Here is a 72,089-nt window from a genome sequence, read left to right on the forward strand (position 1 = left end):
CTAGAGTGGGTGTTTCGACATTGCCCTCTGAATATATACATTCTTTACTGTCATTTCTTGTTAACAATAGTAGCGTATTCCCAAGAAAAAGCAGATTTCACTCAGTGAATACTCGGTAGAAATCAAACGGGCATTTGGATCGGACTTCCTTAACTCTTGTGCCGAAAGGTGTGCTGTATACTGCTACATCCATTTTCAATAAGCTACCACAAGAATTCAACAATCTTTACAGTAATCCACGCGCTTTCAAATTGAAACTGAAGAGTTTCTTCATGGGTCACTCCACTCTGTGGAGGAGTTTCTTGAAAAATCAAGCTGATTCTTGTTGTATTGTTGATTGCGTTTACTTAAACTTATGCCTTGACTATTTTAGGGTTCATAAACATTTTATTTTTACCTGTTATTATTTTTACGTTGTAATTTCATATACTGACACGTTCCATGACGTTGGAGATTTGCTCCTGAATTTGTACAAACGGAACTTGACGTACTAATAAATAAATAAAGTGATGTAGTACGATAGAGACAGTAGTCTGTGACTACAGAAGACAGTGTAACAGGACACCCCAAAGTCTTAACATAATACACATATGTCATATTGATAGACATAATTCCACCAGATGATGTAGTTTAAATTTTTTATACGAGTTGAGGAAATAAATTACACAGTGACTGGAAAAGGTAAACTTTTCGTTTTGTTCGATACTCATATGACGATGAGGTCCCATACTCCTTGACACAGCGTAGGGGACGATCCGGGAGACCCGCAGCGCCATACTTAGCAAGGTCCTAGCGGAAATGGCTTACCTTCCCCTGACCGTAATGGGGATGAATGATGATGATGATGAGGACGACACAACACCACCCAGTCATCTCGAGGCAGCTGATAATCCCTTACCCAGCCGGGAATCGAACCCGGACCTCGTGCTCTGAAAGCGAGAACGCTACCGTGAGACCACGAGCTGCGAACTCGATACTAATATACTGTTAAAATATTGGGTCTTATGAACAAACTTTAAATTCCATCTATTGCCTTCACTTCGTGTTTTTGGCATTATGTAGATCTGACACCCAATTATCTTTTTACTTCTTCAAATGTGAATTTGTAAAAATTCTCCTTTCTTAGTGCTGCATATAACGCATGAAATAAACCTGATTTTACAGTCTCTGTCGTCAACTTTTGCTACCGTAACCCAAAACGACTAGACTGCCTGGAAGCAGAGATGAGTGAGCGGCCCCAGAAGGCGAGACCCGACAAGAGACGGGCTGCAGCCACGGCGACCCTAAGCGGTCGAGTCGTTTAATGAAAGCGACTCCTCGCAGAATTTCGCCGCCGCGCACGCCCTCGGAAAACTGCACGCGCCGGCGCTGCTGCTGCCCGTTTATTAACTCCGGGCCTAATCTGCGTTCCCGTAGCTCCGCTGGAAGCGCTAAAGTTTTTAATTCAAGAACCAAATTCCAGCGCCCTGAAAAATTCAGCCAGCCTCATCTGCATAGCGGGCTGCTGGATCGTTGGCCTCTCTGCTGTCTCAGTTTTCGCCAAAAGTGATTCCTCTCGCCACGAACAACGCACGTCACGAGGGATCCAGTCCTTCAGAATTGCGATTGTGGACAGTCTCGAAAAATATGTTACTACTTCCTCTGGTGGTGTGATGGTGTTATTGGGAACATGGTGTTGATTGAGCGTCAAATACTGACTTGTCCACAAAGACGTCCTAGTGGCCGTTAGCGCCTAAATCGATGTTAGATTAATAATGGTAAGAGCGAAGGTCATTTCTAAACTAATACACCGTACTTTTTTGTGTGTTGACTTTGAGTGTCCGAGCCCCGAGCGTTTTCATTGGCGCCCTTTATGGCATTCCTTGAAAGCTTTTCTTGTTGATATCGAGCGGCGGTGTGTCTCAAATATTTTCCTCGGACATCCATAAGAAAACTGCATAATTTCAACTCTGGGCGTCACGATTGTGATCTGCAACGCAGAGTCGTCAATGTAGGAGTGAAACGTGGGTTATAGACGATACGTAAACAGGGAAAGACAACATTTCGTTAGAATTTCTAAAATCATTTGGGAAAGCGGCAACAAAATGACTGTTCATGTTAGTGTGTAGAATATATGAGTCTGGGGACAATTATCGCACGATCAGCGTACCAGTTCATGCATCCAATCTGCTGAAAAGAATAATATACAGAAGAATGGAAACGAAAACTGAGGATGTGTTAGATGACGATCAGTTTGGCTTTAGGAAAGGTAAAGCCAATAGAAAGGAAGTTATGACGTTGTGGCTGAAAGTGAAGCAAGGCCGAAGAATAATCAAGACACATTCATAGGATTTTTCTACCTGGAAAAAGGATTCGACAATCTAAAATGAGGCAAGTTGTTCGAAATTCTGAGAAAAATATGGGTGAGCTATAGGCAGAGACGGGTAACACACAATATGTACAAGAGCCGAGAGGAAACAACAAGAGTGGAAGACGAAGAACAAAGTACTCGGATTAAAAAGGATATAAGACAAGGATGTAGGCTTTCAACCCTACTGCCCAGTCTATGCATCGAAGAAGCACTGACCAAAATAAATAGAGGTGAAAGGAGATCAATGATAAGATTCGCTGGTGACATTGCAATCCTGAGTGAAAGTGAAGAAGAATTACAGGGTCTGTCGAATGGAATGGACACACTAATGAGTACAGCACATGGATTGATGATAGGTCGAAGAAAGATGGAAGCAATGATAAGTAGCAGAAGTGAGACAAACGAGAAACTTAACATCAGAATTGGTGAACACGAAGTAGATGAAGTTAAGGAAATCTGCTACCTTGGCAGCAAAATAACGCATGACAGAAGCAACAAAGACGACATAAAAAGCAGAGTAGCACTGGAAGAAGAGACGTCTACTAATATCAAATGTAGGACTTAAGTTGGGAAATAATTTTATGAGAATGTACTTTAGAAACACAGGATAGTGTGATATGAGACGTGGTCTACAAGAAAGTCAGAACGGGAGAGAATCGAAACATCTGGATGTGGTAATATAGAAAACATTAAGAAATAAATAGGTTGATGAGGTAAGTAGTGAGGAAGTTCTCCGCAGGAACAGCGAGGAAAGGAAAATGTGGAGAAAACTGTCAAGAAGCAGGGCTAATATGGTAACTCATGTGTTAAAACTTCAGGGAGTAACATTCATGGTGTTAGAGGAAGCAGAAAAGGGTAAAAACCATAAAGGAAGATCGAGATTAGAATACATCCAGAAAATAATTTTGGAAGTAGGTTGCGAGTGCTACTCTGAGATGAAGATGTTGGCACGTGAGAGGAATTCGTGGCGGGCAGCATCAAACCAGTCAGAAAAATTATGGTAAAAAAAAGGCTGTGTGACGACCTTCCCATCATGTAATACGCCCACAGTGGCATTGCGTAGAATTTTTGTGAATCTTGATGCCAGTGTGGCATTATTAACTCAACTTACACCTCACAAAACTCTCTGAGGTCCGGTGTTTTTTTCCTTCGCATGTGTCGACACTTTGCTTATTGAAGCTTCGCCTAGCGTGAGGATGACGTGCCAGGGCACTACGCCCTTGTACCGTTACAGAGGAAGGTAGCACGCACCTCTGAGCCAAATTACAAACTTCTGCATCACAATGGGAGACAATAATGGGATTCCGAAGAAAATGATCCTCTAACTGCGACACGCAGTGTAATTACCACAGTCCTGCAGAACAGATGAGTGCCTGAATGAGTTCTGCCTTTTCTAAGGCTATCCGCACACCGCTGTAATCAAGTGTTCATAAAATAGCAGCGACTAGCTGATAAGTTTATAACGTTCAGTAAATATGTTGAAGTAATGTTTATACCGGGTGATCAAAAAGTCAGTATAAATTTTTACCTGTCTATCTACATTATTCCGTGGTTTATTAAGTTTTCAAATTTATACTGAGTTTTTGATCACACGAAAAATCAGAGAGCATTAGCTTAATAAAAGCAGGCACTTGAAAAAAGAAGAAAAAAGAATCGAATAGTTGAACTGATCTATCCATATCCATATCCAGATAGATCAGTTCAACTATTCGATTCTTTTTTCTTCTTTTTTCAATATTTACTGGCACTCCAAAGGGCTCCAGTAGTTCCACTCCTATCAATAAACTAACATTACTGCTCATACAAGCTATTTATTGCTCTCCACAGCGCACGATTTTCACCAAGTCCCACGCGAAACCAACTCCAAAACGTTGCTGAAACGCTGCCGGATCGGCGCCCAAATCACTTTCTATGTTGCTGAATTGATGGCTTTTCTATCAGCTACCCAACTGTGCTTTAAATGTTAAAATATGGAGGTATTTCTTGCGTTCACCAACGGACTTGCCGCAGTGGTAACATTGTTCAGATCACCGAAGTTTTTCTTCATCGGGTTTGGCTGGCACATGGGTGACCGTCCAGATCTGACGCGCGCTGATGGCAAGCGGAGTCACTCAGACCTTGTGAGGTCAATTGAGAAGCTGCTTGTGTGAGAAGTAGCACCTCTGGTCGCGGAAGCTGATGATAATCGGGAGACTGGTGTGCATTCAGTGACGCCTATCAGATGAGTATGAGGCGGCGTTTGCTCAATACAGTTAGGCTTCTCGCGCCCTTTACGTATGGAGTATTTCTTGTGTTATTCATTTTACAAGTGATAATCCTCTATTTCATCGCTAATATCTTTTAACATAATTGTCCTTTGATGACGCCATTATCACCAATAATTTTGTTGCTTATTACAAGTATAACACTAACATGATAAACATAGGTTTATGGCACGTTACATAATAAACAAGTCGGTAATATTATTCCCCTAATTTTGTCATACTGGTCGTGTTAATCTATTTTAAACTACTCGTGAATGTTGGGTTTTCCACTAAGTCACTTCCATTGTTTCGCTCGGCACCTGGCTTCTGCGCATGCGGCCTCTTGTAGGTCAGGTGCTCCCTGAGTGCAACGTAAAGCTCAACAGTCCAACGCCACCTAAAAACAAGGCCTCAACGCGCTTGCTGTAACGTCATGTTCTGTGGCTGTGGCATTGCCACCCAGGAACGCAAGGAGACGCTGTCTCGCTCATTATTTAACGAAAGATAGACATGAACGGAAACTAAGAAACCTCCTACAACCAAGCGAGTACAACGTACTCTGTTGCAGTAGTTTTTAAATGATAAAATATCTCATAAAAGGTATGAATGCAAAGAGTTACACCAATGCTGGATTCAGTGTCTTCAAAGGTAATGTATTTAGTACCGAATTTTGAACACTTATGGCATCTGCTTTCTCAAATTTGCGTTTAAAATTAGGGAACCCTTAACACAAAACTTTGCTTCCATATAAGAAGATAATTTTCTTTGAATAAAAAAAATTACACTATGTTTCGTTCCAGATTCGTTTACAAACAATGCAACGTGGCTATAATATCGCACCTTACAGACATTCATATACATACTTTGCCGTGATTTACAAGTGCATTTAGGTATCATTTGGTAGGTTGTACATCGTATATATGAATATTTAATGAATACTGACATTGTCACGTACACCTTGCAAATAATTGTTAACGCTTATTGCATGAAAGGTGATGGAGTGTCTCTATTATCAAAATGGCGTAATGAATGATTGCCTATACTAGTAGTTGGATCGCCAGTGGAAATGAAACAGCAGGCGAAACTCAATGCCTGCGTGGAAAAGATCGCACATGTGTGTTGGTCCTGCTTCACACAGGAAGTGCCAAGGCGAACAGTCTGGGCGCCTGAGCGCGGAATCACAACACAGGGGCGGCCGGCAGGTCTTCTAGTGGGGCCGGAAGGATAACTGGATAATACTTTGGAAACTCTGAAAATCTTGTATTCAGCAGAGAGGAACGAGGTAGCGCTACCTCGGAAATCGCAGGCTGAGTTATTTCCGAGGATTTTTACTCTGAGAAGCGTGTCGGTGCATGAGTATAGGTATTTCCTAGCAAACATTACGCGCTGGACGACAAAAGACTAAAACATGGTTCTTCGGCGTTTGGAAGAATCTGTAGAGAGGGAGAATATTCCGTGGTTCCGAGAATAGGATTCTTCTTCTGAGTTGCGAGGGAGGGGATCCGAGCTTAGCTGGGAAGCCAGCAGCGGAGAGAACAGCTCTTCCGTTTTGAGCGCCCATGTTGGACGGTCGCTCAGTATCGGCTTTTATTAGTACAGACGGACTTGCTATCTTTGCTCACAGGAGATTTTATAGTTTGAACGGTTAGGCACTGTACTGTTGCGAACTTATATGATTGTGGACTTTGCCTCCAATGTGGGAGTCGTCATTGAGAATGCAGCGTTCAGTGATTGAGAGCACTTCTTCTGCCTGTGCTCGTGTTTCCCGTCCGTAGAACACAGAGAGGAGAAGACAGTATTAGATTATACTGGTGAGAGGACAGTCTTGTGCCGTACTAGTGTCATCACGTAAACTTTATTTGCACTCAGGTTGCACACCACTGTAGATGATCTTTGAAAATAGTGTCTTCTAGTGTTTGGTACGTAGGTGATGTCAGTCGTCTTCCATTATTTATATTAGATCGCGTAGCCATAAAGGAGGCAGATTTGGGCAATTGATCAATCATATTAGTTGGGAAATTCATTTGTATCTCTTTATGTCCGATGGATATTGATATATAAACATTTGTAATATGAAGGGGTTTGAATCTACAATAAATGTTTAAGCGGAAGCAGCATTTATCGTTTTGTAGTTACTAGTTCCCTTAATCATTCATTTATGTTTATGTTGTAATTTAAGTGTTAAAGAACAAGAAGGAGGTAATCACCATTAATAGATCCTAACAGCTGCTTTCGGGGGTAGTCAAACATGGCGAAATCTTCATTTTAGCGTTCAGTATTTCCGTTGCGCGCATTCATTTACACCTGCCTGGAGTAGGATCTTGGAACGGTGATATGTATTATTTCTCGACTTTTTTCATTTAAGCACTCAATAAAACGGGAAATACGGTAGTGAGCATGTTTGATTTTAGCAATAACTTAAGGAAATTGCTCACTTCGAGCGTAAACACATATTCAGTGTAGTTACATGGCTAGTACACACACACACACACACACACACACACACACACACACAGAGAGAGAGAGAGAGAGAGAGAGAGAGACAGACAGAGAATGAAAGAGGGAGAGAGAGAAGTTGATTTGCCACTTATTTTATTTGTGATAAGAAGCAGTTACAAATCAACACCTTATCATCATTTTATACATAGTTATGCATTTGGTGACATTTACGTAGTACTGTTTTTTTTTCTTTTTGTAAAGTTATTTAACAAAATATTTGCGGAGGAAATCGGAGTATAATTCATGATGGATTCTTTTATACAATGAAAACCAATAAACAAATGTCTGCGCATATTATTGGCTGTTACTTTCACGAGCACACTTTGCTTTGCTTGCTGTTAGACCAAAGTTTCTTTTTCTTTAAGGATTTTTTAAGAGTTTAGTGAATATGTGGCAGACATGTGATTGCGTCCTTGTTTGGATATGTTATACCTCCCCTATCCTTGACCATTATTAAATCATCTGCTTGTTTTATTTCTTGAAATGTGATGAAATTTTGTAAGCGCCTGGTGTAAACTATAACCTGATAATTAATTAATGGCCAAGTGTTTTCTTCTATTTCATCAGCATCATTATCACCTACTTCTAAATTTGAAAGCTCTGGGATAATTCTATCTATCATATCTTTCAGTCCTTGTTTATTCCCGTTACAAACATACACTGAAGTGACAAAAGTCATGGCATACATTCTAATATCGTGTCGGAGCTCCTTTTGCCCGGCATAGTGGAGCAACTTGACATAGCACGGACTCAAAACGTCGCTGGAATTCCCATGCAGGAATACTAAGCAATGCTACCTCTATAGCCGTCCATACATGCGGAAGTTTTGTTGGTGCAAGTTGTTGTGGACGACCTGACCACTCAATTATGTACCATAACTGTTCAAAAAATGGTTCAAATGGCTCTGAGCACTATGGGACTTAACTGCTGACGTCATCAGTCCCCTAGAGCTTAGAACTACTTAAACCTAACTAACCTAAGGACATCACACACATCCATGCCCGAGGCAGGATTCGAACCATAACTGTTCAATGGTATTAATGTCAAGCGATCCTGGTGACCGAATCATCCGCTCTAATTGTTCAGAATGTTCTTCAAACCACTCGCAAACAACAGTGGCCAGATTACGTGGCGCATTGTCATCAATAAAAATTCCACAATTGTTTGGGAACATGAGGTCCATGAATGGCTGCAAATGGTCATTGATCTATTCAGTTGAACCACGGAACCCAGTGCATTCCACCTAAACACAGCCCGCACTATTACGCAGTTACACCAGCTTCCACTGTGCACTGTTGACAACTTGGATCGTACCCTATCATCAGATCATAAAAAAAACACTCCGTCATCAGGCAAGGAGTGGCCTATCGGGACCATCCGACCGCCGTGTCATCGTCGGTGGAGGATACGGATAGGAGGGGCGTGGGGTCAGCACACCACTCTCCCAGTTAACGCAGAACAGGGAATCAGCGACCATAAAGCGGTTATTGCATCGATGATTTCAGCCGTAAATACAATTATTAAAAAAGGTAGGAAGATTTTTCTGATTAGCAAAAGTGACAAAAAGCAGATTACAGAGTACCTGACGGCGAAACACAAAAGTTTTGTCTCAAGTACAGATAGTGTTGAGGATCAGTGGACGAAGTTCAAAACCATCGTACAATATGCGTTAGATGAGTATGTGCCAAGCAAGATCGTAAGAGATGGAAAAGAGCCACCGTGTTACAAAAACCGAGTTAGGAAACTGCTGGCCCGCATCTCGTGGTCGTGCGGTAGCGTTCTCGCTTCCCACGCCCGGGTTCCCGGGTTCGATTCCCGACAGGGTCAGCTATTTTCTCTCCCTCGTGATGGCTGGGTGTTCTGTGATGTCCTTAGGTTAGTTAGGTTTAATTAGTTCTAAATAATAGGGGACTGATGACCATAGATGTTACGTCCCATAGTGCTCAGAGCCATTTGAAGCATTTTTAGGAAACTACTGCGGAAGCAAAGGGAACTTCATAGCAAACATAAACATAGCCAGAGCCTTGCAGACATACAAAAATTACGCGAAGCGAAATTTAGTGTGAGGAGGGCTATGCTAAAGGCGTTCAGTGAATTCGAAACTAAAGTTCTATGTACTGACTTGGCAGAAAATCCTAAGAAATTTTGGTCTTATGTCAAAGCGGTAGGTGGATCAAAACAAAATGTCCAGACACTCTGTGACCAAAATGGTAATGAAACAGAGGATGACAGACTAAAGGCCGAACTACTAAATGTCTTTTTCCGAAGCTGTTTCACAGAGGAAGACTGCACTGTAGTTCCTTCTCTAGATTGCAGCACAGATGACAAAGTGGTAGATATCGAAATAGACGACAGAGGGATAGAGAAACAATTAAAATCGCTCAAAAGAGGAAAGGCCGCTGGACCTGATGGGATACTAGTTCGATTTTACACAGAGTACGCGAAGGAACTAGCCCCCCTTCTTGCAGCGGTGTACCGTAGGTCTCTAGAAGAGCGTAGCATTCCAAAGGATTGGAAAATTGCACAGGTAATCCCCGTTTTCAAGAAGGGACGCCGAACAGATGTACAAAACTATAAACCTATATCTCTAACGTCGATTAGTTGTAGAATTTTGGAACACGTATTATGTTCCAGTATAATGACTTTCCTGGAGACTAGAAATCTACTCTGTAGGAATCAGCATGGGTCTCGAAAAAGACGGTCGTGTGAAACCCAGCTCACGCTATTCGTCCACGAGACTCAGTGGGCCATAGACACGGGTTCACAGGTAGATGCCGTGTTTCTTGACTTCAGCAAGGCGTTCGGTACAGTTCCCCACAGTCGTTTAATGAACAAAGTAAGAGAATATGGACTATCAGACCAATTGTGTGATTGAATTGAAGACTTCCTCGATAACAGAACGCATTCTCAATCGAGAGAAGTCTTCCGAAGTAAGAGTGCTTTCAGGTGTGCCGCAGGGGAGTGTCATAGGACCGTTGCTACTCACAACATACATAAATGACCTTGTGGATGACATCGGAAGTTCACTGAGGCTTTTTGCAGATGATGCTATGGTGTATCGAGAGGTTGTAACAATGGAAAGTTGTACTGAATTGCAGGAGGATCTGCAGCGAATTGACGCATGGTGCAGGGAATGGTAATTGAATCTCAATGTAGACAAGTGCAATGTGCTGCGAATACATAGAAAGATAGTTTCCTTATCATTTAGCTACAAAATAGCAGGTCAGCAACTGGAAGCAGTTAATTCCATAAATTATCTGGGACTATGCATTAGGAGTGATTTAAAATGGAATGATCATATAAAGATGATCGTCGGTATAGCAGATGCCAGACTGAGATTCATTGGAAGAATACTAAGGAAATGCAATCCGAAAACAAAGGAAGTACGCTTGTTCGCCCACTGCTTGAATACTGCTCAGCAGTGTGGGATCCGTACCGGACAGGGTTGATAGAGGAGATAAAGAAGATCCAACGGAGAGCAGCGCGCTTCGTTACAGGATCATTTAGTAATCGCGAAAGCGGAGATGATAGATAAACTCCAGTGGAAGACTCTGCAGGAGAGACGCTCAGTAGATCGGTACGGGCTTTTGTCAAAGTTTCGAGAACATACCGTCACCAAAGAGTCAAGGAGTATATTGCTCCCTCCTACGTATATTTCGCGAAGAGAACATGAGGATAAAATCAGATTAGAGCCCACACAGAAACATACCGACAATCCTTCTTTCCAAGAACAATACGAGACTGGAACAGAAGGCAGAACCGATAGAGGTACTCAGGGTACCCTCCGCCACACACCGTCAGGTGGCTTACGGAGTATGGATATAGATGTAGATGTAAGATGGTATTCTTGACCGAAGCCGCTACTTTTCGGCCGCGTAGCCCCTCAATTGGCATCACGAGGCTGAGTGCTCCCTGCCGCCGTTGGATAAGCAGCTGCCAGCAGAAAGTCGTATACTCCTACCTCACTCATTTGTTACATAGATTAATTCTTAATTTCTTTGCGTGTTTTGGTACTTGCATTGTTTATTTCATAAATTTAGGGCGTATTATAGTATTTGAGAGTTGTAGCATCGCGTTTTAGTACCTGAATAGTGTAAAATTGCGTAGTCTAGTTCCGCCGCCAAGCAGTGTGTCAGCAGTGCGCTAGTAGCAACATTACTGCATTTACTAGGCAATCTTGTATTTTTAATAACCGTTTAAATTTTGTGTCGATTTGTTTGTGCTCTCTGTAGATTAATTCAGATGTTCTTTGCACAACAGTTTTTAGCATGGATAGGGACTGCAACTGCTGTGTTCGGATGCAGGCTGAGTTGGCATTCCTTCGCTCCCAGCGTCTGGCAGTGTTGGCTTCGGTCACACAGCTTGAGGCTGTTGCCAATGGGCATCACTGTGGGGGTCCGCATGGGGGTTTGTCGGGGACGGCCAGCTCGTCCCACGCATCCCCCGATCAGACCAGTACTGTGGCTGCCCGGGATACTGCCCACATTGAGGCTGATCCCTCACCTGTGGTAGTGTGGGAGGTCGTCTTGAGGTGTGGCAGGGGGCGAAAGACGTTCCAGAGGGCTGAACGGAAGGCCTCTCCAGTTTGTCTGACGAACCGATTTCAGGCTCTGTCTCCAGCTGATACTGATCTTCGGCCGGAGATGGCTGCTTGTCCTGTTCCAGAGGTTGCCCCTCAGTCTGCAAGATCCTTGAAGTCGCAGAGGGTGGGCTTACTGGTAGTTGGGAGCTCCAACGTCAGGCGCGTAGTGGGGCCCCTTAGAGATATGGCAGCAAGAGAGGGGAAGAAAACCAATCTGCACTCCGTGTGCATACCGGTGGGAGTCATTCCAGATGTGGAAAGGGTCCTTCCGGATGCCATGAAGCGTACAGGGTGCACCCATCTGCAGGTGGTCGCTCATGTCGGCACGAATGATGTGTGTCGCTATGGATCGGAGGAAATCCTCTCTGGCTTCCGGCGGCTATCTGATTTGGTGACGCCTGCCAGTCTCGCTAGCGGGATGAAAGCAGAGCTCACCATCTGCAGCATCGTCGGCAGGACTGACTGCGGACCTTCGGTACAGAGCCGAGTGGAGGGTCTGAATCAGAGGCTGAGACGGTTCTGCGACCGTGTGGGCTGCAGATTCCTCGACTTGCGCCATAGTGTGGTGGGGTTTCGGGTTCCGCTGGATAGGTCAGGAGTCCACTACACGCAGCAAGCGGCTACACGGATAGCAGGGGTTGTGTGGCGTGGAATGGGAGGGTTTTTTGGTTAGATGGCCTCTTGCAAGTACATAAAGGGCAACAGCCTCAAAGGGTGCAGGGCAAAGTCAGGACATACGGGGACCAAGCAGCAATCGGTATTGTAATTGCAAACTGTCGAAGCTGCATTGGTAAAGTACCGGAACTTCAAGCGCTGATAGAAAGCACCGAAGCTGAAATCGTTATAGGTACGGAAAGCTGGTTGAAGCCAGAGACAAAATCAGTCGAAATTTTTAAGAAGGCACAGACGGTGTTTAGAAAGGATAGATTGCATGCAACCGGTGGTGGCGTGTTTGTCGCTGTTAGTAGTAGTTTATCCTGTAGTAAAGTAGAAATGGATAGTTACTGTGAAATATTATGGGTGGAGGCTACACTCAACAACCGAGCTAGGTTAATAATTGGCTCCTTTTACCGACCCCCGACTCAGCAGCATTAGTGGCGGAACAACTGAGAGAAAATTTGGAATACATTTCACATAAATTTTCTCAGAATATTATAGTCTTAGGTGGAGATTTCAATTTATTAGATATAGACTGGGACCCTCAGATGTTTAGGACGGGTGGTACGGACATACCATCGAGTGACATTATACTGAGTGCACTATCCGAAAATTACCTCGAGCAATTAAACAGAGAACCGACTCGTGAAGATAACATCTTGGACCTACTGATAACAAACAGACCCGAACTTATGTAAGTGCAGAAAAGGGAATCAGTGGTCATAAGACCGTTGCAGCATCCCTGAATATGGAAGTTAATAGAAATATAAAAAAGGGAGGAAGGTTTATCTGTTTAGCAAGAGTAAAAGAAGGCAGATTTCAGACTACCTAACAGATCAAAACGAAAATTTCTGTTCCGACACTGACAATGTTGAGTGTTTATGGAAAAAGTATAAGGCAATTGTAAAATGCGTTTTAGACAGGTACGTGCCGAGTAAAACTGTGAGGGACGGGAAAAATCCACCGTGGTTCAACAACAAAGTTAGGAAACTACTGCGGAAGTAGTCAAAGTTAGGGTAAGGAGGGCTATGCGTGAAGCGTTCAGTGAATTCGAAAGTAAAATTCTATGTACCGACTTGACAGAAAATCCTAGGAAGTTCTCGTCTTACGTTAAATGAGTAAGTGGCTCGAAACAGCATATCCAGACACTCCGGGATGATGATGGCTTTGAAACAGAGGATGACACGCGTAAAGCTGAAATACTAAACACCTTTTTCCAAAGCGGTTTCACAGAGGAAGACCTCACGGCAGTTCCTTCTCTAAATCCTCGCACAAACGAAAAAATGGCTGACATCGAAATAAGTGTCCAAGGAATAGAAAAGCAACTGGAATCACTCAACAGAGGAAAGTCCACAGGACCTGACGGGATACCAATTCGATTCTACACACAGTACGCGAAAGAACTTGCACCCTTTCTAACAGCCGTGTACCGCAAGTCTCTAGAGGAACGGAAGATGCCAAATCATTGTAAAAGAGCACAGGTAGTCTCAGTCTTCAAGAAGGGTCGTCGAGCAGATGCGCAAGACTATAGACCTATATCTCTGACGTCGATCTGTTGTACAATTTTAGAACATGTTTTTTGCTCGAGTATCATGTCGTTTTTGGAAAACCAGAATCTACTCTGTAGGAATCAACATGGATTCCAGAAACAGCGATCGTGTGAGACCCAACTCGCTTTATTTGTTCATGAGATCCAGAAAATATTAGATACAGGCTCCCAGGTAGATGCTATTTTCCTTGACTTCCGAAAGGCGTTCGATACAGTTCCGCACTGTCACCTGATAAACAAAGCAAGAGCCTACGGAATATCAGACCACCTGTGCGGCTGGATTGAAGAGTTTTCAGCAAACAGAACACAGCATGTCGTTATTAGTGGAGAAACGTCTACAGACGTTGAAGTAACCTCTGGCGTGCCACAGGGGGGTATTATGGGACCATTGCTTTTTACAATATATATATATATATATATATATATATATATATATATATATATATATATATATATATATATATATATATATATGACCTAGTAGATAGTGTCGGAACTTCCATGCGGCTTTTCGCGGATGATGCTGTAGTATACAGAGAAGTTGCAGCATAAGAAAATTGTAGCGAAATGCAGGAAGATCTGCAGCGGATATGCACATGCTGCAGGGAGTGGCAACTGGCCCTTAACATAGACAAATGTAATGTATTGCGAATACATAGAAAGAAGGATCCTTTATTGTATGATTATATGATAGCGGATTACTTCTGTAAAATATCTGGGAGTACGCGTGCGGAACGATTTGAAGTGGAATGATCATATAAAATTAATTGTTGGTAAAGCGGGTAGCAGGTTGAGATTCATTGGGAGAGTCCTTAGAAAATGTAGTCCATCAACAAAGGAGGTGGCTTACAAAACACTCGTTTGACCTATACTTGAGTATTGCTCATCAGTGTGGGATCCGTACCAGATCGGGTTGACGGAGGAGAAACAGAAGATCCAAAGAACAGCGGCGACATTTCGTCACAGGGTTATTTGGTAACCGTGATAGCGTTACGGAGATGTTTAGCAAACTCAAGTGGCAGACTCAGCAAGAGAGGCACTCTGCATCGTGGAGTAGCTTGCTCGCCAGGTTTCGAGAGGGTGCGTTTCTGGATGAGGAATCGAATATATTGTTTCCCCCTACTTGTACCTTCCGAGGAGAACACGAATGTAAATTTAGAGAGATTAGAGCGCGCACGGAGGCTTTCAGACAGTCGTTCTTTCCGCGAACCATACGCGACTGGAACAGAAAAGGGAGGTAATGACAGTGGCACGTAAAGTGCCCTCCGCCACACACAGTTGGGTGGCTTGCGGAGTATAAATGTAGAACAGCGCATGGCGGCCTGGACGGTCACCCATCCAAGTGCCGACCACGCCCAACAGCGCTTACTTCGGTGATCTCACGGTGTAGACACTGCGGCAAGGCCGTTGCCACCTACAGATCATACCACTTGAAATCAAGACTCATTTCTCATTTGACAAGGCCATGGTTTATCACTCGTAGAGGCTTTAATCGACGTTGACAGCTCCTCAGTGGTTATTTGTAACAATTTGACGTGCGAGACAAGAGCATAAAAGTGTTAGATGTGGACGCACTTATCTCAAATTCTTCGAACTATATGCCCACGCTATTTTCCGAAATGCTTTTAATGCAGATAATATAATTAACAGTGAACATCTAAAGGGTGAAACTTTTGACAGTACTGGTTGCCTTCATTTCTTCAGAATAATGATTGGTAGACAAGAACTTGAATTCAAACAAAAAAAAGTTGGTCATTTCTAGCCAGGAGGTAGAAAATGTGATTATTTTTATGCGAACATACCTGACAAATTATCTTAAATCGTCGGCCGAGGTGGCCGAGCTGTTCTAGGCGCTTCAGTCTGGAACCGCGCGACAGCTACGGTTCAGGTTCGAATCCTGCCACGGTCATGGCTGTGTGTGATGTCTTTTGGTTAGTTAGGTTTAAGTAGTTCTAAGTTCTAGGGGACTGATTCCACAGCAATTGAGTCCCATAGTGCTCAGAGCCATATCTTAAATCGGATAACTTAGGTGTCGGAAGACAGATCCACGAGTTCATAATTAGGTGATCATTAGAAATTACGGTCCAAGAACAATATTTCAAAATCTTTGTTTAAACAAACTAAAGCAATAACTTATAAATAATTTCTTCCCTTTCCTTAGTTACAAATAATTACCATTTTTGTTATTTTCATAAGAGTTCAAACTGTTGACTATCTACAATTACTCTGCCGTTCAGTTCGAAAAATAGATTAAGAATATAGGTCGAATACTATGAGATAAAATGCATCCATATCTAACTCTTTTCTCGCACGTTAAACCGTTGCAAATGACTACTGACGAGCATTATCATCGTAGAAGGGAATGTCAACAAATCAGCATTTTTCATGCAAATCTGATGAAAATACTGATAAATACGGTTTAAAAGGGACTAAATCTGTGCCTGTTAGGGGAATACATTCAGTACGAGTGCCAAGTAGCAGCACACACACACACACACACACACACACACACACACGTGAATGCTCGCATACATAGGCGGATGAAATCCAATTTTCCATTGTGTCCGTTTGCTTTTTGTGTGTGACGCTGGCGCGGCGGTGCCGGTGGCGGTGCCCCTGTGACGTGATTTAAATATTCATCTTGTGCGACGTTCGCGGGGCCGCTAGTTTCCCGGCAGCGAAGGCGCAGCTCTGCTGGGTGGCTGCCTCTGCCTCCGCGCTTTCTGCGAGACGCGGCCGCTCCGCCTGCCCGACTGCAAAGCAGAGCCCCCTAACGGCTGTCGCGGGGCACTGTCGCAGCACAAAGTGTGTGCGGGCCACTTTATACGTAAAACGTTGCGCCGAGCAGAGCTTCCGGCTGCTGCATGTCTTGTCACCACCAGAGCAACACGAGTTTCAACTCTGGAAGAAACAAACAACGGAGGTCGTTATTTTCGATAATATACTGCGTATTCCTTGCTATCCGCATAGGTATAGGGTCGTCGTAAAGTCACAGAGTAAGGTTCATTTTTAAACTGTATTTCCTTAGCTGTAGGGAAAGGGTGGGAACTGTATGATAGCGAGTTGTCAGGACAAGAGACGTTGCTAAACGCTATCGTTTGTGATAGCACCTTTCACGTCACTGCAGTGTAGATTCTTAAGGAATAACTCCACTCATGAGAGTTATTCAAATGTATGTGAAATATATACGAAGACAGTAACTTGTTCTCGAAGGAACAGTTACTGTTGATGACCGTGCAGCTTTTCCCTGGAATAAATGATGACGAACTGAAAACCTCCGCTGCCGACAGGTGTTGTTGATATACTCTTACGGGAATCGCCAAAGCGTGCGCGAGTAATGAGTGGTTGGGCAAATGTCTGTAAGGTACAATAAATATGTAGAATAGTGGACAGTTGGGAATGTGAGTCTCACGGGAAGCGTGTAAGCGGTAAGTCCCTGCAGTCGCGCTATTCATCTGTGTCCTCGGTGGCTCAGATGGATAGAGCTTCTGCCATGTAAGCAGGAGATCCCTGGTTCGAGTCCCGGTCGGGGCAACACATTTTAGCTGTCCACATCGAGGTATATCAACAACACCTGTCGGCAGCTGAAGTTTTCAGTTAGTCATCATGTATGTGAAATCTTATGGGATTTAACTGGCAATGTCATCAGTCCCTAAGCTTACACACTACTTAACATACATTATCCTAAGGACATACACATACACCCATGCCCGAGGGAGGACTCGAACCTCCGCCGGGACCAACCTCACAGTCCATGACTGCACCGTCCCGAGACCGCTCGGCTAATCAAATGGTTCAAATGGCTCTGAGCACTATGCTACTTAACTTCTGAGGTCATCAGTCCCCTAGAACTTAGAACTAATTGGACCTAACTAACCTAAGGACATCACACACATCCAAGCCCGCTCGGCTCCAGACTGTAGTGCCTACAACCGCACCGCCACTCCGGCCGGCGCTCGGCTAATCCCGCGCGGCACTCATGAGAGTCTGAAGCAAAGCAACTGTTAACACCAGACGAAACTACTATATGTAATCAAAAGTATCCGGACACCCCTAAAAAGGCACGTTTTTGATATTAGGTGCACTGTACTGCCACCTACTGCCAGGTACTCCAAATCAGCGGCCTCAATAGACCCTAGACATCGTGAGACAGCAGAACCGGGCGCTCCACGGAACTCACGGACCTCGAACGAGGTCAGGTGATTGGATGTCACTTGTGTCATACATGTGCACGCGAGATTTCCACACTAGCAAAAATCCCTAGGTCCACTGTTTCCGACGTCATAGGGAATTGGAAACGTGGAGGGACAGTACAGGACAAAATCATACAGGCCGACCTCGTTTATTGACTGACAGAGACCGCCGACTGTTGAAGAGGCAAGTAATGTGTAATAGGCAAATATATATCGAGACTATCACACAGGAGCTCCAAACTGCATCAAGATCCACTGCAAATACTATGACAGTTAGGCGGGAAATGAGAGAACTTGCATTTAATGGCCGAGCGGCTGTTCATACTCTACACATCACGCCGGTAAAGGCCAAACGACGTCTCGCTTTGGGTAAGGAGCGTAAACATTGGACGACTGGACAGTGGAAAAACGTTATGTGGAGTGACGAATGACGGTACACAATGCGGTGATCCGACGGTAGGGTGTGCCTATGGCGAGTGCCCGGTGAATGCCATCTGCCAGAGTGTGTAGTGGCGACAGTAAAATTCGGAGGCGGTGATGTTATGGTGTGGTAGTGTTGTTCATGGAGGGGCTTGCACCCCTTGTTGTTTTGCGTGACACTATCACATCACAGGCCTACATTGATGTTTTAAGCACCTTCTTCCTTCCTACTGTTGAAGAGCAATTCGGGGATTGCGATTGCTTCTTTCAACACGATCGAGCACCTGTTCATAATACGCGGCCTATGGAGGAGTGGTTACGTGACAGTAACAATATAGAACACCTTTTGCATGTTCTGGAACGTCAGGTCTCACCGACCGTCATCGATACTTCTCTTCAGTGCAACACTCCGTGTAGAAAGGGTTGCCTTTCCCCAAGAAACCTTCCAGTACCTGACTGAACGTACGCCTGCTAGAGTGCAAGCTGTCCTCAAGGCTAAGAGTGGGCCAACACCATATTGAATTCCAGCATTACCGATGGAGGGCGCCACGAACTTGTAAGTAATTTTCAGCCGGGTGTCCGGATATGTTACATCACATAATGTACTTTCGTCCAACCATAACTGTGGGTTCTTTGACTGCTCTTGGAGAAAGCTCATCAAGCTAGAGCACATGAAATATTAGTTTCCCTTATTAGATAATTGAATAAGAGATTTATTTGGACACATCTCTTTGCCACAGGTTTGTTGTACACTTTACAACTGTCATTAAATAGGACAGAATCACTTGATGTATTTCTAAACAAACTACTTCCAGAACAAAATTCAACATTTACGAAAGTAAATGGCATCAGAAACTTTCAGAAACTTGTCGATCCTATACCATAAGCTGACTCCTTCAGATACGATCACTAACTACGTCGAGCTCTTGAATGCTCAACCCTATATTGACCTCAGGTTCAGGGCGCTACTATGCTGAGATAGAGGCGTGCTCTTCTGGAGCGTCTCCCATTGGTTGCAGTGGATTGCTGCGAGCACCCGCTAATATCTGTGGTATCGATTCACGTTGCCGACTTTGGTGTCACACTGAGATCTCTGGACTATAACAGTGTTATTGTTTGCAGTGATTTTTTTTCGGTTCATGAACTTTACTTTGGAGTGTGGCGTTTTGTTTGCCAGTAAATAATATCACACTTTTATTTTACCTCAAGATACAATTGATAAATGCTGTCCTTATTGTAGACTGCAACAAGGTGTAATCTAAGTGAAAACAACGGAAATTGTAAACTACCTCACTGATACGTTCTGGTTGTATCATAAATTGGCTTTTGTACTCGACATAACAGATAGCATTAAAGGGATGAAAACACCGTGAAAGAAGACGTAGAGAAAATCAGACTTCTTGAAATGACAGACTGGGAATTCAGGCAGAAATATTCACTTCCAAATAGCACAGTGGCTGATAGTGAAACGGTAGGGAAGCTGGTAAAAGGAAGTGGAACGTGTTGTTTTTAAACATGGACATATAACAAATAAAATTATTTATTAATGCAAATTATCAAAAAATTGCAATTTGTGACAAAAACTAAATTAAATTCGACCAAAGTGCCACAGCTTAATAGATAATCAGTGTGGAACCGCGCGACCTCTATGGTTACAGGTTCAAATCCTGCCTCGGGCATGGATGTGTGTGATGTCCTTAGGTTAGTTAGGTTTAAGTAGTTCTAAGTTCTAGGGGACTGATGACTCCAGATGTTAAGTCCCATAGTGCTCAGAGCCGTTTGAACCAGTTTTGAACCAACTCCTGACGCACATAAATTACTAGCATGCACGAATACTTTTACACACATGCCTATATTCAGACAGCTTTAATGTAATTCTGACGCCAACAGTGCGCTAAATATTTAAAAACAATTAAATGTGATGACTTTAAAAAATAGTAGTTGTAACCAAGAGTGCACTCAGTGTTTCAAATCACATTAAATAGTGTTTTTACACTGCTTGACGATTGCCAAGGAACGGCTGACTCTTGGTAAAGAACAGCTCTCAGTTGTTACGGCATAACTGACGAATTGCTAAGAAACACTTTATCAATAATAGTAAAAGGAAATGTACAGAGCGGGACGTTTTAACTGCAGCGAAGCCTGAGCACGAAAGCCCGCTATGCATTCGTCAGTTCATCTTTTACGGTGTTTGACGAACGTTGTTTTGGAACGTTTAGTGTAACATTTTTGCAATACATCATCTAACTGCTTACAAACGTCGACGAGCAGCTGGATAACTGAAAGTCAGCCAAAGCGTCACTAGAGTGGCCACAGTAATGGGTGTGTCCAAAAGTGTGATCTCGGGGTTAAAACAGCCACTGAAAATGGAAATGCTATGTGACACCATGGCAGTGGTTGTAGACAGACCACCACAACACAAGAGGATCGATATGAATCTAATGGTGAAAAGGAACGGACAACTCACTCCTAGGCAGATCGCTGCAGGTGTTGCAAACCTACCATATACATTTCAAGGCGATTAAATCAAGCTGATTTGTATGCTCGGAAGTCTCTTAAATGCATCCTTCAACAACGGTGATCCAGACTGATTTTCTCCAACAAATCCCGCTTCATACGGTAAGTGATTCTGACCACCAGTTAAACTAGAGGGAGAGGGAAACGAGTCACACATCACACAATGTTCATGAACATCATCGCTAGGGCGTAGGTGTTACAGTGTGGGAAGGCATGGCCGATCACCGCAGCATACCTTTGCGCGAGGTACCGCTAAGACACAGTGATATTGCAGGGAGATTATTGTGGATCATTTCCGTCTGTTTAGGGTTGCGGCGGGCCCTGAATTCCTGTTTGAGACCCACAGTGACCAACCGCGCAGGACCGCCGAGGAGTCGGACACATTGGAAAGTGAAAACATCGAACTGATGGAATGGTCTGTGTATTAATGGCCTGTGTACTCCATGGACCTAAACCCATCTCTATACGTGGGATACTCCTGGCAGACATCTTCCTTAACGAACGCGCCCCTCCCTGTGCCCCACCGAACCGTGTGAAAATTGATAACCGCCTTAAGAGAGGATAATACCCACCAAGCACTCCTCAACAGTATGGTAGCCAGTATGATTAACAAGTACAAAATTTGCGTCGAATGGCCGAGGAGGGCATATGCCTCGCTGAGAGTCCGTTGGGAATATGTTCTCAGTCAAACATGAATATCATTTATGTTTGTTATCCTACTTTACCGTGTGATGAAACCTGTACCATTTTTCGTTATAAATATACCACTCCTCCTTTATTACACTCCTGGAAATGGAAAAAAGAACACATTGACACCGGTGTGTCAGACCCACCATACTTGCTCCGGACACTGCGAGAGGGCTGTACAAGCAATGATCACACGCACGGCACAGCGGACACACCAGGAACCGCGGTGTTGGCCGTCGAATGGCGCTAGCTGCGCAGCATTTGTGCACCGCCGCCGTCAGTGTCAGCCAGTTTGCATACGGAGCTCCATAGCAGTCTTTAACACTGGCAGCATGCCGCGACAGCGTGGACGTGAACCGTGTGTGCAGTTGACGGACTTTGAGCGAGGGCGTATAGTGGGCATGCGGGAGGCCGGGTGGACGTACCGCCGAATTGCTCAACACGTGGGGCGTGAGGTCTCCGCAGTACATCGATGTTGTCGCCAGTGGTCGGCGGAAGGTGCACGTGCCCGTCGACCTGGGACCGGACCGCAGCGACGCACGGATGCACGCCAAGACCGTAGGATCCTACGCAGTGCCGAAGGGGACCGCACCGCCACTTCCCAGCAAATTAGGGACACTGTTGCTCCTGGGGTATCGGCGAGGACCATTCGCAACCGTCTCCATGAAGCTGGGCTACGGTCCCGCACACCGTTAGGCCGTCTTCCGCTCACGCCCCAACATCGTGCAGCCCGCCTCCAGTGGTGTCGCGACAGGCGTGAATGGAGGGACGAATGGAGACGTGTCGTCTTCAGCGATGAGAGTCGCTTGTGCCTTGGTGCCAATGATGGTCATATGCGTGTTTGGCGCCGTCCAGGTGAGCGCCACAATCAGGACTGCATTCGACCGAGGCACACAGGGCCAACACCCGGCATCATTGTGTGGGGAGCGATCTCCTACACTGGCCGTACACCTCTGGTGATCGTCGAGGGGACACTGAATAGTGCACGGTACATCCAAACCGTCATCGAACCCATCGTTCTACCATTCGTAGACCGGCAAGGGAACTTGCTGTTCCAACAGGACAATGCACGTCCGCATGTATCCCGTGCCACCCAACGTGCTCTAGAAGGTGTAAGTCAACTACCCTGGCCAGCAAGATCTCCGGATCTGTCCCCCATTGAGCATGTTTGGGACTGGATGAAGCGTCGTCTCACGCGGTGTGCACGTCCAGCACGAACGCTGGTCCAACTGAGGCGCCAGGTGGAAATGGCATGGCAAGCCGTTCCACAGGACTACATCCAGCATCTCTACGATCGTCTCCATGGGAGAATAGCAACCTGCATTGCTGCGAAAGGTGGATATGCACTGTACTAGTGCCGACATTGTGCATGCTCTGTTGCCTGTGTCTATGTGCCTGTGGTTCTGTCAGTGTGATCATGTGATGTATCTGACCCCAGGAATGTGTCAATAAAGTTTCCCCTTCCTGGGACAATGAATTAACGGGGTTCTTATTTCAATTACCTGGAGTGTATGTCTGTACCGTGTTTTATATCATCCATCGTTGCCTGTGATTATTACTGTCCAAAAATGTCTGTGTTCAATGCCAACTCTCAGGCACAGCAGCAGTGCAAATAAACAATACAAAAACTTAATACTAATTCACAAGCAAAAGAGGGCAAGAAAGATTCATCAATTTTAGTAAATCTAGAAACTCCTCACCCTATATTAAACACAATTACGCTGAATTGTACAACATGACAATACACTATTTTGTTGTAAGAGGCAACACCGTACCAGACCTATAAACGACACCACTCTGCCCAGTGACACAACTAAGTTAAAACAACACAGCGAGAAAACCAACTTCTTGAAAAACAACGCCCCTGAACGCCGATGAGGCGCAATATATCCAGTAACACCTTCTATGCTCCCATAGCAGTAACAAACTTACTGAAGAGCCTTTGTCACTAACAAAAGTGCTGTTGAGCACCGCCATCTAACAAATAAATTCTACACCGCCACCTCCTTTTGCGTGCAAATTCTTTTAGGAACCACAACTGACATTCACGCAAGCATTTAACAGTCACTTCCACATTTAGCGTTTCGGGAAGACGAGTTGCGTAGCTTGTACCATCTTCCGTACACAGCAACACGTGGTACAAAGATAGATAGCCAGCACTGGACGCCTCTCACTTGCCAGCTGCCCCTGCTGTATGCCCACGGCACCCTGAGGTTGAATCTCTGCCGTTCTCTTCCGACGGCTAACAGGCTGCCGACTCCCAGCATCAGACGACGCTACGTCCTCTTCCTCGTTGCCCGAACGGAATCTGTGCACCTGCACTGATAGAATCATTGGCCGTCTTCGTCTTAATTATATATATATATATATATATATATATATATATATATATATATGACGGCCAGTGAACCCTCCAGTACAGTTGCACACCAAGCTCTAACTCTTACAGCAGTCAGCGAGACACCGTAAGTAATGAGGCTACTGAGCAGGGGCACTAAGTCAGTAGTGTCCGGCATAGGCTGAGAATTTGGGTGTGCTAGAGTAGTCCTCCTTTTGTGCTGCCACTATGTCCGGCTGGCATTGGGGTCAGAGCGTCTGTCTAGTAATCTGGAGACGTGGGTTCGAATCTTGGTCTGAGGCCAATTTTCAGCTTAACCCATTTATATAAATCCATATCCACTGGCAGTTAATGCTTTTAATCCCTTTGTGTCTAGAATCCTCACTCACATCAGAACTTTCAGCGAAACAGCGCTAGAATGGATGGTATGAGTCGTTCCCTGAAAGGCTTAGATAGACTGATAGCTTTATGGAAAACCATTAAACCTGCTTTATGAAATAAAAAGGTTTTTCCGGAAGCGTTCATGGACTAACAGAAACCAGTATTAAATAACCGGGTTTTGCCTTTGAGTAAAGATTTCTTAAATCTGTCACCTCACTACAGATAAAGCATCGATTCAGCAAATCACAAATGAAAGTGGGTAAAGACTTTATTATGGTTTTATGAAAAGATGTGAAAACTTAAGGCACAAGACAGCTGAATCTACGAGTCGCTGCAAGCAGCAGGTTTTGGAAAAGAACAAGTTGATACATTCTTTGACACACTAGGTTAGCTGAGTTCGGTTCCGAAAAATCTTACCTGTTCGGCGTTATCGGATTTTCCTCTGCTGTATCGTTTATGAAGCCTATACTTGCTTTGAAGCAATTATCCAATTTGGTAGCTTATCAACTGTCGTCTTCATTTCAATCTTATTATTGCATCCATGATCATTCACCATCTTTCATATACATTCACATTCTTGCCTGCCACTCTGATTCTTTACTTTTGGCGTCCAGTCCACTATAGTTTATAACAACGTCTCCTATAGTTATACATGTCTAGCCATTCTGTATTTTCTACCCATTAAATTCGCTACCAACTATTTTCATCTTATTACATAAAATGTTTCTTCATTCATCAGTCCATACACTCTTCAATCGTCTCGTATAAAACTACATTTTAAACGCTTCTAATAATTTACTGGCTTACTTGTGTTTCTTTCACTTTCAAATTAGGGTCCATGTCTCGGAAAAATAGAGACGCATTGACATATTTCATATCTCTTACAACTGCTGATAGCAGATGAGTCAAAATATTTATGAAGACGAATTCCTATGTCACTATTTATGAAGACAATACTGAATGTAGCAAAAGAATACTGATTACAGTCATGACGTTTTCGTCACTAGTTGTAACCATTTATAGAATCCTATTAATTCGTGTGTGACAATCAAAAAATAAATAAATAAATTGAACTTGAGTGAACAGTTCATGAAGGTACTAAGGCTTATTGGTGGTTCCAGGAGGATTAGAGGTTTCATTTCTTGCGCAATGTAGCACCATCGGTCGAAGGAGATATAAGCCAGCTTATATATCAGCTACAAAGCCGCTGGTTTAGTCACAACCGCACGTTATTTCTTGCATTTAAGTTTATACAGCAGGGAAACAGGAAAAAGTCGACTAGTCGATAGATTTGACGTGCTCGTCTAATTCTATTAGTATTTCCTTGGTACCTCAGAATGTTTCCCCTATCGCTTCTTTTAGAGAACTACTGTTTCGATTACGGACAGTGACCTGTAAACTCCATAGCTCAAAGAACCGTGGAGCAGACATATCAGGAGTCACATATAGCTCCAGATAAATTTGAGCACATTATATATGCTGTTGTGAAACATTGGGCTGTTTTGAAACATCCTTGCAGAGTACAGCATTCTGCCGGACTGGAGTGGTAGTCCAGTAAGGTACTGCGGAAGTACCTCTGTGAAGTCTGGAATTACATTAGTGGTACTGACTGAAACTAACTTATGAGTGTGGTGCAGTGCTAGTACAGTAAGGTACTGCGGAGAGATTCTGTGAAGTTAGGGAAGTAGGTTAGTCGAACTGGCTGAAGCGGGCGTATGAGTATGGTTTGTGAATAGTGCCTGAATAACTCAATCGTTAAGAGCATCGTCCGTGAAAGACAAAGCTCCAGGTTCGAAATCCAGTTCTCTACACGTTTTAATATACCAGAAAGATTCAAAGCAGCACACACTCCGATGCGAAATTAGAGATTCATTCTACAGCATCGAGTACCGTAATGGCTTAGTAGTAATCATTGTCGATGTTTCAGACCGTGGTAAAGATCAAAGTTCGTGCCATGATGGAGATCCCAGAATTGAACAGATGAACTGACCAATAACTAGGACGTGAGACGTCACTTACGTGCGTCATTGTTAATGGTGGTGGCCACATGCGTGATAGTAGTTCGTGACGTCAGCGGTATTCACATCTAATTGCCGCAGCAGGAAATACTGATAACAGCAAGGCGACTGCTGGTCAACAGACAGCGACTGATATTAGACAGACTATCAGCAAGGGTTTCTGTCATACTTCATTACGATGCAGTCCTTTTCGAATGATGTAACAAATCAAGCAGGCGCTATTGATTAATCGTGCTAAGATGTAGTTACTGTTGCGAGTAGATTCTGAGAGTGTCAGACACTGTCCCTCGTGAATGTAATGTCATCCAGAAAAGTGATAACATCCAGAGAGATTCAGGCAGTGACATACAGGATTATCTCCGTGTGCCAGGATGTGCAGAGCAGTGTTGTAAAAACCAAATAAATCAGGCTGCGTTCAGAAACATAAACTGTTTGTGTGATTTTAAGCTCTCCAGACGAATAAACTGCTCTCGAGTGTTCAGCCGTGTGCAGTCATTTACGAAGTGCGATTCTTCGGCAGTTTAGCTGGCCGTGATAATTAGGTGATAGCTGTATAATGAGCATCTTTCACACATCGTCTTATCTTTACACTCCTTCCCTCCCCAATCCTTCCTCCACTAATGGGCTGACCCCTGCGTCGACTGCAATGCTATAGGGTACACGATCACCGAGTGCTATGGGCGAACTCTCGTCCTTCAGCGCTGTCAGAGCCTAGCAAAATCAGCAGCGAAGCTCTATAGAGCAAAACGTGCAACCTTTTGGCAGCTGCAGCGATGCTGGTGCTCCAGACATGAGCCTGTAGTAACAGGAGAATTGTGTGATATTAATTGAAGAAAATTCTGTTAATTCTATTTTCCCAACCATTTAATGTGGTGGAGGCTTTTCTGATGTGAATCGTAATGCCTGACAGTTTAAGGATTTCAGTCATTAAATAACAGTGCAATTGTAGCGGAGGTTTTAATCAGGAGCTTTATATACAACAGCTGTGATGTCTCATCAGTAAAATTTTAAGTCATTTTAATGCATTCGAAATACGACACGATTTTTACATTCGTGGACATTAGGCGCTTTTTTTTCTTATAAAAGCTGTTTTTGACCTGCAGAGTCTTCTACTGCAAGGAAGCAAGGGAGAGGATGTTGTTATGGATGGCTGGTGTCTTCTTTCTGCAACACAAATGCACACGCGGATTAATACAGTTCTTTATTTACTTGAACATTTACTTGCATTGAATGTAGCCCATGTGTTGTGGTACAAGCTCATCAGTAATAGTCCTCATGCAGACAATATCGGTAATCTTGCTATTACAAACTTAAGTCTCGCTATGTCACTAATGTGGTCACTATGTCAGAGGGAGTGAGGCCCCCGGTCAGCTGTCGATAGAGCGTTTGCAGCGTGTTGCCTGTCGGTGTGTCTCTGGCCTCTCTCGCTTGATCCTGCACTTACTATCGATCTTCGCACTACATCTTTGCCGACCGGTGTGCTGGCGACAGCTAGCGCCACCAATGGCATGACCTTCCTTCTATGCCTTGCATGTACTCTTCATGTCTGTCTGTTCTACTTCCCAGGTATCAAAATGGTTCTATACAGGCCAACTACTTGGAAGCTTTGCAGCAGCGAAATTCAAGAAAAACTGTGAGAGTCTCATGACTCATTGTCTTGGACACTGGTTCTCCTGCCTTTCCCATGAGATGCAGAAGTCGCTTTCGGGCAACATTGTGACTTCAGCTGGCTGAGCGTTGGGGCTCATGCTGTACTGAGATTGAAGCCACTGACACTTTTGATCATACCGAAGTCCTCTCTTATCTCAAGAGCCCCCTTTAGCAGTGCACCTGAGAATCCTGAGAGCAGCCCAAGCAATGAACAGTTCATTACACGTCATAAAGCCCATTTCCTCACCTCCCTGCAACCTGTAATATACTCCACCAACAATGTCCCAGTTCATTTTTGTCACGATGCACTGTGTGGTCTTCAGCAATGTTCCGTTATAATGGTTTCCTGTGTCAACTGGCTTCTCACTTACTGAGCCTGTGTGTTAGGTTTACATTTATACCCAAATTCCTTCACTAACACGTAGATGCAGCATACATCTGCTAAATGTAATCTGACACAAATGTTTATTTTTTATGTTTACATTGTAGTGGCAGGAGATTATTAAAGATATTGAAATCATTGTGCAAGAGATCTGCCAGTAGGTATGTGACAGTGTGTTCACTGATATACAATCACGTTTATGTGACCACCGTGTATCGCCGACGAGGCCGCGTGGAGTGGCCGCCTGGTTAGAGGCACGAAGTCACTAATCGTGGGGCCCCTCCCGTGAGAGGTTTGAGCCCTCCCTCGGGGATGGGTGTGAGTGTTGTCCTTAGCGTTAAGCTAGTTTAAGTACAGGGTGTTTATAAATGAATTCGGGGTTTTACCGCTTTATAATATTTATTATAATAAACTTACACTTATAAGTGATACGTCAAACGAAAGAGCAACTCAAACAGTTTTACCAAGAACCTTATAAGTGTTCAATGTGAGCACCATTTGTCACACTGCGCACATCAAATCTGTAAGCGAGTTCTTCCCAAACGTTAATAAGTATGTCTTCAGTGATTGTAGCAACAGCTGCTTCAATCCAGTTTCTTAATTCAGGGAGGTCTGCTGGTAGCGGAGGCACGTACACAAGATCGTTGAGGGAGCCCCAAAGGGAAACGTTTCATGGCATTAGGTCGGGTGAACGTGGAGGCCATGCAAAACAAGCCCTGTCATTTCTTCGCTACTACCGCTGTCTGGCGGATTGCGGCGGAAACATTGAGCACTGCGCATGCGCTCTGGTGCCAAACACAACTGTTTGAGTTGCTCTTTCACTTGACATATCATTTACAACCGTAAGATTAATGTAATAAATATTATAAAGCGTTAAAAACCCCATATTCATTAACAAACATCCTGTAGTGTGTATGTCTATGGACTTCAGATGTTTGGTCCCTTCGGAATTCACACACATTTGACAACTTGCAGTAACCACTCACAGAAGGCAGGTGGCAGCATTAGCAGTGTAGGGTATATAAAGCGTCGCCGCAAAGCGGAAACAAAGCATTTTACCTGATGTTCACAACAGCATGACCGTTGGCTTTTGAGAAAAGGGTGAAAGCATTTCTGAAGTTGGCTACTGTTCGCGTGCAGTCGTGGTTAAAATACACCGAGCGTAGCAAAATGGCGCTATCAAAATCGACGCCGAGGTAACTATTGTGCACCACGGACCACAGATGACATGCTGCCGAAATGTGTACCGGAGAACAGACGTCCAACCGTTGAAGAAATGACCACCTAGATGGACCAAGGGAATGTCAAAAGCGTCTTCTCAACGATCCTGAAGCGAATATTCCTGCCTATACGCCTCCGCAGCAGTCGCCTGGATCATGCTCCCAAGCTGACTGCTGTTTATCGGCAGCTAAATCTGGAATTTGTACGTCAATACCGCAACTGGCGACAAGTGGCCTTTTCAGATGAATCACGTTCTGTGCTTCATTGAGAAAATGGCCGATATCCGTTACGGCCTTGCAACAATTGTCCAAAGGGTGTAGGCCGGATGAGCGAGCATTATGGTCTGGTGAATGTTTCCAAGGAATGCCCTGGGTGATATCGTGATTCCGGAAGGAACATTGGTTCAATAGAAGGGGACCATGTCCACATCTATATTCAGTTGAATTTTTTCCCTCGGCTCGATAGCATTTATGTGCAGGAAAATGCAAAACTTCACACTACTGGCAGTGTACGTTCGTAATTTGAAGAGCACCAGGATGAGTTTACCGTACTCCCCTGGTAAACTAACTCCACGAATTTAAAGCCAATCGAGAATCTGTGGGACCGCCTCTATCGGGCTGCTCGTGTCATCGCTCCTCAATCGAAAACCCTAGCACAGCAGGCCACATTGCTCCCCAGCCCTGCCGTTACCTTACAGAATCTCAGTGACTCTCTTCCCGCCCCTCCGTGCTGCGGAGAGGTTTCTGACAGGTGTTCACATTAATGTGACTGGACCGTATGGGGTCCTTTCCTTAGGGCGTTCATTTTTAAATTTCAACTGGCGCTTTCTACATCTACATCTACACCTACGTCTATATAGATACTCTGCAAATCACAGTTAAGTGCCTGGCAGAGGGTTCATCGAACCACCTTCGCAATTCTCTATTATTCCCTTCGCGTATAGTGCGCGGAAAGAATTAACACCTATATCTTTCCGTACGACCTCTGATTTCCCTTATTTTATCTTGGTGATCGTTCCTCCCTATGTAAGTCGGTGTCAACAAAATGTTTTCGCATTCGGAGGAGGAAGTTGGCGACTGAAATTTCGTGAGAAGATTCCATCGCAACGACAAACGCTTTTCTTTTAATGATGTCCATCCCAAACCCTGTATCATTTCTGTGACACTCTCTCCCATATTTCGCGATAATACAAAACGTGCTGCCTTTGTTTGAACTATTTCGATGTACTCCGTCTGTCCCATCTGGTAAGGATCCCGCACTGCGCAGCAGTATTCTGAAAAGAGGACAGACAAGCGTAGTCCAGGCAGTCTCCTTAGTAGGTCTGCCAAATTTTCTAAGTTTCGTGCCAATAAAACGCTGTCTTTGGTTAGCCTTCCCCACAACAATTTCTGTGTGTTCCTTCCAATTTAAGTTGTTCGTACCTAGGTATTTAGTTGAATTTATGGATTTTAGATTAGACTGATTTATCGTGTAACCGAAGTTTAACGAGTTCCTTTTAGCACTTATGTGGATGACCTCACACGTTTCGTTATTTAAGGTCAACTGCAACTTTTCGCACCATTCCGATATTTCTTCTAAATCGTTTTGCAGTTTATTTTTAATCTTCTGATGACTTTATTAGTCGATAAACGACAGCGTCATCTGCAAGCAACCGAAGACGGCTGCTCAGATTGTCTCCCAAATCGTTTATATAGATAAGGAACAGCAAAGGGCCTATAACACTACCTTGGGGAACGCCAGAAATCACTTCTGTTTTACTCGATGCCTTTCCGTCAATTACTACGAACTGTGACCTCTCTGACAGGGGCATTTTCTCTGCCTCGTGATGGTTGGGTGTTGTGTGACGTCCTTAGGTTAGTTAGGTTTAAGTAGTTCTACTTTCTAGGGGACTATGACCATAGATGTTAAGTCCCATAGTGCTCAGAGCCATTTTAACCATCTCTGACAGGAAATCACTGGTCCAGTCACATAACTGAGACGATATTCCATAAGCACGCAATTTCACTACGAACCGCTTGTTTGATCAAAAGCCTTCCCGGAAATCTAGAAATCGGCATTGATCTGAAATCCCATGTCAACAGCACTCAGCACTTCATGTGAATAAGGAGCTAGTTGAGTTTCACAAGAACGATGTTTTCTAAATCCATGTTGACTGTGTGTCGTGTGCAGTTCCTGATACTGAAAACGTCATTTCCCTTACTTCACTTGATATTCAGCAGCTCGGGCTGGAACGCTCTCTGGCATTTAATTAACGAATTAGGTTGTCAAATAAGGAACAATTTGCGCAAAGGTAGGGAAGCAAACATTCTCTCTACATTCCATCCAGACGTAAAAATAGAGGAAACATCAGCGCTGCAGTGTATGCTCGAAGGAAAAATCTCTGATTGTGGTATGTAGCTAGTATCCTTTAATTCTAGTAAGTGTTCATTACAACAAAAGGAAAATTATTAGTCACTCTCAAAAAAGAACACTAGGGTCGTTGTAGGTAGTAGCAGGCGGTTTCGTAACCCTCCACCCCTAACGTATGGCACACAATAGAGTGGGACGGAAAGCTAAAAAGGATAGGGTGTGAGAGAGGTGATATATGCGTGCGTATGATAAACCCCTTTACTCAAAAATTTCTCTCCTTCATACCTCCTCTGTGTTACCACGGATGACGTGTCAGTGACCTCTTTTGTTCTGAGATAGCAGTACACGCGAAGTACCTACTTGCTTCCACCGCCAGGATGGAATGCATAGGATCTAATAAATGTTCACAAACCAGCAGTCTCCTTTCGTTGTTGCCCACGCGCAGAAAATAGCACGTAGCTCGTGAATCCGTTATCTTGAGGCTGTAATAAACTCTTAGAGAGGAACAAGTATTTTAGAAATAATTAAATTTCCTACTAATTTGTTTAGACAGGATGCCACTCGCTTTTTATTAGCAAAACACGAGAAATTGCACATTCCACTTTAGAGTCACAAATAATTTCCATTCCTCAACGAAATAATGAACTTCGTATTTCTGTAATTACTATCACACTGTTCTCAACTACATGTCCAAATAACCAGAAATTCCTAGTAAAGTCTTAAAGGTCGTCGACAGCGTCAGACCACATGTCTGTCCTCCAAGTCTGCGGATACAGCTCTGATCTTACGGCCAAACCACTTTGCCCGCCATCCAAGTTAGGTGCGATCCGTAGATCACCGAATTGCCTTTTCGTTTAGCAGTTGTTTATTATTCTGCTGGTTATTAATGCTTGTGAAATAAGGGAATGACAGAACGCTACTGAGAGACGCTTTAATATAAAACGCAAGTAAATACGCTTTTTACTTTGTCTAATATTAATAACAGAAGATAATCATTTTGGCGCGCAACTTCCGAACGCAGCAGCCAATCACGAGAAGTTCCACAACTTAGGCGGTCTTTCTCTTGATACCCGTATCGGGAAAACCAGTTGTCATCGGTACCTCACACCGCATAAAATCATCTTGACACTGCTGCATTCTCAGTTGTTCTAACAAGGGAACCTCCCCATCGCACACCCCTCAAATTTAGTTAAAGTTGGAACAGAGGATAGGCCTTGAAAAACTGAACACAGATCAATCGAGATAACAGGAAGAAGTTGCGTGGAACTATGAAAAAATAAGCAAAATATACAACCCGAGTAGTCCATGCGCAAGATATGCAACATCAAGGATAGCCTGAGCTCAGGAGCGCCGTGGTCCCGTGGTTAGCGTGAGGAACTGCTAAGCGAAAGGTTCTTGGCTCGAATCTTCCCTCGAATGAAATATTTACATCCTTTATTTTCGCAAAGTTATGATCTGTCCGTTCCTTCATTGACGTCTCTGTTCACTATAATACGTTTAGTGTCTGTGTTTTGCGACCGCAAAACCGTGCGATTAGTAGACGAAAGGATGTGCCTCTCCAATGGGAACCGAAAACATTTCATCGCAAGGTCATAGTTCAACCGATTCCTCCACAGGAAAACACGTGTGATATATTCTATACGACACTGGTGACGGCATGTGCGTCACATGACAAGAATATGTTGACCCACCTAACTTGTACACTTGGCGAATGGGCAAAAAGATTCTTCAACCTTTCCCGATTTAGGTTTTCTTGTGGATGTGATAATCACTTCCAAAAAAGTGATGAAAACATAAGAGTTTGTCACATGAATTGCAACAAATGAATGCAACAGTTTCACAGTCGCACAGTTTTCCTTGTGCTCTGTCAAAACATATGTTTTTAACGTTTTCAGATTGTCTGAAAATAAAAAATTAAACTCTTCATTCGAGGGAAGACTTGAATGAATGACCTGTCCTTCCGCAGCAGCTCACGCTAACCACGGGACCAGGGCGCTCCTGCCCTCACACTCTCCTTGATGTTGCATATCTTGCGCATGGACTACTTAGTTCGTATATTTTGCTTATTTTTTTCATGGTTCCACACAACTTCTTCCTGTTTTCTCCATTGATCTGTGTTCAGGCCTATCCACTGTGATAACTTATACACTCCTGGAAATTGAAATAAGAACACCGTGAATTCATTGTCCCAGGAAGGGGAAACTTTATTGACACATTCCTCAGCTCAGATACATCACATGATCACACTGACAGAACCACAGGCACATAGACACAGGCAACAGAGCATGTACAATGTCGGCACTAGTACAGTGTTATCCACCTTTCGCAGCAATGCAGGCTGCTATTCTCCCATGGAGACGATCGTAGAGATGCTGGATGTAGTCCTGTGGAACGGCTTGCCATTCCATTTCCACCTGGCGCCTCAGTTGGACCAGCGTTCGTGCTGGACGTGCACACCGCGTGAGACGACCCTTCATCCAGTCCCAAACATACTCAATGGGGGACAGATCCGGAGATCTTGCTGGCCAGGGTAGTTGACTTACACCTTCTAGAGCACGTTGGGTGGCACGGAATACATGCGGACGTGCATTGTCCTGTTGGAACAGCAAGTTCCCTTGCCGGCCTAGGAATGGTAGAACGATGGGTTCGACGACGGTTTGGATGTACCGTGCACTATTCAGTGTCCCCTCGACGATCACCAGAGGTGTACGGCCAGTGTAGGAGATCGCTCCCCACACCATGATGCCGGGTGTTGGCCCTGTGTGCCTCGGTCGTATGCAGTCCTGATTGTGGCGCTCACCTGCACGGCGCCAAACACGCATACGACCATCATTGGCACCAAGACAGAAGCGACTCTCATCGCTGAAGACGACACGTCTCCATTCGTCCCTCCATTCACGCCTGTCGCGACACCACTGGAGGCGGGCTGCACGATGTTGGGGCGTGAGCGGAAGACGGCCTAACGGTGTGGGTGACCGTAGCCCAGCTTCATGGAGACGGTTGCGAATGGTCCTCGCCAATACCCCAGGAGCAACAGTGTCCCTAATTTGCTGGGAAGTGGCGGTGCGGTCCCCTACGGCACTGCGTGGGATCCTACGGTCTTGGCGTGCATCCGTGCGTCGCTGCGGTCCGGCCCTAGGTCGACGGGCACGTGCACCTTCCGCCGACCACTGGCGACAACATCGATGTACTGTGGAGACCTCACGCCCCACATGTTGAGCAATTCGGTGGTACGTCCACCCGGTCTCCCGCATGCCCACTATACGCCCTCGCTCAAAGTCCGTCAACTGCACATACGGTTCACGTCCACGCTGTCGCGGCATGCTACCAGTGTTAAAGACTGCGATGGAGCTCCGTATGCCACGGCAAACTGGCTGACACTGACGGCGGCGGTGCACAAATGCTGCGCAGCTAGCGCCTGGAACATCGACATGGACTGTCCAACGTGTCTACAGAAAACGGTGTTCCAGTCGCAGCCACGGTACACCGAGTGAGGCCCCAGTGTTTTTTTATACATACGGCGTATGTATGTGCCTACTGTTGTATCCGCCACGTAAAATTACACCTATAAATGAATTAAAAACTACTCTACACTTACATGAATACATTAGATGAGATATATAGTCGTGATGATATTCTCCTATAGCTTTCTTACATATCCTACTGGAGTGAATACAGCCAAATGTCGTAAAATAGTTTATATTCAGACAACGGAAAAATGCAAAAATGTATACAAAATGGTAAACCCTACTCATCTAGCTTTGAGATTGGGAGAACATCTGTTACTTTCCTCAAAAAATGCGCTCCCATTTATCAGATGGACATATTAAGTTGGTTAGTTGATTAGCCCCGAGAAACAGAAGACTTCCAACAACAAAGAGCTCAGAGAAAAAGCAAATGAAACACATTTACTGCAATTCTTTCCCTGTCTGCCGAGCCACGATGCGTACATCACGGACTAGGGTGCTGGGTCGCATAATAGTGCAGAGTCGATCTGATCGGTGCCGTCGGTCGCAGAGGACGTACGTTACGTACCTAAGAATTCTGTCTACACACCGGTCGTAACGTTCCGTCCGAAAATTCCTAGAGCTGAAACTACTTCAGTACGACACAGAACACGAATCGAGCTTTCTGTTTGCTCATAAATCAGAAACACAAACTCTTCTCGAATATTCATTCATAAAAAGGACTTCAATACTCCTCAGATGCTACAGAGAACCAAGACACTTCTCAAATTCTAACAGTGAGATTCTTCACTGACAATCTTGTCAGCGAAGTCTCTCAGTCGCTCCAGCGCCCAGTGTCCTCTCTCGGCACCTGCCAATTTACATGCTGCTATCAACTGATTCACAAACAGTACGTGTACTGCACACATCTGAACTTACAGTTTGCACGACAAGCAAGTGCAGCAATGGAGTAACATAGGAGAAGTACACTATGTGATCAAATGAATCCGGACACCTGTCTGAAAATGACATGTTCGTGACGCCCTCCATGGCCAATGCTGGAATTCAATATGATGTTGGCCCACCCTTAGCCTTGATAACAGCTTCCACTCTCGTAGGTACACGTTCTGTAAGTAGGCTGTTTAAGTATTTTTATTGGTAACGCCAACACCACGTAGCGCTCTGTATGAAAAATCACTGGCTGTGCCGTGTGCAGTCTGTGGCTGGTTTGCATTGTTGTCTGCCATTGTAGTGTTGGGCAGCGGCAGCTGGATGCTAACAGCGCGTAGCGTTGCGCAGTTGGAGGTGAGCCGCCAGCAGTGGTGGACGTGGGTAGAGACATGGCGGAGTTTTGAAATTTGTAAGAATTGGGGTCATGAAGTGATATATATATTTTGACTATTAAGGTAAATACACTGTTTGTTCTCTATTAAAATCTTTCATTTGCTAACTATGCCTGTCAGTAGTTAGTGCCTACCGTAGTTTGAATCTTTTATTTAGCTGGCAGTAGTGGCGCTCGCTGTATTGCAGTAGCTTGAGTAACGAAGATTTTTGTGAGGTAAGTGATTTGTGAAACGTATAGGTTAATGTTAGTCAGGGCCATTCTCTTGTAGGGATTTTTGGAAGTCAGATTGCGTTGCGCTAAAAATATTGTGTGTCAGTTTAAGCACAGACTTGTATAAATTTTTCTAAGGGGACGTTTCAGTTCTATCAGGTGCTGGAAGGTTTCTTGGAGAATGGCAGCCCATTCTTCACGGAGTGCTGCACTTAGAAGAGGTACCGATGTCGGTCGCGGCGGCCCGGCACGAAGTCGCCGTTCCAAAACATCCCGAAAGTGTTCTATAGTATTCAGATCAGGACTCTGTGTTGTGTAACAACTCCGCCACAGGTCGTGCGTTATGGATAGGTGCTCGATCGTGTTGAAAGATGCAATCGCCATCCCCGAATTGCTCGTCGACAGTGACAAGCAAGAAGGTGCTTAAAACATTAAAGTGAGCCTGTGCTGCGATAGTGTCACGCAAAACAACAAGGGGTGCAAGCCCCCTCAATGAAAAACACGACCACACCGTAACACCACCACCTCCGAATTTTATTGTTAACACTACACACGCTGGAAGATGACGTTCACCGGGGATTCGCCATACTCACACACTGCCATCGGATTGCCACCTTGTGTACCGAGATTCGTCATTCCACACAACGTTTGTCCACCGTTCAATCGTCCAATGTTTACGCTCCTTACACCAAGTGAGGCGTCGTTTGGTATTTACCGGCGTGATCTATGGCTTGTGACCAGCCGCTCGACCATGAAATCCCCGTTTTCTTATCTCCCGCCTAATTGTCATAGTGCTTCCAGTGGATCCCGGTGCAGTCTGGAGTTCCTGTGTGACGCTCTGCATAGATGTCTGCCTATTATACATTACGACCCCCTTCAACTGCCCTTGGTCTCTGTCAGTCATCAGACGAGGTCGGCCTGTAAGCTTTTGTGCTGTACGTGTCCCTTCACGTTTCCACTTCACTTTCACATCGGATACAGTGGACGTAGGGATGTTTAGGAGTGTGAAAATTTCGCGTACAGCTGTATGACACAAGTGACGTCCAATCACCTGACCTCGTTGGAAGTCCGTGAGTTCTGCGGGGCGCCAGTTTCTGCTCTCTCACGATTTATAATGTCTACTGAGGTCACTGATATGGAGTACCTGGCAATAGGTGGCAGCAAAATGCCCCCAACAACACCCAGCCACCCAGCCACCCACCCACCCACACACACACACACACACACACACACACACACACACACACACACACACACACGCACACACATATACACACACACAAAGTAAATACCATTTATATTTCATCATTTAAAAAATAAAAGTGTTCCAATAAAATTCTTTCATTCCACAGTTTTTTTAGATGCTAAGGTTCGTGATAACGTGGGGGGAGGGTGGGGGCAATAGACGGCATGGGGAGGAGGGCGTGGGCACTAGCTAATGTCTGACTGCGCTCAGGGGTTACGGCATAAGAAAGGTTGGGAACCACTGCTTTAGGCTAACAATACATCCCTTTGGGTCGAAAACGACACATGTTCTCCTCTAAACTCCCTTTTCCCGATTGCTCCTTTCACAGGAAGTGTAACGGCCGCCGTTCTCCACCTAAAAAGTAGCCTTTGGCACCTCTACAAAATGGCAGTTACACGGAATCTAATCTTCACTGGGCAGCTTCAGTTGGATAAGACACCCATGAAGAAACTTTAGAGTCTTATCCTCAACGGATTAAGGCCATTACCAACGCTAAATGCTGTGTCGCGTGATGTCACCGTAGTGTGTCCTGGGGGTGACAAATTTCCCGTCCCGTGTGCTTTTTTTAAAGCTCCATAATTTACCCACTATGAGAAGGGGTGGGAATTCAATGTAGATATCCATATACTATTTCTAGATTTCAGAAAGGCCTATGACAGCATAATACGACAGAAACTCTTAAATATAATGAGGACATTTTAAATGGTTCAAATGGCTCTGAGCACTATGGGACTAAACATCTGAGGTCATCAGTCCCCTAGAACGTAGAACTACTTAAACCTAACTAACCTAAGGGCATCACACACATCCATGTCCGAGGCAGGATTCGAACCTGCGACCGTAGCGGCCGCACTGTTCTGGACTGAAGCGCCTAGAACCGCTCGGCCACACATGCCGGCAAAAAAGAGCATCTGAAATACCCTCGAAGTTAATCAGGTTAGTTATAATGGCTATAGAAGAAACTTTATGTCGCATAAAGACTTCTGTAGGGGAAACTTAAAATTTTATCGTGCATTCTGAACTGTGGCAAGGGGACGCCATTTCAGCTACTTGAACCTCGTCTTAAAGAAGCTCTATAGAGAATTTGTTAAGACGAATCCACTTGGGACCAAACTGCAGAAAGTGAACAGTAATAACCTTGCCTATGCAGACGATGTAGTATTAATTACTTGTTCAAAAACAGAGCTAGTCAGAGTGAGGCAAAATTATTACAAAATCGCTGATAAGCCAGGATTACGCGTAAATGAACAGAAGTAAGAAAGTCATAGGTGATGTACCTATGGCTGTAAATACATTCATTTGGGAGACTGTTGTTGACCGCTTCACGTACTTAGTAACAACAGTAGAGCGGATTTGGAAATAGATGACCGTCTAGCAACAATGAATAAAACAAATCTTTGTTCCATCCAAATTGTAAAAGAATGATCACTTAGTACTAACTTCGACATCCGTTTGTATATCAATCGATATTATAGCGGTAACATTATAAGGATGTGAGGTATTAATATTTAGACAGAAAGATGAACAAAAACTGCTAATTTTAGAAATAAAATAGTAAGAAAATTTTTGGACCTGTATATTATTACGAAAATATCTTGGTGTGTAGAATAAAATAAAAGTGAAGTATTAAGAGAGCTGGACAAACACCGTAATATCTTCGAAGCGCTAAAGCAGAGAAGGTTGGCGTTTGCAGCCCATTTAGTATCAATAGTGGAGAATAGAGTACCTAGAATAAAATTCTGCCGAAAAACAGATGGAACGAAAGGAAGAGGCAGACCGAGAATTAGGTGGCGAGATTACATCCTGAAGGACACAACCAGGATGAACATCAACACCAAATGGACAAGCAGTGCACTCAACAGGCTCGTAGAGCAGCCGTATGGTGGTCACATCTACAGTAAAACGTAATTTCCGAAAAATTAATATGAAGCTGCAGACGTAGTGCAGTTTCTAATGTTCCGTTTTCATCTTTATGTTCTAAACGTTTCGATAATCCATTCATTCGCTGTTGAGTATTTAATGGAAAGTTTTTGGATTTTATTAGCCGGTTAGCGTGAGGATGTTTGGACGTAACAGTGTGCACAGTTGATGATGAGTAAATTCTTGGCAAGATGCATCGGCAGTGAAGTGTTGGTACGTGGCTATATCGTACGTAAGCTGGCAGCAGCCCAACCTGAGATCAGAAGCACGTGCCTGATGAGTACAGCGCAGATCCGCAGAGCAACGTGTAACGTCATTAACCCTAACACGGCGCCTATCTGCAAAGTAGCGGGCCTGCGGTGCCCTTAATATGCAGATCGTGTTTGTTATTCAGATGTGTGGCGCTGTAATCCGTTATGGGACGGAACAAGGTCTGCACGGCCTGGGCAGTGCGCGCTAGTCCCTACGGTCTTGTTATCATTAATCGTAGTCCTTATGACGGCCAGCCTGTCATACGCGGGTATAATGTGAAGCGCCGCCACTATCCACACTAAACGGAGCAGCTAAACACTATTCCACTTTGGTGCATGATGTAGAGAATAAAAGGAGGACATGAGAAACAGACTACCACTAGCAATAGAGAATTCCTCGCCAAAAGAGGATTACTGGTACCAATTACAAGTCTTCACTGAGAAAGAAATGTTAGTGAATGCCCGTACTGATCATGGGAGTGGATCATGAACTGTGTGATAACTGGAACTGTAGAGAATCGAAGCGTAGAGGAATGGAAGCATAGAGATGTGATGCTGCAGAAGAATGATGAAGTTAAATGGGTCCGTAACAAATAATGTTTTCTACAATATCGACGAATAAAAGAATATGTGGATAACACTTTCTAGAAGGAGAGACACTAGAAAATAGCATCCTTGATGATAGACGAAAACGTAGACGAAAAAATTACAGGCAGAAGACAGTGAAATGTATTTCACAAATAAGTGGGAACTTTCAATGTAAGTGCTGCTGTGTCAAGAGAGACGTGCAGAATAACAATTCGTGTCGGGACACATTGCAGAAGACTGACGAAAATAATATGTGACAGTTGTATAAGACATTGACATACACAGAAGTTTATGTACGAATCACTTATGCCGTGGTTTTACTTAGAGCACTCAGACTCGAGGGAAAAATGGACGACGACTTTTCTCCTCCTACCGTATCACTCATTCAGGGAGCATGAGATTAAGAGAGATCGAGAGAACACAGAGACACATAATCAGTTATTTATCATTCACTCAGTATACCAATGCGGAAAGACTCAAAATATTTAGACGAAGTACCCTCCACGAATCACTGTAGCGTAGCTTTCGCAGAATTTATGTAGATGCAAAATTAAAACGTTACCTCAAGACAGCTGTAAGGTGTCAGGGAAATTCAACACCTTCCATGAAAACCCTGACATGATAAGCAAATCCATTAGTATGTCGCATAGCTCCGAATAAATCGTGACATTAAATTAATCAAAGTAATACGAGTAACGAGTGAGCAAATGGAATACCACAGACTAACACAAGAATGCCTAAATGCATGTCATACCTTCCCACCGTGAGACCGACGCAGTTCTGAGGAGAGAAACGAGAACAGAAGCCGAGAGCAGAACCGTGTTAAGCTAGAAGGCCCTACGATATGGGACGGACTGGACACCCACGCCACCAGCTAACCACTAGGGCACACCACCCGCAGTTTTAGCGTGAGACTTTTTCGCGTCTCTGTTATGTCAAGGACCACCCCCCAGCCCATGTTAAAAACTAAATCCCTCCAGAAAAACAGTATAGATGTTACGATAACACAAAAAGGGCCACTACCACTCGCAAGTTTTAGCGTGAGACTTCTTCGCGTCTCTGTTACATTAGGACCACCCCCAGCCAATGTTAAAAGATAGAGCCCTCCAGAGGAACAGTATAGATCTTACGATAATGCTAAAATGACCACACCAGCTGCAGGTTCTAGCGTGAGATTTTTTCGCGTCTCTGTTACGTTGCAAACTTTAAAAACATTGCCCCACCACGAAAAGTATAACGTTTCTCATTGGATAGACAGAATTTTTGTAGGCGGAGTTTAAGGTTAACATTGAGACTACCAAAAAATAGTGTTCCCCTAAAATCTTTTGTTTATGACAAGCAAAGCCCAAGGAATAGTAACTACAAAATAGTATATCATCCTAGTATTGTGTGCTTTTGCTTTAGTTAACTATATGTACTGCTATCATAAAAGCGATAGGTTACTCCCACAAGTACAGATGAAAACACAGCCACATAGTTTTTTTTTAAACCAACTTCGGTAAATTGTAGTAAGGATAAGTTAGAAGGAGAGTTAGTTCCGAGACGGCGAGCTGGATGGCTGCTGCGCCGACCGCCGCCCCCCTGACGAACACTGACAAGGTAATGAACGCACGCGATGCCGCATTTTTGAGCGCATAAAGCTTCACTCAGAACTGCAGAAGTCTCATCTGTTACACCCCCTTTTTGCGTAATACTAGTGTCGATAGTAAATTAAAGCTCATGGTGTTGACATTTGCCACTTGAAGTAAAAATCTGAAACGCGATGATTTTTCTCTTATATAGTTATTGAGAAGCCACATCAGCCACTGTAATTTACGACAAGTTAGATAAGTAATTAAAGATAATTGAGGGTCACTGTAGACCATTTTGATATTTTGCTCTTTTGTGAAACTTAATTTAAACCTAGATTATAGATGTGATATGGCACAGGTCATCCTTCGATCGATTGTAGAACTTGGAAACCCATTCAGGGAATATTCGTTCACATTTTTGTTGAACGCAGTTGGTTTTTACCATCCTGTATTAAAACATCTCCATTTATCAATAGTGCAATTTATAAACAATGTTTTGTGAGTAGAATAAAATTTCCAATGGTAAACTTAACTGCTTTTTCAACGTTATTTTACCAGCTAACTAAAAATAGGAAATCCTTGAACCCCTTCCACTAAATTTAGTTAGTATTAAGATTCTTTTACAGGGAGTGCAGTGGAGCTGACGCTGAGATCATTAAGTATTTGGTTATATCATCGCTAGTCTCACTGAACTCTTCTGAATTCTACATGTCATGTGTGGTCTGGCGTCTCCTTACCAGCAACAGGTCCCAGGTTCCAACTAGTCAATTCCCTAAAAAACACGCTCAGAGCGTCTTTGCGCGAAAGTGGTAGGGAGACACGATATAGAACAAACAGACACCACCATGAATGTTTAGACAGAGTGTAATACCAATGTGGATATAGTGCTTAAATGTATGAAATGTTGAACTACCAAAAAATAGTGTTCCCCTAAAATCTTTTGATTATGGCAAGCAAAGCCCAAGGAATAGTAATTATAAAATAGTATATCATCCTAGTATTGTGTGCTTTTGCTTTAGTTAACTATATGTACTACTATCATAAAAGCGATAGGTTACTCCCACAAGCACGATACAGGGTTGTTATAATTAAACTTCCGCAACATTCGCCAGTGTAGATGGAAAAGCATTTACCGTATGTACACCCAACTGCATGGGTATGATATTCAGATTGCGTGCTCTGGGATTTGCGTTGTTAGTAATGTTATTGGAATGACTTGGGGTTAGCATCTGGGACGTGTACGCTGAAGAAAGTCTGAAACACAAACATCAGCGTACATTACAATTGTAGACAATCAACATGGATGTGCACAAAGTGATCAGGGCTGTAGTCGTGAATCTGTTTTATCACAACAACAGCAATAGTGCTGCTCCTCTTCGCGATTACCTTCGCATTAAAGTGTTATGCATGTCCTCTTTCCGCATGGGGGTTGACGAACATTATTCGGAATGTCTAATTAACTGCAGATCTGGGAAGTACTCCTGGGAGAGGGTTATGGCCCATTGCGCCACATGTTCTTGAAGAAGTGACTGTTGCATATATGGGAATACCAGACGCAATGTGTACGAGCTGTGTTACGACAGTTAAAGTCAAAAAGTTAATTTTTCCACTTGTTGTCAACTAGTCGGTAGGTCGTTACTAGGGTCTCTTCAGATGTTCCTGCGTCGTTATCCGGTGTGGTCTAGTGGCTACCACGTTGTTTCGGGCAGCAGTAGAGAAATCTCTGGTGCGGTTCCAGTTTTGTAGACAGTTTTCGGGTGACGTTGGAGTGTTCTTTCGCGTTGGGGTTTCTGGCTTCTTATGCGGATCGCTTCGTTTTAGAACGGTGTCCACTTCAACCTGTGGGTACAAATGAAGGTCGATTGGGTATATAAGTGGCGAAACTTATACTAAAGGCTCCGAAACGTGGAGAAATAAGAAGACTTGCACCCGATCGTAAGACACACTGCCTTGTAGGTGCAAAATCGGTAAGAATCTCGTTGTGTCGCAACTCCCTTGTCTACTGACTACAACGTAACACTGGTGCTGCGACATATTACCTACTCATATACAAACAACAGTGACCTAATCATTCTTCAAACTGCTGAAAGCGAACAACGCGCTGATGGAATACGTGTTGAATGCAACATTGAATATATTTTCGTAGCGTTATCCTCTTTTTCATCTGATCTATTTCATACAACGGAAAGTACCATGCGTACGCAAAATCTGAAACACATTTTTATTTTATTTTATTTTTACATACATGACTCATCAACAAGTAACTTCGCTGTACCACATTACGCGGTGTGATACTTAATGGGGAGCGTGCCACGACGCTAAAATGATTTCAGTCCTTGTAGGCAACACATAGACTTATTTATAGCAATAGAAGACAAGAATAGTAATAATTTATCAGTCTATAATTGCTATTCCTTCTGATTTGCTTTTCAAACCCACAAGAGCCTATCACTCTCAGGGGAAAGAACGTGAAAACATGAGCTCGATAAAAAAAATATATACAAATATTCTCTGTATATATTCATATAGCACTGCATACACAGAAATTATTTGATTTGGAGTCCTTTAACGTGTAACCAGCAAAAGGACCAATACTACTGTTTCTAAATAACTAATAAATTAAATATGGCATAACTGCTATGGTTTTATAGTCTGGAAGTTGTTATATGGCTGTACTAATGTATAACGTAGTTCCTGAAAACTACAAAGAATCAACAATTTTTTCTGCTTCAGCAACGGCGACCTTAAAATGTATTCGAGGTTATATTTAGCATGTAAAAATGTCCTCTAGTTCGTATTTTCAAATTAATGAACGAATTAATATTTCATGCCTCCATAAGAGTTAAACTAGAGCAATAATTTAGCGATATTATTTCATTCAGTGATAACTGGCTCTGTTCGACGATTTCGTTTCTTAATTTATAAGGCAATTTGATTTTTCTTTAAAAAATACTTTATGTAATGAATTTTACCATACGCTTAACATTGGAGCAGATAAAATAACGTTTTCCCGGAGACATATGAGTCTGAACAATTACTTCGATAAGCTGAAGCAATAAATTAAAATTTTTGTCACCGCCAGGAACTTTATTCAGTTAGTAAATACACACAAAGAGCACTTATTATATTTCGTTTCAGTTTTTATTATTGAAAATTTCTTCTTTCATTTCATTTTCGCTAAATAACTTTTCGGTGTTGAGAGTCCGTATGGTTTTAGAACTTTGGATATTTTTCCTTGTGTTCGTTTTTGAGTCCTTTCAGTCTTTTTGTTAGGGTTTCTAGTTAGGTTTGTGAATTCTTTCCTCATTGTTTGAGTTTTTATTTGTCGATTGATACTTTTTATGGAATACAAACATACGAGAACAAGTTGACATTCTGCACTGCTGCTCTTAGTTTTTAGTATATTTTCATCTTTTGAGGACTTCACATCATAGTTTGGAAGTTCTTACTTTATAATGAAAATGTGACACCAACATTTATCATCAGGGCAATGCAAAAATACACATTATTCTTATAATATGGCGTACGATTTTAACATGATTAAGAATCCATAGAGAGACTATGATGCATAGCAATAGCTAAACAAAGGTAATGTGGGTAAACACATATTTAAGTGTAGTTTCAATCAGTTACTTCATATTTAGCGTGATTAGGCATGAGATTTTTCAGCAGAATTAAGGTTTTTTATTGGGTGCGTTTTAGCTTAGTAATATTTTTAACAGAGGTTTACTCTGTCGTTCTGGCAATTAATAAAGGACTAAACTTTGTAATAAAACTATGACACTTTTTTGTCAAAAATGTTTGTTTTTTTTTTCCTTTCGCTTTCCCCTTTCTCTACTATTCACTATTCACTGGCACTGGCGACGGTGTTCAAGGGCACCGGCACAAAAACAACTCTCATCCTGTCTGAATCACTGCATTTCGGACGCTTTTTAGAAGGGGTTGCTGTGCAGGCGGGTCAGGTAAATACTAGGCGGGTGTGATAACCACTACAAAACTGTAGTGGTGTGGCTTCACAACTGCGGGACTACCCAAGTCCAATGTCTTCCTAAACAGAAACTTCAGTTCGCGCCTTCAGTTCATTTTCCCCTTCGCAGATCGTCAGATCCTGATATTTTTCTGCTTCGCGAGTATGTATTCAGCATGTACAGATCTCGTCCATGGGCTGAAGGTGTGAATTGAAGTAGAGAAGTCTGAGACTTTAATTCATTGCATCAGCTTCTTATACAGTTAACTGTTTAATCAATTTTCCTATTAGAAATTGAAATAAATTATTCGTCTTATAATTCTCCTTTTTATAATTAACGCGGTTTGCTCAGGTACTGTATACAAACTGCAGAAAGTAAATATATATTTTGTTTCCTTTCTCAGCCATTTTCTTTGGGAAATGTAATATCAATTCTACCTTTGCGATGAATACCAATTAGTGCTGTATGCTGTAAGGTATTACTTCTTTTATTTTCTTCTGTAGAGCATACTCTCGCTATCTTCAAGTACTACAATATTCCTCACGTTAAACTACTTTTAACCTATCCTGAAAATAAAAAAAGAAAGGAAACCCGTTTACCATTCAAAAGAAAGTCCTTCGCCCAGTATCGGATTTGACGCCTCATTACTTGTAAATATTCCAAATAGTAGATTACAAGAAGTAGTGAATACTTGAAGCAATCTATTTTTTAAGTATTAGACAATGCTCTCCCTTGCTTTCTATAGTTCCAAAACAATACTCGCAAATCAGATATCAAAAAGCGAACGTTCGTTATATGGTGATAAATATTACACACTTCCTACAATACCTAAAACTAGAAAATAGATAACAGTAGCGTCCGTTCCGCAACCAAAGTCGCTGAGTGTGTTTTAACACTCAAGATAACCCACTGCCATAATACGAAAAGGAGAAAACAGTCACTGCAATCACTAGACAGGATGCTACATATGGATTAGCTACGAATTCCGGAGTACGACCGATACAAATACCGACTGATGAGCCTTACTTTAAACATATTCTAAATCTGTTCGAGAAGCGATATGCTTCACGATCGACCAATGACCGTTATTTCTTTCCCAACATAGCACTCCATTAAGCGGATTCAGATTTAATGTTAGAAGTAATGTTTTGTCTCTTCTCTCCTAAGCCTGCAGAAAACAAGAAACCGAAACTGGTACTATATGTAGTCAAAAAATGGCTCAAATGGCTCTGAGCACTATGGGACTTAACTGCTGTGGTCATCAGTCACCTTGAACTTATAACTACTTAAACCTAAGTAACCTGAGGACATCACACACATCCATGCCCGAGGCAGGATTCGAACCTGCGACCGTAGCGGTAGTGCGATTCCAGAATGTAGGGCCTAGAACCGCTCGGCCACTACGGCCTGCTAGATGTAGTCCAACGATCGAAAACAGCAAGATGTAACCAGTGAATCCCAAAGATAATTGCTTTTCTATTAGATTTACTTCACTCAACTGACCAATACACCCTGTCAGCTTCAAACCCAAAACTAAGCTGTCCAAAGAACAAGACTGATCATCAGCACGATTTATAAAAAACCAGCGTTTCTTGTACTTTTTAACAGTTCTCGATTGCATTTTGGTTCTACGTAGGCAAATATTGATGCCATGGGCGTTATTTAGTTCCCATGGTAGATAATCCAGTGTTTGTCAGTTCAAACCGGCTGAGAGCTTATTCCGTCCCCTTAAAATTCTCAACAATATAACACAATTTTCACATTAATTCACAATATGTAAAGAAATCGTAATTTCCATTACTTAGAGGACGGAATTTCCATTAGTAATCAGTCTAACATTTGCCTGTGCGTGAGGTTAGGTCACCCCTTTCTTGTATGACGCTTTTTCTTGACAATAATGCCGGAGTAGTACCCGTGGTCCAGGGTGCCAGTCGGCTTTCGGCCGTGGTCGCGTGCGGACCTGCTCCGCGCGCCGGACAGCGCACCGCAGTTGTTTAATTCCACGTGGCGGCATTTCATGTTGTGTAGCGTCCATTACTACTGCTCCTCATGGCGCACTCTTACCGCCGAGCGATACTTAAAGTAACATTCCAAGCCGAACATGCACGACCACGCTCTTATGAAACTGATCCCCAGGAAGTCATAGGTATTCACTTCTCTATCACTGTTGGCCGAAGTGGCTGAGTGGTTCTAGGCGCTACAGTTGCAGGTTCGAATCCTGCCACGGACATGAATGTGTGTGATGTCCTTAGGTTAGTTAGGTTAAAGTAGATCTAAGTTCTAGGGGACTGATGACCTCAGAAGTTAGGTCCCATAGTGCTCAGAGCCATTTGAACCATTTGATTGCTTTATCACTGGCAGTATCGTCTATATTAAGATGACGACGGGCTAAGCATGTGCTGAGGTAGGTCGACAACACGCACACGGACTCAAGTTCAAGCATTTTGACAAGCATAGTGGAGAGGTAACGGTAGATCAGGCTGGTTTCGGTCTTCGAACAATTCGGGTCTTTGAGCTCGTTTTCGAAGTGCTACAGGAGGTGGTCGTTGAAGCTTTCCGATCCTACGGCAGTGTTGTGGGGCACACCGCGGGAAAGTGACAGACGTTCACGACACACGACGTGTTGAATGGTGTCCGCCAAATCAAAATCGAACTCTCCAAAAATGTACCATCCAGGATACGAGATACTGGCGGAATTAAAGCTGTGAGAACGGGCCGCGAGTCGTGCTTGGGTTGCTCAGTTAGTGGAGCACTTGCCCGCGAAAGGTAAAGGTCCCGAGTTTGAGTCTCGATCCGGCACACAGTTTTAATCTGCCAGGAAGTTTCATATCAGCGCACACTCCGCTGTAGACTGACAATTTCATTCTAGAAACATCCCTCAGGCTGTGGCTGTGCCATGTCTCCGCAATATTCTTTCTTTCAGGAGTGCTAGTTCTGCATGGTGCGCAGGAGAGCTCCTGTGAAGTTTGGAAGGTAGGAGACGGGGTACTGGCGGAATTAAAGCTGTGAGGACGGGACGTGAGTCGTGCTTGGGTAGTTCAGTTGTTAGTGCACTTGCCCGAGAAGGCAAAGATCCCGAGTTCGAGTCTCGGTCCGGCACACAGTTTTAATCTGCCAGGAAGTTTGGTATCAGCGCACACTCCGCTGTAGACTGAAATTTTCATTCTAGATGCACCACCCAATCTTCTAATAGGTGGCGTACGAGCCATCGTCATATATGATGGCCAACCGCGGACGTGTGCCGGTAGTGGACAAGAGGGCCATGTTCGGTCAGACTGTCTCCGCCGACAGTTTCTCCAAGCCCCGACCAGTGACTCAGCTTATGTGCCTTTGCTGTCTGGGGATTGTGTTGGCGATATTTTTCCGAATGTCTGACAATACGTGTATAGGCTCATAGTTTCTATAAACCAACTTAAAGGATAAGAAAATTGTATGCTGTGATTCAGTTTGTGGCAGCAGACCATCCTAACAAGTTTATTGGATTTCCTTTCTGGTGTTTGTAACAAACTGGTCGTACCCGGTTCGATCGGTTAGCTTCTGGTTGCTGATGAGGTAGGGTGCGTTTGTAAAAGCACTCGGCCATTGCTAATTGAGGAGATCACAGATATATTGTAGCATTTGCCCGATGGTATTCAGAACGAAAAAAGAGTGTTCCTGATACTATTTGGTTGTTGGTTTTAGAACTCAACAGACGTATTTGGTGGGCGTGCTACGGTTTTCGTGATATTGCGCAATCTAAATATTACAGTATTACAGTTGATACTAGTGAGTTTGATGGCCAATGGCAACTATGTAGACCCTCGTGAAAGTCATTATATGAATTCCCAGTTGTGAATAAGAACAAACATCAGCTGTAGAATGGAAAGACGACATAAAAATTTGTGCCGGATCGGGCTCGAATCCGGATTTCCCGCTTATCTCTTACCATTTTTCTATCCGTACACGACTCACGGCCATACCCAAACAACCAAATTTCGTCACACATGCGTCTAGGAGCTCAACTCGTACATCCATTTGGTATATTCTCGTGCACGTCAGACGTTGTACTTGAAAGTCGCTTGTCCGGTATCGTCAGATAAATACGATATTGCAATGTCTCTGTTATTCTGATTACGATTCAATGGAACTTTGTATCGTAACAAGAATAACACATGCAGTGCAATATCATATCGTATCTTCTGAAAGTAGTTTTCTATCGCACAGGAACAGTAATTAGCGGTTAGCACGGAGCAGCCAACGATACCTTCTGACACTGTTGGTAGGTAACCAAGATCCGATCTTATGAAGTAACTTCTTACATACATGATTCGATCGAAGATTTGTTGAATAACATAATCCAACATGTCACACAGAAATGAGATCTGCGATAAATGTAAATTTCAGATTTTTAATAACCCTCAGAGAAGTGAAGTAATGCTGCTACCTCGGAAGGACAAAAAATATGACGGACAGAAAAAAGATAAAAAAGCAGATTAGCCCAGAAAAAAAGAAGTCTAACGATATGAAACATAGGCAGTTTCAGAAAGGAAACTGGATCATTGAAAATACACTTCTCGAATACAGAGTTGTATGGAAGTCGATCGTGGACTGTGAAAAAATCGGAAAAGAAAAAAATTCAGAATGTTTGAGATAACGGCGCTATAAAAGGACACTGAAAATTATGTGAAGTGGTAAGGCCATCCAGATTTAGGGTTTCCGTGATTTCTCTAAATCGCTCAAGGCAAACGCTGGTATGGTTCCTTTGAAAGGGCACAACCGATTTCCTTCCCCATCCTTGACACAATCGGAGCTTGTGCTCTGTTTCTAAGCCATTTTTCCTCCATTCCTCCCTTCCAGTCTGCCTCTAGAGAAAGTTCATATGGCGATTTTAAGAATTTGTGACAGCTTCCCTGTTTCTGCAAAGTCTTGTAATCTTTCTGCAAAATTAAAAAATTTGCAGTGTCCATTTTGGAATTCTTCTTTTTATATTCAAGTATTATTGGAAACTGAATTTCTTGATTCCTGATATCTCTTTCAAGGCTATCCATCTTGCATCGGAGGGCAGAAGCACTTTTTATCAGATCAAGTATTAAATCCCCGTTTCCTGGTATCTCGGTGCTGAACGCATTTAAGTACTTCAGAGTATCGGTCTGGAACACCGCAGGTGACTTTTTACACTTGTTTGTTAAGATTTCCAAGAATGAAGTTACTTGTCCATTTAATTTGTCAGAAAAGTTCTATTACTTAGCTTTTACTTAAACAATTATTCTTAGCATTGCAGGAATTGAGAATATACCGTGTCACACTCAGGAACTCCTTGAAGTGCCTATGCTAAAGAGCAGAAAGAGATCTGACAAAACTGATCAGCTTGACCACGTTGTCCATTAGACCATTACGCAATTCCGCGTAGTGCTGAGTTTGCAAAAAGGGTTTTCTGATTAACTGTACACTCATAAGGCGGTAATCCACTGTTTTTGTCCCTGATTCTCCTTACCAAATCCTTTTCTTCGCCCATCACCGGAAGGGTCCCAGCCATTAAAAAGGAAACCAATTTAACATAACTATGTGGGATTTTGTCATGAAGTCATCACGTGTCTTGAACAAATCCTCTCGGCGAGTCTTATCTTGAAATAGCAATAGTGCTAGCAACTCATCTGTAAAAACTTTACTTTCAAAGGCCAAAAATTGGACAAAAATGGAGAGTAGTTTATAATGAACAATGACAAGTGATTCGCCAAGGACAATGGCGTAGGAAGGTGCATTCTGTTAACGCTGAAGCAAGTTACTTTTGTTGTCAGCACAAAAAGTTTCTGCTCTTCTTATATTGCTTCTGCAGCCAATGGAATAGCTTGAACAGCGGCGACAATATCCTTTCTTCAGAAAGCTCCTTGGTCATTTTCAACATACATTCTTTTATTACCTCGGAGTCTCAACACGACTTCGGGTTCTTGTTAAGCTTGCAACATATGTTCAACGCTGATTCTTCAGATTTTTCTTGCCCGCTCATTCACCGAGCTACTATGACAGTGCTTTTTTGTGACATGTTAAGTATGCACTTAGTTTGGGTTGACGTGCTGTACTGCCTGGTAGAAAGTTTTGATGGAACTACTAATGAGTTTAATAGTGTCGCTATAAATTAGTACTTTTAACAATAAGGAACGTACGAAGTAAATTGAGATGGCTTCAGCCCTATCAGGCAATACTGTTCAGTCCACTCAGTCCTTCTAGTTTCGCTGTCGACTTTATGGTTTTAAGGTTTCGTGTTGATTGAACCACGAAACATGATTAGCACATGTCAACAACCGACACAAACGAACTCTCGCATCGCACTAGATGGCAACGGTGAATGCCATGAGGGATATTATTTTTGTCGTGTGGTTTTTAAGACACAGTGAAAAGAGCGTTTAAAGCTGGTTCATTTCCTTGTATGAATACGATCACCTGCGCTAAGTTGTTTACTTGATTCTGTTTCATTTTGGTTCAAAATGGCTCTGAGCACTATGGGACTTAACATCTGAGGTCATCAGTTCCCTAGAACTTAGAACTAATTAAACCTAACTAATCTAAGGACATCACACATTTCGATGCCCAAGGCAGGATTCGAACCTGCAACCGTAGCGTTCGCGCGGTTCCCGACTGAAGCGCCTAGAACCGCCCGGCCACACCGGCCGGCCTGTTTCATTTTAATTCCCTACAATTTTTTATCAACTTTTTTCTGTGTCACACTCTTGTTATTTGGCACAACATCCACACCATTATTCTAAAAAAAGAGAGAAAAAAAAGAAATCGCTCAACGACCCCAAACAATCTGTAGAATTCGGTGTATAAAAGACACACTGCACTAGGAAATCTCTCTGAACTTATACTTCAGAAGTTGTTTACATGCCATAAGTTTTACACAGTTTCCTTCCTAGATCTTGAGGCAGTGGAGTCAAACAACTTGCAAAAAAAATGTTAAAATGTGTGTGAAATCTTATGGGACTCAACTGCTAACGTCATCAGTCCCTAAGCTTACACACTACTTAACCTAAATTATCCTAACGACAAACACACATACCCATGCCCAAGGGAGGTCTCGAACCTCCGCCGAGACCAGCCGCACAGTCCACGACTGCAGCGCCCAAGACCGCACGGCTAATCCCGCGCGGCAAACAACTTATTGGTATTGGTCAAGTGACAGAGCTTTGCAGGTTCTCAAACAATGATTAACGGTCGATACTAAGGCATGTTTTCGGAGGCTACAAAATATAATTAGGCGCTCACAGTTCACAAATAATCTTTAATGTTCACTAAGGTACCATCGCTTAAGTGGTTCCCCTTTTGCGTAAATTTGCTTTTCCTTGTCATTACTCTCTTCAGATCGCTGTTTCTTCTATTTGGAGGTATGTTTAGGGATATAGATAATTTTCTTGGACGTTCATGAATGTAATTCAACTTCACAAGATAGGGGGCAGATTACAATTTCTACTGATGGTATAGCACAGATGACTCCTGTACGTAAGAAGGATTAAAGAACGGATCATCAAAATTACAAATCAATATCCTTCACAATGGCTAAGAGCAGAATTCTAGATCATATTCTGTGTTCGAATATAGTAAATTTCTTAGAGACTGAAAAGCTCGTGTCCACGAATCAGCCGACTTCAGAAAGCATCACTATTGCGAAACGCAGCTTCCTCTTTTCTTACATGATATACTGCGAACTATGGATGAAGGGCAATAGACAGATTCCTCATTTCTAGATTTCCTAAAAGCGCCGGCCGGCGTGGCAGAGCGGTTCTAGGCGCTTCAGTCTGGAACCGTTATGCCACTACGGCCGCAGCTTCGAGTCCATCCTCGGGCATGGATGTGTATGATGTCCTTAGGTCAGTGAGGTCTAAGTAAGTCTAAGTCTAGGGGACTTATGACCTCAGATGATAAGTCCCATAGTGCTCAGAGCCATTTGAACCATTCCGAAAAGCGTTCGACGCGGTACCCCACTGCAGACTGCCAACGAGGGTATGTGCATGCGAAATAAGTTCCGATACATGTGACTGACTCGAAGACATCTCAAGAAATAGAGCCCAGTATGTAGTCCTCGACGGCGAATGTTCATCGGAGACAGCAGTGACACCAGTAGTGACACAGGAAAGTGTGATAGGACCGTTGCTAATTTCTATGTATACATAGGTGATCTGCCAGACAGGATGGGCAGCAATCTGCTGATGTTGCTGTGGTTTATAGGAAGGTGTCAACGACAAGTGCATTTATGTTGATACCAGATGACCTAGAAAAAATTTCTAGTTGGAATGTTGAATGACAGCTGCCTCTTAATGTAGAAAAATATACGTTAATGTGAAAGGGTAGGTAAAACAAACCCTTAATGTTCAAATACAGCATCAGTAGTGTCGAGCTTGACAAAGTCTTCTCGTTTAAATATCTAGGCGTAACGTTGTGAAGTGATGTGAAATGGTACGAGCATGTGAGGGTTGTGGTAAGGAAGGAGAATGTTCGACTCTGGATTGTTGGGAGAATTTTAGAAAACTGTAGTTCATCTATAAAGCAGTCACCGTATAGGACGCTAGTGCGAACTATTCTTGAGTACTGCTAGAGTGTTCGGGATCCGCGAAGAAGTTCAGACGCGAGCTGCTAGATTTTTTACCGGTAGGTTCGATCAGCATACAAATGTTATGGAGCTCAAGCAGAAATCCCTGGAGGAAGAAGACTTAAATTTCGAATTACACTACTGAGAAAGTTCGGAGGACCGGCATATGAAGCTGACTGCAGAACGATCCTACTGCCGTCAACATAAATTTCTCGTAGGAACCCGAAGATAAGCTCCGAGAAATTGGGGCTTAACGAAGGCATTGTAGACAGTCGTCTTTCACTCGCTCTGACTGCGAGTGGAACGGGAAAGGAAACGAGTAGCTGTGGAATAGGGTAACCTCCGCCAAGCACCGTACGGTGGCTTGGGGAGTGTGTATATAGATGTAGATGTGAATAATTTCTTTGCACGTTCACGAATGTAGTTCCACTTCACAAGATGGTGAGCAGAAAACAAGCTCTACTGGTGTCGCGTATCGATGTGGAATGTGTGGTGACGTTTAAAAATAAACACTCCTGGAAATTGAAATAAGTACACCGTGAATTCATTGTCCCAGGAAGGGGAAACATTATTGACACATTCCTAGGGTCAGATACATCACATGATCACACTGGCAGAACCACAGGCACATAGACACAGGCAACAGACCATGCACAATGTCGGCATTAGTACAGTGTATATCCGCCTTTCGCAGCAATGCAGGCTGCTATTCTCCCATGGAGACGATCGTAGAGATGCTGGATGTAGTCCTGTGGAACGGCTTGCCATGCCATTTCCACCTGGCGCCTCAGTTGGACCAGCGTTCGTGCTGGACGTGCAGACCGCGTGAGACGACGCTTCATCCAGTCCCAAACATGCTCAATGGGGGACAGATCCGGAGATCTTGCTGGCCAGGGTAGTTGACTTACACCTTCTAGAGCACGTTGGGTGGCACGGGATACATGCGGACGTGCATTGTCCTGTTGGAACAGCAAGTTCCCTTGCCGGTCTAGGAATGGTAGAACGATGGGTTCGATGACGGTTTGGATGTACCGTGCACTATTCAGTGTCCCCTCGACGATCACCAGAGGTGTACGGCCAGTGTAGGAGATCGCTCCCCACACCATGATGCCGGGTGTTGGCCCTGTGTGCCTCGGTCGTATGCAGTCCTGATTGTGGCGCTCACCTGCACGGCGCCAAACACGCATACGACCATCATTGGCACCAAGGCAGAAGCGACTCTCATCGCTGAAGACGATACGTCTCCATTCGTCCCTCCATTCACGCCTGTCGCGACACCACTGGAGGCGGGCTGCACGACGTTGGGGCGTGAGCGGAAGACGGCCTAACGGTGTGCGGGACCGTAGCCCAGCTTCATGGAGACGGTTGCGAATGGTCTTCGCCGATACCCCAGGAGCAACAGTGTCCCTAATTTGCTGGGAAATGGCGGTGCGGTCCCCTACGGCACTGTGTAGGATCCTACGGTCTTGGCGTTCATCCGTGCGTCGCTGCGGTCCGGTCCCAGGTCGACGGGCACGTGCACCTTCCGCCGACCACTGGCGACAACATCGATGTACTGTGGAGACCTCACGCCCCACGTGTTGAGCAATTCGGAGGTACGTCCACCCGGCCTCCCGCATGCCCACTATACGCCCTTGCTCAAAGTCCGTCAACTGCACATACGGTTCACGTCCACGCTGTCGCGGCATGCTACCAGTGTTAAAGACTGCGATGGAGCTCCGTATGCCACGGCAAACTTGCTGACACTGACGGCGGCGGTGCACAAATGCTGCGCAGCTAGCGCCATTCGACGGCCAACACCGCGGTTCCTGGTGTGTCCGCTGTGCCGTACGTGTGATCATTGCTTGTACCGCCCTCTCGCAGTGTCCGGAGCAAGTATGGTGGGTCTGACACACCGGTGTCAATGTGTTCTTTTTTCCATTTCCAGGAGTGTAGTTCCATTTCACATGATAAGGGCACCTTACATGCTCGACTGAAATCAGATAGAGATTCAAAACGGAAGAAGAAGTTCCTGCAAAGGTGTAAAATAGGGATTTCGGAGATGAAGGAAGTAAAAGATTATAAATTGTGGTACTACGAACAATGTTAAAAATGAAGTTGGATAAAGTACGAAATGAATAACTATTAAATAGACTAAGTGGATGATTATAAGTTGACTTAATACACGGCGGCACAGAATTCAGCAGTCACAGTCTATTTTAGGTCGTTATCAGAAGAAGAGACATTTTATTTGGACGTATGCTAAGGCTTACGAGAATAACCTGGCGTTTGGCATTGGAAGGACCAATAGAGAAGAAAATAAAACGGCCAGACACGAACCGGAACATGGAAATGAGATTACGCGTGGTTGACAAGAAAAGCGTATGACATGTTAATACTCCAGAGTTTTCTAGTATTAACTTATTTTTGTGAATAATTGTGTGTTTTGCGATTTTATTACCAACTGCCAAAGTTTTGCGCGCTTTTAATACATAGGGGCCATGATTGGTTCACCTTTCTCATAAATGAAGAACTGCTATTTTTTTGTATTACCATTATTTTTTACATTCTTCATAAATCTATTACAAAAATTGACTTAGCACATATAGTAAACATACTTGGGTGTACAATTACACATCCACTTGTCTTTCTTCATTAAAAATTAATGGATCTACAAGTGATGATACGAAAAGGGGGCCATATTTGGAGACCTTACCTTAATATTATTTTCGTCTGCCACAAAGAAGTCCACCTGTCAGTTCGCAATGTTTGGGTTGGTTTACTTAAGATTTATGCAGATGAATATGAGCCCAACACTTGCATTATACATCAGCTAGTTCTAGATGCTTATTCTAGGCATTTTACGGCAGTGAGTGCTTCTGGTGACAATTTAGAGGACTTCTAATCCTATTAATGCGCAATAGATTTATTTACGTTCAGGGCAACTATCAGACCTATAGCAAGTCTTCCCATCTTCTTGTAGACAACGCCATCACCTGTGAACCTTTTACTTCCAAACCAAATATTCTGCAAGCCGCTGTACATTATATGGTGGAGGGTACATGGCACCAATATTAGCAGTTACCGTTCCATCCAACTCTCACGCAATGATCGAGTCATGAATGGTATATACCTACACACATACACTAATCCAGATTTAGTTTCCAGGAGGAATACTTAGTCTTTCCCAAAGTTTTTCTTCCTGTTACATATTCAAATAGAGTACACCAATCTATGCCACCCAATCAGCATCTACTTGTAGCGACTGCTCCACAGAACAGGCTCATTACACGAACTGATATTGATCCAAAAATTACACTGACAGTGACTATATAGTATTCAGCTGTCAAACCTGTATTATAGCTCACCTACACATGTTATTTAACCATCAATGGGTCTGTGCATATTAACCCTCGCATGATGGATGGGGTCTTTTTAGATCTCAAGGCTCGTTTAACTACAAATAAAGTTTTAATGTGGATGTAGACTACTCATCCTCCAGATATGCTATTCACGGACTTTATATTTTAACTGCGTAAATTATTTATGATTATATCCCAGTTTGTTGTATAACAATTTCAAATTTTTGCAGTGGGTTCAGAAAAGACCCCACGTATACAATATGTGATTTCCAGTGTTACGTATAAATTTTGTTTATAAACCGACATTTGTACATTACAAACATTATAAACATTAAAATTCATTGTTATGACAGATTCACAGTGCGGAATGGAGTTTTGTGGAAGGAAGACGTCTTGTTATAGTTTATACGTCATGCATGCTGATATACGTTTTGCAAGGGGCTACAATCTCGAGCAGGCTTTGGCAGTTTTACAGAAGAGTGATAGTGATAATGAATCAATTTTTGGAAACGAGGATGACAGTGATGAAGATGGAGATATGATAGAGGAAGGTATACAGGTTGCAGATGAAGTTGATATGAGTGATTATGAAAAAGATTATAATGATATTCAGGTAATGAGTGCATCTACTTTTGTTTGTAGAGGTGGACAGGTAACATATAACACAGTATCACGCGATGCGCACTAGCAGGTTTCGTGGAATGTAACACGTGAAACTGCGCATATTCCTCGTCACCTTAGACCACAATTACAGACAAGGGCAGATTGCTTCGGACTTTTTATTACCAATCACATGCAGTGTGTAATAGTAATGCATAGCAATAATTGTGAAAAACATAATAAAATTGTGTACCCAGTTTTTGAACGCTGGATTGAACGTGATTTTACAGAGTTGCAGACATTCTTTGGTCTACTAATAATAGCTGGCCTGCCAAATACGCGTGGGAAGCCTTTCAGTGAATTTTGCCAGAAGAATATGGCTTTCCTATTTTTCGAGGCACAATGAGCTTTTCAAGATTTCGTGATATTTTGAAGCACCTCCGGTTCGATGATATGCTTACAAGGGAAGAAAGAAGAGCTGCTTCTGGATCAGAAGCTGAACCTATAAGGGCTGTGTTTGAAATGTTCGTTGATGCATGCATTTCGTCTTATGTCCCTGTACTTTAAACTACAGTTGATGAGCATATGTGTACTTTCAGAGGACGGTACATTCCTTCGAAACCTGGAAAGTACGGGATAAAAGTGTGGGCTGCTGCAGATTGTGAGATCAATTATGTCATATGTGCACAAGTTCATACAAGGATGTCTGCTGAAGGAAGAGAAATAAATCAAGCCAAACGAGTGTTACATGATTTAGTTGATCACCTGAAGGGAAGTGGTAGTTAGATTATTACTAACAACTATTTTCAAGTTTTGATTTGGGACAAGAATTTCTTGCTAATAAATTGACTCTTGTGGAAACTCTTCGAGCAAACTGAAAAGTAATACCAAAAGAAATGTTGCCATCAAAACAAAGGCGTCCATTACCGACCACTTTTGGGAATGCACAGAATACTGTATTAGCTTCGTATGTTCCTACACAAAATAAATCAGTCATTTTGTTGTCTACCGTACACCAAATATTTGGTGTAGCTGGGCATGAGCACAAAAAACTTGAAATAATAATGTTAAACAACCAAACAAAGTCAGGGGTTGATACACTTGATAAAATGGCTGGACATTATTGAGTGAAACGTGGAACAAGAAGATGGCCACTTGCTGTATTTTTGATGTACTAGATTTAGCTCCTCTCAATGGTTACGTTCTGTATTGTAAATTTTTACATGACATGAGAAGTAAAAATGCAAGAAGAGAATTCCGCTCAGAACTGCGAAAAGAACTGGTGAGACCTCACATTGAACGACGAATCCTGTCACCAAAGTGCACAACACAACGCAGTCGTTGAGCAACAATATCTTCAGGCTTCAAGGGGCTTTAAAAGGAAAAACAAAACTGTAACCAGGAAGCCGATGTTCCAAATCTGAAAAGAAAATGGTATGATTCCTGACCAAGTTCAAAGTGAATTAAGTGCGATGGGTGTCACAAGTTAGTCTGTAAAGAACATAATAGGATAAGTGTGTTGTATAATGATTGTTCGACATATGACACAGACAGCGAGTAGTAGTGTATTTCTAATAAAATTCCATGTAAGTGATATTACACATAATATTAATAAACTAATTGTTACACAGTGTGTGAGTTATGAATATTTTGTGTGAAAATAATTTTTGAAACTAAACAAAATATGTTTTTATATTTAAAACAAATATAGTAAATAATTACAACTTATTTGTAATTTAAACAATAGAAAATCCAGGCTGAAGTGTAACAACATTATGAGAAGGAAAGTTGCTACTCACCATATAGTGGAGATTCTGAGTTGCAGATAGGCACAACAAAAAGACTCTCACAATTAAAGCTTTCAGCCATTAAGGCCTTCATCAACAATAGACACACACACACATACACACACACACACACACACACACACACACACACACAGAAATGCAATCACACGTATGACTGCAGTCTCAGACAACAGAAACCACACTGCAAGCAGCAGCAACAGTGCATGAGGGGAGTGGCAACTGGGTGGGGATAAGGAGGATGCTGGGGTGGGAGGGGGAGGAGGAGGGATAGTATGGTGGTGGTGGTGGCGGACATTGGGGAGAGGTGGGGAGGGGACAGGGGTGGGAGTAGTGGGAAATGAGAGAAATAAAAAGACCAGTTGTGGATTAACAGCTGTGTAGTGCTGGAACGGGAACAGAGGAGGGCTGGGTGAGGATGGTGACTAACGTAAGTTGAGGCTAGGAGGGTTACAGGAAGGAGGGATGTATTAGAGGACAAGTTCTCACCTGCACAATTGAGAATTGCTGGGTATGATCCATATGGTACAGCCTGGGAAGTAGTCATTAAAATGAAGGATATCATGTTTGGCAGCATGTTCAGCTAAAGGGTGGTCCACTTGTTTCTTGGCTGCAGTTTGTCATTGACCATTCATGCAGACAAACAGCTTGTTGGCTCTTATACCCACATAGAACGCAGCACTTTGGTTGTAGCTTAGCTTGTAGATCAAATGACTTGCTTCACAGGCAGCCTTGTCTTTCATGGTATAGGTGATGTTAGTGACTGGACTGGAGTAGTTGGTGCTGGGAGGATGTGTGGGATGAGTCGTGCATCTAGGTAAGGAACTGGGAGCTGGGATTTTTTAAGGATGGAAGAGTATATTGTGTAGGTTTGATGGACAGCGGAATACCACTGTCTGAGGGGTGGGAAATATAGTGCGCAGGATATTTTTCATTTCAGGGCATGACGAGAGGCAATCGAAACCCTGGCAGAGAACGTAATTTAGTTGCTTCAGTTCTGGGAGGTACTAGGTTACGAGGGGAATCCTCCTCTGTGGCTGGACATTGGAACTTTGGGAGGATGCTGTCTCACACCATCTCCCAAAGTCCCACCGTCTAGCCACAGAGGAGAATTCCCCTCGTAACTCAGTACCCCCCAGGACTGGAGCAACTGAATTACGTTTTCCGCCTGATTACCTCTCTTTGTGCCCTGAAATGAGGAATGTCCTGCCCATTATCCTTCCCATCCCTTACACAGTGGTATTCCGCCGTCCACCGAACCTACACAATATACTCGTCCATCCTTACACAACGCTTGCTCCCAATTCCTTACCTCGTGGCTCATACTCCTAAAATAGTCCTAGATGCAAGACCTGCCCCATAAATCCTCTCACCAACACCTACCCCAACACCAAGCCATTAACATCCTCTATCCCATCAAAGGTAACCTTTGAAACCAGTCATGTAATCTACAAGCTAAGCTGCAAACGCTGTCCTACGTTCTATGTCGGCATGACAACCAATCACATTAAATAATATCAGCATTTTGTCCAGCAAATTTGAATACACAGTTAATTGCATATTTATAAGACAATGTATATTCATCAAATGTTTGCTTAGAAGCAGATACAGCTGCATTCACAGGCCAATGATCAATTTCAAATCTTGAAATGACTGACATACATCCCACTTAGGGTAGGCATCAGAGCGTTTAGTAATTTTAAGAAAGTTAGAAGAAAGCATATATTTTTTTAGCTTCAGAGTATACAGAATATTTAAGTTTTGTTTTTGGTCGACAATGCATTTCATGGTTCTTGAGATCATTGCAAAGTGGGTCAATGGGGCCCCTCTAAGCACCAAGATATGCTGTTATAGGTGATGAATGTATAGTAGGGTTGTTATCTCTCGAAAAAAGGTAATCGTCAACCCCTAGTGCTTCGTCAAACAATTTCAAATTCCAATATATGGCACCGTTCTTTTCCTTGTACATCGAGAACCAGGGGCTCAAGGATGCAACAGATTTGTCTATATAAGTAATGAATCTGGTAAGAAGGTGTCAGTCTTCTTGCAGCCGCTCGGGCAACTGCATTGGACAGCTCAGGGGGAGAAGCCATACCCACCTTACAGTATATAAAGCAATAGACAATGTTTCTATTAATACCGAGAACAATGTAGGTGCACAAGTCGTCCTGCATGGTTCATCAGTGCTCTGTGGTGGAGTTCTTAACTTTGCCCTTAGCAACAATGATACCATGCAGCAAGGTAACGGCTGGGTAACCGAAGCCCTCGTCCGTGGACCTAAAGTGGAGAAAGTTGCAGGGACAGAAAATTTTAACAGCCGTGATGTCATTGCCTATCGGACATTTAGCATCAGAGAGGACTACAATAGACATATGGGTAAATCATATTACCCTTTTGTCGATGCCGTTCGTTATGAGAACTAGGAATCATCGTAAAATTAATGAATCTGCATCTGTCTCAGTCTGGGTAAAAGGTGTAGACAATTGTAAAAAAAATAAAGTTGTCAGTGATCTCACCGACACTTAATTGTGCTACATTCTGTGTAGACAAGATAACCAACAAGCTGTCTGTCTGCATGATTGGCCACCGACAAACTGTGGCCAAGACACAAATGGACCATCATTTTGCCAAACACATTGCCAAAAATGATATCTTTCATTTCAATGAGTGATTCACAGCATTTGCTATGTGGATCCTTCCCACCAACAGCAGATTTTCTGAATTGTGCAAGTGAGAACATTCCCTGTCATACATCCTACTTTCCCATAACCCTCCTGGCCTTGACCTTTGTCAGCCACTGTCCTCACCCATCCAGTCTCTTCCCTGTTCCCATTCCAGCACTACACAGCAATCATCCATCACCACTCCTAGTCTTTTCATTTCTCTCCTGTTCCAATGCTCACTTGCCCCCCCCCCCCAGCACACTCCCCCCCTCCACACCTCGCTCCTGCCCTCTGTCTAACCTGCAGCACTTCACCATCCACCATCTCCACCATACTCTCCCTCCCCCTCCCCACCCCAACATCCTCCTTACCCCCACCCTGTCATCGCTCACGTCATGGTGCTGCTGCTCACAATGTGGTTTCACTTGCTGAGACTTCAGTCGTGTGTGTGAGTTGCAAAAATGGTTCAAATTTCTCTGAGCACTATGGGAATTAACTTCTGAGGTCATCAGTCCCCTAGAACTTAGAACTACTTAAACCTAACTAACCTAAGGACATCACACACATCCATGCCCGAGGCAGGATTGGAACCTGCGACCGTAGTGGTCACGCGGTTCCAGACTGTAGCGCCTAGAACCTCTCGGCGACTCCGGCCGGCTGTGTGAGTACATTTGCTTGATTATGTGCATGTGTGTGTGTGTGTGTGTGTGTTTGTATGAGTGTGTGTGTGTGTGTGTGTGTGTGTGTGTGTGTGTGTGTGTGTGTGTGTGTGTATGTGTTCCTATCGTTGATGTAGGCCTTAAACGCCTTTAATTGTGAGAATCTTTTTCTTGTGCCCTTCTGCGACTCAGCATCTACACTATATGCCGAGTAGCAACTTTTCTCCTCATGACATTGTAATATGTAGCTTAATTATATTAAGAAACTGTGGAGTTGTAATATCAACATCATGTATATGTTTCTCAATAAATTATAATTCCTTTTGTGGACACATTTCAATTTTTATCACCATAAAGAGGCTCTGCTCTCCCCATGAACCATGGACCTTGCCGTTGGTGGGGAGGCTTGCAATCCTCAGCGATACAGATAGCCGTACCGTAGGTGCAACCACAACGGAGGGGTATCTGTTGAGAGGCCAGACAAACGTGTGGTTCCTGAAGAGGGGCAGCAGCCTTTTCAGTAGTTGCAGGGGCAACAGTCTGGATGATTGACTGATCTGGCCTTGCAACATTAACCAAAACGGCGTTGCTGTGCTGGTACTGCGAACGGCTGAAAGCAAGGGGAAACTACAGCCGTAATTTTTCCCGAGGACATGCAGCTTTACTGTATGATTAAATGATGATGGCATCCTCTTGGGTAAAATATTCCGGAGGTAAAATAGTCCCCCATTCGGATCTCCGGGCGGGGACTACTCAGGAGGATGTCGTTATCAGGAGAAAGAAAACTGGCGTTCTACGGATCGGAGCGTGGAATGTCAGATCCCTTAATCGGGCAGGTAGGTTAGAAAATTTAAAAAGGGAAATGGATAGGTTGAAGTTAGATATAGTGGGAATTAGTGAAGTTCGGTGGCAGGAGGAACAGGACTTCTGGTCAGGTGACTGCAGGGTTATAAACACAAGATCAAATAGGGGTAATGCAGGAGTAGGTTTAATAATGAATAGGAAAATAGGAATGCGGGTAAGCTACTACAAACAGCATAGTGAACGCATTGTTGTGGCCAAGATAGATACGAAGCCCACACCTACTACAGTAGTACAAGTTTATATGCCAACTAGCTCTGCAGATGATGAAGAAATTGAAGAAATGTATGATGAGATAAAAGAAATTATTCAGATAGTGAAGGGAGACGAAAATTTAATAGTAATGGGTGACTGGAATTCGAGTGTAGGAAAAGGGAGAGAAGGAAACATAGTAGGTGAGTATGGATTGGGGCTAAGAAATGAAAGAGGAAGCCGCCTAGTAGAATTTTGCACAGAGCATAACTTAATCATAGCTAACACTTGGTTTAAGAATCATAAAAGAAGGCTGTATACATGGAAGAAGCCTGGAGATACTAAAAGGTATCAGATAGATTATATAATGGTAAGACAGAGATTTAGGAACCAGGTTTTAAATTTAAGACATTTCCAGGGGCAGATGTGGACTCTGACTACAATCTATTGGTTATGACCTATAGATTAAAACTGAAGAAACTACAAAAAGGTGGAAATTTAAGGAGATGGGACATGGATAAACCAAAAGAACCAGAGGTTGTACAGAGTTTCAGGGAGAGCATAAGGGAACAATTGACAGGAACAGGGGAAAGAAATACAGTAGAAGAAGGATGGGTAGCTTTGATGGATGAAGTAGTGAAGGCAGCAGAGGATCAAATAGGTAAAAAGACAAGGGCTAGTAGAATTCCTTGGGTAACAGAAGAAATATTGAATTTAATTGATGAAAGGAGAAAATATAAAAATGCAGTAAATGAATCAGGAAAAAAGGAATACAGACGTCTCAAAAATGAGATCGACAGGAAGTGCAAAATGGCTAACCAGGGACGGCTAGAGGACAAATGTAAGGATGTAGAGGCTTATCTCACTAGAATTTGGAGTAGGTATTAAAATCCATGGAGAAGAAATCAAAACTTTGAGGTTCGCCGATAACATCGTAATTCTGTCAGAGACAGCAAAAGACTTGGAAGAGCAGTTGAACGGAATGGATAGTCTTGTAAGGAGGATATAAAATGAACATCAACAAAAGCAAAACGAGGACAATGGAATGTAGTCGAATTAAGTCGGGTGATGCTGAAGGAATTAGATTAGGAAATGAGACACTTAAAGTGGTAAAGGAGTTTTCCTATTTGGGGAGCAAAATAACTGATGATGGTCGAAGTAGAGATGATATAAAATGTAGCCTGCCAATGGCAAGGAAAGCGTTTCTGAAGAAGAGAAATTTGTTAACATTGAGTACAGATTTAAGTGTCAGGAAGTCATTTCTGAAAGTATTTGTATGGAGTGTAGCCATGTATGGAAGTAAAACAGGGACGATAAATAGTTTGGAGAAGAAGAGAATAGAAGCTTTCGAAATGTGGTGCTACAGAAGAATGCTGAAGATTAAATGTCTAGACCACGTAACTAATGAAGAAGTATTGAATAGGATTGGGGAGAAGAGAAGTTTGTGGCACAACTTGACCAAAAGAAGGGATCGGTTGGTAGGACATGTTCTGTGGCATCAAGGGATCACCAATGTAGTATTAGAGGGCACCGTGGTGGGTAAAAATCGTAGAGGGAGACCAAGAGACGAATACACTAAGCAGATTCAGAAGGATGCAGGTTGCAGTAGGTACTGGGAGATGAAGAAGCTTGCACAGGACAGAGTAACATAGAGAGCTGCATCAAACCAGTCTCAGGACTGAAGACCACAACAACAACAACAACAAAGTTGATTCAATCACTTTGGGATCAAAAACGACCCCAGACATACAAACTGTTTTTCCAGAACTAATACTATGTGGGGGTCAATACAAAATATCACATCATTCACAGTGCACCGAGAATGTAAGTTGACGTACAAAGGTGGGGCTCATTCAGATAGAGTGCGAGGAGCTTTTCAGTAGACAAAGGTACATCGAGAGGCAGTTGATGGAAGTACAGCACATTCCGTCTAGATATTCCTATTTTCGACAGCAGCGGCGTCAGCGCTACAATACTCATTGTTTCTGATGTTGCTATGTTAAAATTAGCAGCTCAAGAGTCATTGCAGAACATATTTATAAAGCATCAAAGTGTCGAGACCATATATCATTTGGAGAATGTGATATGCGCTGCAGTGTATTACGTAAGTCAGTGTTAAACAACACTTTTTGACAATATTGCAAAGTGTGTATCGGGACATAAAGTTCATGATGCTGTGCTAAGTTAGGTAGTTGTGTAAGTGCATACATCGAACATTCAGCACAATGTGGGATACCTACTGCAATATTTTTAGGATGTAACACATGTGGAGGTCAATGAATTTAAAAAGAGACAACTTTTTTTAAAATCCAGTTATATCTGCCAGTCCAACTTAAATGGAGTAATGCTGTGTGTACGGTACTCCCTCGCACTGTTAAAACTATCACATCATATTCGTGCTTATACATTCCATAATGATTTTTGAGATTTTATTTGCTTCTGATGAATATCTAGTTGTCCACTCACTCCCACAGTCGTCTTTGGCATATACATCCCCTCCTGATTTTTGGAATGTAAGTCTTTTGTAAAGAAATACTCATTTACCAGAGAGCAATGGAAGCAGATGTGTAAGTAATATAATTTCCATTCATCCGTCAGTGCTGTTTAAGTGCACTCATTCTGTGTCCAGTACTCGTTGCCACATTTAACAAACGTTTCATTAAAACCAGTATTCTGCACGGTATATGTACATATAACTCCCATACTGCTTTTTGAAATATAAATCCATATCGCTAGAATTTAAAACATTTTGTCGGGATCAGATCCGAAGAGTCCATTCCATACTTATAAATCAGAGATTAAAACCATGTTATTTTTAGCAGAATAAGGCGTAAACGTCTCTGTCAGACGTTAGGTGGTCACACATGACCATTCTATAAAAAACTCTCGAGGATTTTCATAATTCTGAAACTAATAGTTTTCTAATGCAGGTCATTGCAGTACCCTTGGTTGATGGTCCGTTTCACACAACCAATTCTGCCTTAATGGATTTGTTACAACTTCTCCCACTAAGCCTCCTTCACCCAACTATGGGATATGGTTCAATGTTTCTTGAATTCATGTTCCTCCCCCTATTATAGTAATAGTGATATATGACATCTTACTTCGTCCTATTTATTGTGCATATATTAAAACACACTGCACCTTCCACTGTCATTTTCGATTACATCTGCGGCGTACTGCCGTTCACGAAATTAATGACATATGACTGTAGGAATCTTTCTGTAATTCATACATTACACATGGTTTTGCAGTGTGGCGAAACTAGCTTTTCCTTTTTCCATGGAGCACTAATAAGGAAAATAACTGCAGTAGCCTGCTTGGGAAAAATGATGCTTTTTCTTAACCCTGTGAACGTACGTTGACAGAAAGGTGGTATTGTCTGTAAATTCCATCTTTGGACACTAAAAAAACTACGATTCTTCAATGCAGGTCAGAAGGTGTTAAGATTACATTGTATGTGCAATCGTTGTTTTCGTATTAAGAGCAGACCCAAGTGTGATTTATGTACGGAAACAACAAGAAACTAAAACATTTTAACTATAAAGTTCCATTTTCCACAATGCGTGTTAACAATGTGCAAGACGTATACCTTAAAATAATTGTATTTCTTACCAAATCGCTGTGATCTTCCTGAAAAAAGCTCTTACTGCAGCTGAAACGGATTTCTGACATACAGTACACGAAGAAATGGGAGGTCCACATTTAATGCAAACAGAAATATATCTGTATGTATGGAATAGTACTCCGATTCGTTCCTGGAAGCAGGAAAGGATGCAGCTAATATTAAATTTCCATCAAATATGCTGAAAGCAGCTTCAGAAGATCACGTGGTTGTGAGAGCTTCTGACAGTGCTCACCCGAGTAAAATCTACTTCCAGGAATGAATGGCAGTACTATCCCAATGGAAGGTGCACTCTTCGGTAAACAACACAATGGCGGGGAAGTCGGGATCTCGTGCAACACGTCGCAGAAGTCACCGGAAAGATCCTAGCCTGTTTCATAGTCCGCCACAGACTTTAGGTCTTGGACTAACCGAAGAGTAACCCCCATGTTGTGTCCAACCTTCGAGTATTTGTCGCAGATGCTTCCTCGAAGTGCTGGAGAACAGCTCTTCAAATGCGGCACCCCGTCATGTTCCAGGTCTTCCGGCATTAGCTTGATATTCCACTAACGAGCCTGTTTCTCCAAGTCGTTGGTGAATTGCTGTAAACGTTTACGGGTGTGGGTGGTGTCTTGCTGGGTACCATTTGTCATAAAACCGTCGAGCTTCTTACGCAATACTATCGGCTAGTCCATAAACAAAAACCATATCTCATTGTTCTTCAAACGGATAACGTGCCGCTATGTATACTGTATGACCAAAACGCAGGTGACATGTGTGTGCTCCGAAGCGAAACTTACGCGTGAATGCCTCTGACGTGACGTGGAGACAAACAGCAAGACCTATTCGATACGTGTACTAATCACGTTTGTATGTGTGAACCGACAACCACAGCGCTGCCCTTCAACCGACGAATGGCAACAGGGCAATCCCAAGGCCAATCGGAGGGCGTGGCGCCAAGTTACCGTAGCTCAGAAATGGTGCGCTGTCGACCTACAAAATATCAGTAATTTTGGTTCCTACTGGCATCAGCTACCCAGGGTTAAAATTTTGTGACACAATTTTTTTTCTCCCTGTATAAGGCCATTCCTCTTCAACTGTACTGCATGCTAAGCTACTGATTATTGCAGTACCTGAAGTCTCAGAGAACTTCAAGTGTAACTCTTCTTTCCTTGGTACTTCCGTATCCCACTTATTTGCCCACTGATTCTTCCTGACAAGCATCTTAAATTTCAGCTTACTCTTACATCGTTACTAAATTTAAATCTGTGTCGATATCTGTTCCTGGGAACGCCTTACAGCCCAGTATCTGATTTCGGAATCTCTGCCTGACCATGACGTAATCTTAGTGGTATCCTCCAGTAGCTCCAGTCTTTTCCAATTATACCTCTTTCATGATAGTATTCCCTATTACTAGCTGAAACGCATACTGAACGCAATTAGTCTTTCTCCTTTTCGTTCCTACCACCAAGCCCGTATCCTACTAAAACTCTTTCTTCTAGTACCTCCCCTATAATCGTATTCCAATCCCCCATGATATTAGTTAGTCATCTCCCTTTATGTAATTAACTGCCCGTTCCATATCCCCATATACTTTTTCTGTCTCTTCATCCTCTGCTTGCAACGTCGGCATATATACCTAAAGTATTGCTGTTGGTTCTGATGATAACAACCCTATCATTGAACTGTTCATAGTAACACGCTTTCTGAGTTACCTTCCTATTCACAACGAATCCTACTCCTTTACACTATTTCTGCAGCTGTTGATATTATCCTATACTCGTCTGAGCTGAAGTCCTTGTCTTATTTTCATTTCAATCCACTGACCCCACTACATCTAGACTGACACTTAGTATTTCCGTTTTCAGATTTTCTATCTTCCCCTCCACGTTCAGACTTTTGGCATACCATCCCCTGACTCGCAGAACGTTGTCCTTTCGTTAATTATTCAGACATTTTCCCATGGTCACCTCCCCCTTGGCAGTACACTTCCGGAGATCCAAAAGGGTTTAGACCGGAATCTTTTGCAGTAGAGAGATTACAGACCGCATGTCTTGTGGATACACGTTATGTGCCTTAATGCAGTCGTTTACATTGCGTTCTACATTACATATTCATTTCGTTGATCATTGCTGATTCTTCTGCTCTTAGGGGCATTTTTCTATCCCAAGAGCAAGAGACTGACCATAACGCCTGTCTGCTCCTCCACCTCTTTGACAAGCTGTTGCCTGAATGGTGGTGACTTCTAACGCTGGAAGCCTTCGCTCGCCATTGCTGATATCCGAATATATGGAAGTACAGTTCGAAAATTAGAATGAGATATTTGTGAACGTCTATATTATGGAAGACTGTAGATTCATTGGAACATTTGATAATGGTGGCAACAATAACCATGACTAATTAAACAGCACGAATATGCCTTTGGAAACTATGTTACACAAACGTCTGTTTCCCTTGCTCTCCTAGATGAATGGGTAATTTATTTACAAGCAAATCACATTTTCTTATCAGGAGAAAATCTGTTTGCACATGCATGGAACATTCTTCAATAGCGGGAGTGGGTACCACACAGTGTCACTGTCCTTAAATAGCAAAGACAGACATATTTTCTTCGTAAGCAGATTATATTTCAAAATCAGGAGGGAGTATATATATGTGTGTGTATGACGTGGAAGACTGTAGTTTTAACAGAACCACTCTAAATGGCGGGAGTGATTAGCGGAATAGCAAACACAGTAAATAGCATTGACAGACTTTCTGAAACTATGTTACACACACATCTCATAGCTACAGTGCATTTCTCTGCTGGATGACTGGGTATTCTCTCTAAGCACATTACATTTCAAAATCAGGGAGTCTATTTGCACATATATGGTATGGAAGACTGTCATTTAATGGAACATCTGTTAGTGGCGGGAGGGAGTACCACACACAACATCGCTGTCCTTAAACAGCGCTGACAGACATATTTTCTTTGTATGCAATTATGTTTCAAAATAAGAAGGAAGTCTATATGTGCAAATATGGGGTGGAAGACTAGCTTTAATGGACCATTTGCTAATGGTGTGAGCGAAACCACACGAAGTGTCACTGTACTTAAATAGCATTGACAGACAGCTGGAAACGACATTACATTCACGTCTGATTCCATTGCTCTACTACTTGACTGAATAAATCTTCATCAGTTAATTACATTTGAAAAATAAGGAATGTGTTTCTA

The sequence above is a fragment of the Schistocerca gregaria genome, chromosome 5 (genome assembly GCF_023897955.1).
Source record: "Schistocerca gregaria isolate iqSchGreg1 chromosome 5, iqSchGreg1.2, whole genome shotgun sequence".
Taxonomy (NCBI): domain Eukaryota; kingdom Metazoa; phylum Arthropoda; class Insecta; order Orthoptera; family Acrididae; genus Schistocerca; species Schistocerca gregaria.